At 44.4% G+C, this 60,948-nt stretch overlaps 2 protein-coding genes and 1 pseudogene across 3 annotated transcripts; 1 reads left to right on the plus strand and 2 right to left on the minus strand.

Annotated features, from left to right (window-relative positions):
• Positions 1–15,281: 15,281 nt before the first annotated feature.
• LOC308492624 (cyclin-Y-like protein 1) lies at positions 15,282–17,490 on the minus strand (annotated as a pseudogene). The gene is made up of 2 exons: positions 17,464–17,490; positions 15,282–16,156 (listed from the first exon to the last, which is right to left on the minus strand). The product of its transcript is annotated as a cyclin-Y-like protein 1 (transcript).
• A 4,712-nt stretch (positions 17,491–22,202) lies between these two features.
• LOC308492555 (uncharacterized protein C12orf76 homolog) lies at positions 22,203–27,418 on the plus strand. The gene is made up of 2 exons (XM_081037708.1): positions 22,203–22,521; positions 26,120–27,418. The coding sequence occupies exons 1-2, from the start codon at positions 22,389–22,391 to the stop codon at positions 26,203–26,205; spliced, it is 219 nt and encodes a 72-aa protein (XP_080893834.1). The 5' UTR covers positions 22,203–22,388; the 3' UTR covers positions 26,206–27,418.
• Positions 27,419–30,150: 2,732 nt separating this feature from the next.
• ANKRD13A (ankyrin repeat domain 13A) lies at positions 30,151–60,494 on the minus strand. The gene is made up of 15 exons (XM_081037709.1): positions 60,112–60,494; positions 50,147–50,279; positions 49,166–49,290; positions 46,507–46,552; positions 45,230–45,373; positions 44,397–44,586; positions 40,246–40,312; positions 38,825–38,906; positions 37,846–37,907; positions 36,986–37,116; positions 36,321–36,478; positions 35,530–35,643; positions 34,594–34,754; positions 33,013–33,080; positions 30,151–32,192 (listed from the first exon to the last, which is right to left on the minus strand). Exons 1-15 carry the CDS (start codon positions 60,205–60,207, stop codon positions 31,997–31,999), a joined length of 1,773 nt encoding a protein of 590 aa, XP_080893835.1. The 5' UTR covers positions 60,208–60,494; the 3' UTR covers positions 30,151–31,996.
• Positions 60,495–60,948: the final 454 nt, after the last annotated feature.

The following is a 60,948-nucleotide window of genomic DNA, read 5'->3' on the forward strand; positions in this document are numbered from 1 at the left end:
GACACCTGAACCAAGAACTCTCCTCAATGCTTTTCCCACATCCTCCTGCCCCAAACTCGCTCTGCGGAGATAGCTGGCGCTCCAAGGAGGTGCCTGGCCCAAGAAAATGGCTCAAATCCTGACCCAACTCTTGGCTCTATGTTTTAATCCATGACCCGAAATACAATGCCTGTGGGGACAGAGCCCCAGAAAGCAGTTTCCAGGCTCTCGGCCTCACATAAAAAGGTGCTGGCTCAGGTAGTAAATGGCCATCAACTGTGATCAGATGGCCATCCGCTGTGGCTAGTTGACCGTCAGCTGTAACCATAAGCCATTGGCCACTAATACAACTGCCGTGGCTACACTAGCAGAAAAAATGGGGGCTAGCAAGGGCGGATTGCAGAGAGGCGGATGCCGCCGGTGAGAATATAGTGGTATGACTCCCCTACTTATGGCTCTGTGGATGTGCCTTTTTGGCCTCACCATGTCCTGCGTTCTTATGTGGGGAGCGGGACCAGGGACCCCGCCTGACACCCCGCACGACAATGCCTTTCCCTGAAATGAAGACCCCCTATCATGGGCTGGGCAGGTGCAAACATGTGTCCATCTCCTCTCACTTGCCCCCACCCCCACACTTGATTCTATCGCTGCCTTGCAGTGAGACTTCCTGGTGGTCAGGTGACCACCCTGAATGACCAGTAGTCTGTTTAACTCCCAACGGGGAAAACCCTGGACATTCCGAACCAACTGCCCACATGACAGTTGCACAGTTTGCCTTCGATCAAACAAACCTGGATGATGAGCAGTTAACACTACCTGGGAAAGGGGTCTGCTGGGCTGGTGCTTTGGGGCTTAAAGCCTGAAGTTGACAAGCCCCCAGGGTCTCACCGACCATAGATCTGAGCAGCCTGGACTCAGGCTTGGCTGAGAGGGGGCAGTGGCTACACTGGCTCTGAATGCCCGTTTCCTGCCCACGTCCGCCCTGACCACAGCCCAGTCTCTGTGTACAAACTGCAGCTACTACTCTGGACTCCGCTGACTGGTGTTACTTCAGGAGCACCTTCAATATGGGGGAGTGTTGGGTCCAGCTCAACATGAGCTATGGGAAGCAAGAAGGGCGGCGCAGCGCTAAGAAAAGACAGTAGCCAAGAATAGAGTACAAGCGGGGCCAAGGGCCTTAAGCCTCAAGGACTGAGCCCCGAATAAGGCCAATGCATAGTTTTTATTGGTTAACATCTAAGGAGATAAAAGATTGTTAATCTCAAGGTCTGTGTGTTACGTAGCCTGCTGGCTGTCTTTCCGAAAGTTCCTGTTGTGTTCCAGCTTGTCCTTCACACACACGCACACCTCCAAGGAATCCATTGAAGGGGAGGGACCCATATGATTCCATCGGGTCTCAGTTTACTGAGACTGCCCCTCAAAGGAGCTGTTCTGATATCTCTCCATCGGGCCTCAGTTTGCTGAGGCACTCCCTTGTGAAATCCTGGGAAGAGCGCAGGGGTGGGGGGGTGGGGGGTTGGGAGGGTGGGGGGGACAAACAGTTTGGCAGCTGTAAGGCAACAGGGGAGGGAGGACATTTGTGTCTCTACCTATTATTTGGCCAGATACACATTTTCGTGCTGCTGAACCACTGCTGAGGACGCCAGTAGGTTATCTTGTTCGCAGATGGTTTTCTTGTGAATTCTGTGTTTGAATCCCTTATGCTCATTCTTTTCATTTTGTAACCTTGAAGCATGATCCTGGAAAAGTCATTCAAAACAGCACTGTTGATATATTGCTGGCAGAAGACCATGGGAAAACGTTAATTCATTCCCAGGTCACACTTCCGCTCTTCTTGTTCACCAGCTGCCTCGGGAAGCAAACCGAATCAAAGTTGGACTTAGAAGAGGGGTGTCACAGTGTGGTGTGCACTTACAATACCCAGCACACTGATTGCGTGGGGACATGACTTTATTCTAATGAAACAATATAGAAAGTCAGCACAGCACAATGACAGCACGGCCACTGGTGTCTGATGACCTGTATCAAACAATCCTGAAAGCCACATGAACCTGAAAAAGGGACAAGCCCTCTGTTCTCAGTTCCCTGTTCTGTGATATGGGGACCTTCTTATTAGTATTATGAGGCTAAATATAAGAAAACTCAGATAGAGCTGGAAGAAAAATGACAGATCTGTATAAGTGCTACATAACTGTACACACACTAAATGTATGGAAGACTAAGCAAGAAATGTGGGAATGGCGGCCTCCAGAAAGGACACATGGGTGGCTCCAGGGCAGGGGAAGGGGTAGAAGGTTACTTTTCATCCTTTACACAGGTGTGATGGAGAGTATCTGTTATAGGAAATACTTGGTAGAAATCAGAGGAAGCCACCTAGGCCTGAAGGTTCTTTGGGGATAAAATAGTGTTTGCATTTCTTGTTTTTAATTGATATTTACTTGAAAGATCGCAAAGTGCCCCCCAGTCTTAAGCGTCCAGCTGTATGGTTTCTTATAAACATAAACACATCTGCTGCCAACACCCAGTAGCACACACGCAATGTCCCCAGCACCTGGGCAGCATCCTGCCCAAGGACAGAACGACACCTGAGTCACCAGGTCACAAGGATGGAGTCACTTACTCCAGGGAAAGTCCAAGCACAACGATTGCTCCTAATGAGCACAACGGTGGCAGCACCGTTGAAAGGTGGTGGATCTGGCCAGAAAGCTGGGGGAACCCAACCAGGCCCTTTGGGATTCGCTATGGAAGTGTGGGAGCAGGCAAGGGGGCAGGCAGGGCGCCCAGAGAAGCTGCTCAGAAGCATCTGGGTTTTCACACAGTGGAAAACCCTGCTCCGCAAAGTGTAGGGCCCAGAATAATCGATGGCTACCATTGCTAGGGGTGCTTTTCTATATTTGTATTTTGTTTTATAGAAAAACATTTTAAAAGCAACTGGAAGCAGATAAATATTAATGTAAAAATGTTCCATGTGAAATAAAAGATCTATGTAAAACTAGCACTAAATCTATACAATAAAATATGAGCTTGATCTAAATGCAGCACCTTGGGAGAGCGGCAGCAGTGGGGCGGCTCCCTTTCGCGTCCTGCTGGAAGGTTCCCAACACTGTGGCAGCCCCACCCCCTCTGAGGACCCGGCTGAGGCCAGGTCAGGGCCTTCACAGGCTTCAACCAGGACCTGCCACACAAACACAGATGCTAGAATCCTGGGGAGGCACAGACACAGATGCAGGAGGGCTCCTGGGGGGCTGGGGGTGAAGGGGTGCAGGGATGCTCCTCAGGACCTAGAAGTGACCTTGGGCGCTGACATCCCAGGGGTCAGATCCACAGGAAACGGGAGCATTTTGCTGCTCTAGCCTGAGGGTGTTGTCTGTCAGCTGAGCATCTATAAAAAGTCTTATAGGGGCGATTGCACCTGGGCATTTGGCCGGGCAGCCTTAGTTGACTGGTTCCCTGGACAGTAAAACTGATACACAGGAAATGGGGGCAGGGGGGCTCTAGGACTCCAGGATGAAAAGGCCAAGTCCCTCCTCCCTGTGCCCTGTGAGGAGCAGGAGGTCTGAGGACAGGTGGGAGAGGGGACCTGTCCCTCCACCCCTCACTCAACACGACCCAACATGACCCCTGCACAGTAAAATAGGACTGAGACCTGGCTGTGCCTTCGACTTAAAAACCATCATGCAGTGGTAATAAAAAGATAAGTTTTATGGCTAAATGTATTCCAATGGAAAAGGTTACAGAAGACACTGCTGCTGCAAACATAAGGAAACCGATTACATTTGTTTTATTTATTTACAAATTTGGAAATTAAAGAAACCTTAGCAATTTGTAATTCTATCCTTACCATATCCCAAAAGAGCATGACGTTTTCTTCGATATTTTTGTGGCTTATTTGGTTTTTACATATAGAAAAACAGCTGACAGAACCTCAGCCTGAGAAATGGTGACATGAGGTGACTGAGGCCCTCCGCAGGGCTCAACAGAGGCTGAGGGGTCCCCAAGGGTTGGGCAACACCCAGGTGTCTTAGGATCCTGCAGTGTCCCCAACTTAATGCTGGGACCACAAAGTACCCACAGAGATGCAGAGATGGAGACTTTCCCAGAGCCACTAAATTACCTTAATGAACATAGTTCTATTGTACCTTCAACTAGGTCGTTTATGAGATGTCCTCTGTTGTTTGGCCAGATGCAGACCCCTCTAGCCCACTGATGGCATGAGAAGGGGCCACAGGACATCTTCTCCTCCTTCTTTTCCCAGGAGGCTTCAAGTGGGGGAGGCCCTCTGCCCCCCAGTCTTCTCACACCCAGTGACAAGGGTCCCATGTTAAACTTCCACTAGGGGATGCTCTTTAGGACACCAGGTGGTTAAGTCGGTGACCCAGGAGAAAAGCTCAGAACACCTGTGCAAAAGCTCGAGCTCTTCATGGACGGTCTGTCAAGCCCCTTTGCACTGCAAATAGAAAACTCTGTTTAGGAGAAGAGTGTTCTCTTGAGGACAGTGCTGCTAGCGCAGTCTGTCGCTGAGGCTGTCATTGTTGAATGCTGTCTTGACTGAGGTATCAGCAGTTAGAGACTTACCCGACATTCCCCCAACAAGGAAATCGCGTATGTCATCTCCATGTACATGGTCACATTTCCCTCTGAATTCGGGGGGAAAGGAAGACGTGCAGCCCCTTTCGTGCAGGGCCTGTCACTTAGACAAAGAAGGGCCAGCTTACCTTGGGGATAGTTGGAGCGTCTCCTCATGGAGAACATTTTCCTCTGCGATGTCGTGGGGCTCCGGGGACACAGAGGAACTGTCAGTCCTGGGGCTGCCGCTCAGGACTCACTTGGAGCTCTGCCACCCACTGCAGGGAAAGCCCCGAGTGGGGAGGCCAGGCAGAAGCAGACGCCACAGGGCCCACCAGCCCTGGTGACTGCCAGCCCCGCTCCCTCAGTGGACATGGGTGAGGGTGTGTGGATGGGGGGGTGTCACAATGGCAGCTAAGCTGCTGCCAGGCGTCCTCTGTGCTGGATGAAGGAAGGGAGGGTGAGGAGCGGGAAAGGAAGAGAAATAGAACCCTTGGCATTCTCGCTGCAGAGAATCTAACCTATTTCAAATAACCTAAAAAAGGGTAAAAACTGAAATGCATGCTGTGTTTCCGTGACAGTTTCATGCTCCTCCATGCATTTTAACTCATCCAAATTTCCCTTCTTGAAACGTTTCAACCCATTCAGCGTCCATGCAGTCAGATACGCTGCTACTGTCTTCGTCGCCTATAATATTGGATTTCTTGCATTTTTACCCTGATGGAATATACATAATGCTTTTCCTAATTTGTGACTATACAGGTCAGTAGCATTAATTGCAGTCACGACGCTGTGGACCCACCTCTACTAATTATACCCCAAACTTTTTCATCAATCCGACATAACCTCCGTCCCCATTAACAAATCGCTCCACCTTCCCCCTACTTACACGATGCACACTGGGGTGCAGATAGCTGTGTGATACTCTAGTGGTGACAGGTGACATGATCCGCTTGTCAAATCTCATAGCTGTCACAGCACGGGGAGGGAATCAAAATGGAAACTATGGCCTTTCTTTAGTAAAAATATCCACAATATTTCACTACTAATTGTATCACATGAATATGAGATGGTATCAATAGGAAACGGGGGGAGGTGGGATATACGAACTTTGTGTATTATTTGGACAACCGTTATGGTTATCTAAACCTGTTCTCAATAACATCTATTCATCTTTACAAATCTGCAGACACTGGAGCAGGGAGGGATCTATTCAGCGAATGTTAAAAAATCAGCTGCTGTCTAGAGGCCCCATCTATCCCCAAGGTAACATGACAATTCTTTGTCTGAGCTAGAACTCTAGCTAGAGACGTCTATTCGACATGAATGAGACATTGACTTGTCAATGCGTCTTTCTTTACTTCAATAGTGAGGGCACTAGCGATCGACAACATTTGAATTTGCACACATGAAATAAGAGAACATGGCTTTACATTTTCATAATTTTCTCCAAAATGGGAAACTGAAAAATTGTTCTTGAATTAACTTCAGGAGAATAATTCCAAACCATTTTCCCTGGGCTATTTAACGGACGGAGGCTGCGGTGTGGGGGGATATGTCGTCTTCTGGACCTCTTCCTTCTGATGGCAGTTGACGGGTTGGTGCTAATGGCAACACTACTTTCCTCATCGGGTTGCTATGTCATACAAAATGTGTGACAATAGAGAGGGCTTGTCATCTTCCTGGAAGAAGACCACAGAGAAATTGAGAATAATTTATTCACAGTTCCGACTAATGATGCTGGGACTACGAGGTACCCACCGAGATGCAGAGATGGAGACTTTCCCGGGGTCACGACACAAAATTAGCTTAATGAACATAGTTCTGTACCTTCAACTGGGTCATTTATGAGATGTCCTCTGTTGTTTGGCCAGATGCAGCCCGCTCTGGCCCACTGCTTGTATGAGAATGGGCCACAGGACATATCTCCTCCCCCTTTCCCCAGGTGCCTCAGTGGGGGAGGTCCAGGCCCCTCCCACTGTCTTCTCACACCCAGTGATGAGGGTCCTGCATTAAACCTCCACTAGGGGATGTTCCCTGTGGACCTTAAGGGGTCGGTAATGCAGAGTGGGTCCTGCAGGGCGAGGTGGTAAATACATCCAGGGGGCTCTCACGAAGAATACGATGTGAACGCCACAGTCTGAAGTTACCCACGTGGTGGCCATATAGGAACCTACTGTCATCTCCTCCAGGTGAAGGAGGTTGAAGAGGGATGAGCCCAGCAACTGTAAAAGCTTACATGCCTGAGAATCGTCCTCAGGAAAGATGTGCTCAGGACATCCTTCAGTGGCCTGCACTGATTCTTTACTCTCCCCTCGTCTCTCCTGCACGGTCACAGGCAATAGAGGCCACCAGAGAGCTCTCCTCAGTTTGCTTCCTTTTACTAAAAGACAAAAAATAAATAAGTTAGAAAGCTATGGAGAACAGCGCACTTATGCGTTTTCATCCCAAGCACCACAGGCTCAAAGTTCTTCTACTTCGTCTTTCTCCGGAATTGCTTCGTCTGCTCCTTCTCCTGAAGCACTTCTGAAGGAATCTGGAAAATGGGAGGGAAGAGCAGAATCAGGCATGTGCAGAGTCACCCACTGCAGGAAAAGCCCCGTGTGGGGAGCCCAGGGCAGAGCCAGACTTCACAGGGCGCTACCGCAGGGTGGGCCCAGCCCTTAGACTCCCCGCCCAGCGCCCTGCATGGACCACTCAGGTTGCTCAACAGGATTGAATGCTGTAGACGGGGGTCAGGCGCCAGGGCGATGCTGAGAGAATGACAGAGGAGGGTTGGGAGGGAAATATAGACATTGACGCTCCCAGAACCCAGTACCTGGATGAGACCAGATCCCTTAGGAAGAGAATCATACAAAGAGAAGGCCGACCTGGGGAAGGGTCACACACAGGAGCTTATGGATAGGAAAGAGAAAACATGAAAGAGAGATGAAGGAGATAATTATTTATAAGTGCTCTTAGGCCCACTCTGTGGGCGGCTTCGTCATCCTGACAGCGGTCTTCGGTGGGACAAAGGCGGCAGTCATGTTGAGGTGGCCATAGGGAAAAAAAGGGGAGAGTTAGAGTCCAAGTGAGGACCCAGGGTCCTGCTGCTCCTGGGTGATGGAGCCGCACCCAGGACCCAATCTGTTCTCAGGTCTACACTCGTTCCCCAGCGCCTCTTGGTCCTGCTTAACCCCAGGAGACATGTCAGGGGTGCTTTGACAACAAGTGTGTTTCCTAGAATGTGCCGGCCCTGGAGGGTCAGGGGAGGCAGCTGGATAGAGGCTTAGCTCTCATGAAAGCACATTCAGCACATCAGCCTCGGCTGAGGTGTGGAGGCGGAAGTGAGCTCTAGAATAGTGGAGCAAAAGCTGTAATGCCAGAGGAATTCTTCTTTAACTCATGCAGCTCTGGGAGCGCCCTTTCCATGAGGAACAAACATGAGGAGAGAAGCAGAAGGTGCTGCTACAAGTCCTGAGCGTAAAGCGGGAGGGACTTGACTTCTCAGAAACGAGAAGACCCTGGTCTCCACTTTGCAGAGCCTATGACCCAGTTATTGTGTTCACCAGATCAAGGCCATCGTAGGTCAATTACGACCATGAAACCACAGTCTCTTGTCCACAATTCTCAGGAGTGCTGACCAATCAAATGCCAAGCTCTGAGATTTGGCTGCGATAAGGGGAAGAAAGGGCTGGTCTTGCAGGAACGCTGAGTTTTATAGAGCAAAGCAAGAAGAGATGATGACAAACAGCACACTCAGACCCCCCCGGACACAGAGAGCTCTGTGTCTGTGACATCACTGCAACAACAAATCAGACTTCTACACATATTTCCTTTTTCTGTCTGATGTCACATTCCCCTTGCTCAACCTTCAAAGCAGCAGGCGATACTGCTTTCCCATGAACTCTCTCCCATCGAATTGACCTGAGTCTCATTAGATGTGTGTAGTCTTCTTCATCACTGTCAGAGTCAGAGAAGCTTTGCGCCAGCCAGTCTTTAGATACAGAGACATGAGCAGTGACGTTACCAGAAAGAGGGCTGCCCCATTCCTCCTACTAGATGTGAGACTGTGCTGAGTCACACAGCATCACCCTGACTTTCCTTCAGGTTCTGAGGCCTGCCCTGTGCTCCATGGGGTGAAAGGTTTTCAACAAGATGTTGGTCACAGATGCAAACACTTAAATCAGAGAGAGATGCTGAAGGAATCCCCTTTGAATTCCTCCTTCCCTTTGGCCGCTGACTGCTCTCCCCTCCAAACTGATCAACCTGGAATTCCAGCTCTTATGTTCACATTTGAGTGTGCCTAGTGTTACTGGGCAATTGGATGTTTTAAGTTAATTCACTGAGTTAATTAATGATCAAGTGAAATGAATTATAAACAGCCACACCGGGCCTCTGGCGGCCACAGTGGAGAACCCAACTCTAGATCTGAAGATGTGAAAGATGTGCCCTTCCCTTCACTGCTAGTTCCCACAGAGTAGTTGGTGGGTCTGAGCTCATCATTCACTGGTAGGAACTGCAAGGACTCATGTGCATGTGCCAGGCGCAATGGAGGCTCTGGGGACATCAAAGAATGATGTCAACACCAGATCCCAAAGGATCCCAACCGGGGGCCCACCTGTGAGCGAAGAACAGCATGGCTGGCACACCTGTGCTAGACAGAATCAGAGTAGTTGTGGGGGTACTTCACTGTCTTTAGGAGCCCACCCTTCTCACCCCTGACTTGCACTAGAGCCTGGGAAGGCAGTGGCAAAGACCCCCTAAGGGGAGAATGACTGGTACAATGAAAATGACAAAACATCGTTGAAGGAATTGTCGAAGACACAAACAATTGGAACCACACACTGTGTTCATGGGTTGGTAGACATTATATTGTTAACAATTCCACACAACCCAAAGTGTTCTGCAGACCCAGTGCAACACCCCTGAAAAAACTACTGTCCTTTTTTGTTTTTGTTTTTTTTTAAGATTTTATTGGGGGAAGGGGAAAGGACTTTTTTTTATTGAGGAACACTGTGTACTTCAGGACTTTTTCCAAGGCAAGTTGTGGTCCTTTCAGTCTTAGTTGTGGAGGGCGCAGCTCAGCTCCAGGTCCCGTTGTCCTTGTTAGTTTCAGGGTCGCTGCCCACCATCCCTTGCAGGAGTGGAGGAATCGAACTGGCAACCTTGTGCTTGAGAGCCAGAGCTCCAACTTACTGAGCCATCTGGGAGCTCAGCGGCAGCTCAGCTCAAGGTGCTGTGTTCAACCTTAGTTGCAGAGGCTGGAGCCCTCCATCTTTTGTGGGAGTTGAGGAATCGAACTGGCAACCTTGTGCTTGAGAGCCCACTGGCCCTTGTGGGAATGGAACCGGCAGCCTTCAGAGTTAGGAACACGGATCTCCAACTGCCTGAGCCACCCTGTCGGCCCCCTACTGTCATTTTTGTAGAAAGAGAAAAATATCCTAAAATACACATGGAACCGCAAAGGACCCTAGTAGCCAAAACTATATGGAGAATGCAAAATAAAGATAGCGGCTCCACCCTTCCTGGCTTCAAAACTCATGACAAAGCTACAGTCATCCAAGCAGCTTGTTGCTGGCATAAAAGCAGACACATTGATCTGTGGAACAGAAGACAAAGTGCTAAATCACACACATATATGGCCAAATTGTCCTCAAGAAGGGTGCGAAAACTAAACAATGGCAAGGGATAGTCTAACAACCAACAGAATGAAAAGACTCCTACAAAACAGGAGAAAATATTTACAAACCTTTCTGAAAAGGGGCTAATATACAAAATACACACAAAACTCTCACACTCAGTGGTTAAAAAAAAAGAAGAAGAATCTAACTAAAACTTGGGCAAAGGCTTGAGCAGACATTTCTCCAAAATAGACATAGGAAAGGCCAACAGACCTATGAAAAGGGGTCAACAGAATTAACCATCAGGGAAATGCAAATGAAGAGGACAGTGAACTATCACTGAACACATGTTAGGTGTGTATTATTTGAAGGTAAAGAAAGATAACAAATGTGGGCAAGGATGGGAGAAATTGGATCCTTTCTACACTGTTAGTGTAAATGTAACATGGTGCAGCCATTATGGAAAACAGAATTGAGCTTCATCAAAGTGTTACAAATAGAACTCCCCTTTACAAATAGAACTCCCCTGAGATGCAGTGATAGCACTTTTGGGTCACATGCCAAGGGAATGAATTCGGGATCTCGAGGGGATACCTGCATGCCCTTGATCATTGCTGCTTGCTCACAACAGCCCAGACCTGGAAACAGCCCCAGTGTCCAGGGGCAGGTGAAAGCATGGAGGAAAGGTGGTGTATGAATTCAATGGAATGTTGTTCACCATTAAAAAGGAAAGAAATCTGCTGAGAAAGTTTTAGAGATCTGCTGTGTAATAATGTGCCTACAGTTAACAATACAGTACTGTATACTTAAAAGGTGCTTAGCAGTTAGACTTTATGTTAAATAAAAAAGTAGGTAATATATATTAGAAGCAAATAAAGGGGGAAATGGAATAAAGAGAAAGCATGGATTAAGGAGTGTGAGAGAGAGGAAGGAACAAAGAAAGGATTGAAGGAAGAAAGGATGGGAGGGAAGGAATGAGGGGAGACAGAGAGGAAGATAAAGAGAAATGGAGGGACAATGAGGGAGGCAGGGAGCAAAGGAGAAAGGGTCTGGTTGTTACAAAGGAAGATAAACCCTGGAACAGGAGGAAAGCTCCTCTCTCCAGGTTGAAAAGAAGACGTCTACACAGTGTGCAATCCAGCAACATGGCTGCGTCCTTTCTCACCCCCATTCAAGAAGCAGCCAAATAGCATCTTAAGTCTGGGCAAGGCTGGGTGTCCACGGAACACCAGGGAACGGTGTCCTATTGCTTCTTCTGATCTCGAAACCATCACCTGGTCACCCTCTGGTCTGGGTGCCCTTCCTGACTCTTCCTCTGCTTCTCTAAATTGTTGTCATGACAAAGTCTGGCCCAAGGCTCTCAGAGCTGTTCTTGCACCTGGAATCCACTGGACAGTGCTCTGTCAATTCCTGGGGCCCAGCTGTTGGGAACCTCGTTTTGACATTTCAGCGCACACATCTGGGTTCCCTTCAGCACCACAACGAGACGATGATCTAGAGATTGAGGATTTCTAGGACAGACTTGTCTCAAGTAGACAGTCTCTGGGATAAACAAGTGACATTTTACACTCAAGCAGTGCAATTTTTTGCTTGCTTAGGAAACATTGCAACCTACTGGGCAATCAAATTCTACTAAAATACATTTTCACACACGAGTCCTGCTACAAAGGACACTCAAAGCAGAATGTGTCTCATTTTATATGCGTAACGACTTAAACAACTGCCTTGACCTGATTTCTGACAAAGCCCTTCAGAAGAAAGCATAAGCCTATTTCCACAGGAAGTTTCGAGAGGGACACGAGGGGCAGAGCACTTGCCGCTCTGCTGAGCTGGTCTTTCCTCACGTCGCGATGCACAGCGTGCCCTTCGTCCTCCTAGGACGGGAGCCCAGTGCCACCCTGACGCTCAGTCCATCACCGTGACCTCTTGGTTCTCTCCAATGTGCACAGTGTTTCTTGCCCACACAGAAAACCACGGGTAGGACGAGTGATGGGAGGCAGACATTCCACGTGAGAAAGACATCGTGTGTTCTCAGCAAGAGTGTGTGAAGGTAAATGTTAGACCTCTGTGGAGAAAGCCACAGTGAGTGAGTGTCCCTCATCTTCCTGGAGTCTCTCCTGGTGCAAATGACTCCAGAACTGGACGTAGCATGGGGCTACACCAGGGCCCATCTGCAAAAGGAAGGAGCCCTGCCCAGCGCTCAGCTACGTTGCGGGGAGGAGTCATTCGTAGGCCTTTAATGGAAAAGCCTTGAGAATGAGGGAAGTGGCAGCAGTGACACATCATAACCATTCAAAATGCCACGCGCCACACCAAGAGGCAATGATAATAATTAAGGGAAGTTGTCATTGATGCAGAAACAGAGGTTCTGAAATACAGTTTCCCCTTTAGAGCTCAGGGAGCATTGCCCTGAGCAGGGAGGGCTTTGTTCTTCCATGTTAATTGTGGTATAGCTGGCATACAATGGATGCCCACATGTAAACTTACATTCTCTTACCTACAGTGTCCACTGGAGTCTCCTGAAATGACAGGAAATATCATGAGGAGCACATCATGCTGGGTCGTGTTTGCACAGCTCTTTGGTTCACTTCATGACATTAGAAAACCAGATGGGAACTCTGACAAGTCAAGGGAACCCAAAGCAAGAACAGAGCAAAACTGCTCATTTCAAAACTTTTGCTGGAGGAAGTATCTCACATGGCCATTTTGGTTGATAATTTCATAATTTTCTTCAAAAATAAAAATTTTCTCACATGGCAAAACTCACTCTCATACAACATGTAACTGATGCTGTCACATTTGAATGCCCTTGGAATCAAGTATCATCAGGTGATAATAGGCTTACACCCCACACTCCCTCCACCAAGAAAATTGTGTGTCATCTGTAACGTACAGGCTCACTCTCATTTTCATATCTCAGTTTTACTGAAAAATAAAGCACCGTTCCTATCACAGAGGAAGGAAGGCGAACTTATCTTGAGGGTAGATGGAGCCGCATCACCTGTGCTGTCGCTGGGAAGCTCCTCAGTCAGGTCTTCAGGCGGCTTTGTGAGGACAGATAACACCCCACCCTCGTTTCTTTCTCATGTGCTCTCTTTCCCATTTATAAGCTCCTCTTGTGTCAGCCATTGCTGGTACTGCTTATGAATTTCTCTGTGAGTTTTCTTTTTTTTAAAAATTAAAACAATTTATTAGCTTTCTTTTAATATAAACAGGAGGAATACACCACATCAGTTGTAGTATTCTTTTCAAAATAAAACTGTAATCAATACTTCAATCTCCAAGCTCTGAACCTCCTAAACAATGTTTTTGCAGGTGGCATGTTGTAATATTTTATATACCATTATTTGTCCTTTACATTTCTCGCCTTAAAAAATGGGAACCTGTGGCACTGAATATAATTTGAAGGCTTGCTGTATATAAATTATTCCTTGGCCCAGATATTCTTTGTTTACAGTCAAATTTCCAGGAATACATTTGAGAAGGTAGGAGAAATATTAAAAGCTCAATATTAATACATTGGCTGAAACAAGAAAGCTTAATACGTAAAATTTTGTGCTTCACTCAATGTAAGATGAAAAGCTTAATACTGAAAATTTACAGAATTACATCAGTTTAATTGAAATTTTATTAAACTTTCCAGTGATGTTTTCTAAGTCTAGCATTGATATTTCTGCAGCTGTGCTGTGGAGGGTCCAAGCACATTGTATTAAAGCTGAAAACTGCCCTGAGACTTGTGTGACACCTTCTATTTCACCACCGCTGTGTTATCACTGGACCCCCACGTCTGTTGGAATTATGAGGATGCCTTTTGATACATTTATTTAACAAAGGAAAATCATCAGAAAATGAGGAGCACCATCATAGCTTGTAAGATATGCAGCATGGCGCCAATAGAAGTAGATAATCAATGACTGATACTCCTTCTTATTATCCCAGACATGCTAATGTGCTCATAAGTCATGCTCGCAAAGAATCTGAATGACGAGTGTTATCCAGCAGCTTTCTGGTTTAAACTAATTGCTGATAACAACGAGCAGCTTCAATGATGCAGTCGGGAGGAAGAACCCTACAGTATGTAAGGGTGCTACAGTCTGTGCCTAAGTGACAACAGGTGTGTTGCCACGCAGAGCCTCTGCCTCTGTGCCTGCATTCCTTCCCAAAACCTGCAAGGGAAGAGATTCAATGATGTGCTTTCCATCTATTCATAAGCATATAGGTTTTGTCCCTTGGGGAAGTACAAACATCCTGAGACTTATGGTTCTGCTGCCTGCAGGCAAGGGTGATTGGCTTGAATCAGTTTCCTATTACAATATATGGGATTCACAGATCTTGAGATCGACAAGCTTTATCTCCTTTACTTCCTCACCTAAGTAATAGAAGCTAATGTGTAGGCCCGATTCGGGGCTCAGTCCTTGAGGCTGCTGTCCCTTGGCTCCGCTTGCACTCTATTCCTGGCTACTGCCTTTCTTAACCCTGTGCCGCCCTCCTCGCTCCCCACAACCCTTGTTGCTCAGGAGGTGACAAGGAGAAATACCTACTGCTGGGTTTTTTGTTTGTTTGTTTTTCTGTTTTCTTTGCTCATTTATTCAGATTTTAGATTCCACACATACGTAACTAATTGCTGGTTTTTGAGGAGGAGAGCTGATGTTTTTCCAGTCCTTGTAGATGAGAGGCTCTCATATCGCCCTTAAGAGATGATGGCATTAGAGCGCTGAGAAACAGTGAAATGATCACCGCCTCATAGCAGGTGTGCTTAGCTTGTCATCACATACTCTGGGAATGGACTCCAGGTTCTGTCCTCTTTGTTTGCTAAGAAGAGCACATTTAAAATCCACATTGTTGTGCTGTCCCAAGAAGTGAAGGTGAAAGAAATAGTTGTCGCCAGCGTGAGTGGCCGGCAGCTGGTGAGAGCTGCTGTGAGATGCTGTGAGCGGACCGATGACCAACGACTCACAGCCTCAGCAGGAGGTGGGGAGGGGAGTAAGGGCAAGGCTCATCATACTAGCATGGGCCAGGGAGCTGTGTCCTACACAACTAGACTGAGAAGCAATGTCTTGAACCGGAGTGGGGGGGGGGCAAAAGAAGGGAGGGGAGTAGTAGCTGCCATAAAAGTTGGGTGTAACATCCACATTACAGTGAAATAGCTTCCAAAAAAATGCCTTTCCATCTCATTCCCTCATGACTGTCATGTCCTTAAGGATCTGGCAGCAGGCCACATTCCATACAGCCTGACTGTCTCAAACTTTGGAGGCAAGAAGAATGACTCCCCAAAACAATTCTTCTCCAGGTAGTGGGCGAAATGTCAATGGCAATATACATTAAAAGCTGGTCTATGTAAATCAAAGTTATTATTGCCCTTCAACGCTTAGCCGTGTAGCACTAAAAAGAGTACAAACAAATCTGTAAATCAATTTGTGTTCAGAATCATGCTTAAAATGTTCCTCTGGAACCGTTTCTCATGTGAGTGGATGTGATCTCGCATCAAAAATATCCAAGGATCTATTTCCATCTCTGTTCTTTATGTGGTAATATATCGCTAAGGTCACACATCTTACTGTGGTTCTAAGTTTAGGGTGGCCGATGGTGCTCTCATCTAGAAATGTTGTTGAGCACGAGCTATACTTTTAGCGAGCTGCCTTTGAGTGACGTGGCTGTTCTTCCTCTTTTCTCGCTCATCCATTTGAGATTCGCTCAGGAAAATTGTGCTTGCCCTGGGATGGTCAGAAGGGTCTGATTCCAAAGCTATGTCTTCGGGCATCTCCCGGTCGCGATGTGCTGCAGGTGGTGGCCCTCGGCGTCTTGGAAATCGAACCCCACGAGCTCCATCCAGGGCAGCAGGCGACGGTGCTACTGCCCCTCGTAAATCTCGGGCTTGTCATACGTCTCCGCCGGCCCTGAGCGCCAGCCCCACTTGGGGCTGGCATTATGGCACTAGGGCAGAAGCAACAGGTCAGTGTGTTCCCCACGGGCGCTTCCACTCCTCGCCCGCGCCGTTGCTGCCTACGCTAGCCGGGGCCCCCGCAGTGCTCCACAGGGCGCGGTGGGCACAGGCAGCCCAGGGTGCCTACACCCCCCCTCACCCCCCCCACCCCCCGACACACACACACCCAGGCCCCGGCTACCCCGACCACCGACCACCGCCAGGCAATTCCACCGCTAACGCCTCCCACCAGCTAACTAGTCTGTCTCAGTGAGCTTTTCTTAATACAGACCTGGGGCCTGAGTGTGTGGATGGCGGTGATTAATAAGAGGCGAGCTGCTGCCAGCCTCCTCCTGGCTGGATGAAGGGCGGCCAAGGAGAGGGCGGGAAAGACGTGAGAAGAGCCTCTGTCCTCCCAGCTACAGGAGCCCCGTCCACTGAACAGTCGGTCTAACAAAGCGGACACAGTGATGGGCACGCTACCTTCCAAGGTCACACTCCTATGACAGCTCCGCCAGTTTAGAAGTTTGGCTGAATTTCCCATCTCCCTCCCTTCACTCAAGCTCCTTCCTTCCTACAGAATCCACAAGCGCTCCTAAGTGTAATCACCTCCTGTGTAAGATGTTGGAACTTGATGAAAAGCAAACTTTATTGGGGAACCGAATGCAATTCTAGGCAAAGTATGCCATCATATTTCTCCACAATTTTTAGTAAAGAAGTCAAGTTCAGGAGATTTGAAAGTACAGAAATCCCATTATTTAAAATAACCACTATCGGAGAACTGACTTTAAGCAGTGAACACACAATGTGAGATATAGATGATGTATTACAGAATTGTACACCTGAAGCCTATGTAACTTTACTAACACTTGTCACCCCAATAAACTTTAATTAAAAAAATAAAAAATAAAATGAAAAACCACTACCATTCCTCTGATACTTCCCTCCCAGTCTTCCTTCCTACACCACGTGTGTGTCCAGTGAGTCAGGGTCTGTCCGTCCTCGCACTGGACACCGACAGTGAGATAGTTCTTATGGGGGGTCTGGGAGGAGCACTGACGCTCTCAACCCCACTTGCGCAGGAGATTTGCAACAAGGTGATGGGCACGGGCTCCCCACCAGGTTCACTTTGAGGTGTCCTTGGCCGCTGCCCCTTGGGTACGTGCTCACACGGTTTGAGAGTTTCTAAGGCTTGTTGTGATTTCGTCTCCCTGATTCTTAACTGCTTTGGAGCAGAAGCTGAGGAGTGACCGCAGGCATGGGAGATGCTGACCTACATGGTCCTACGTGCGGGCGTCACGCCTCTTAGAACCTGGGAGCTGAGCAGGAGCACGAGGACCCTACATGTGCCTTTCACACCAATGACTCTGCCAAAGTCGCTGTGAAATGCACCTGTCGCTGCCCTGGGCTGTGCGACATTGAGGCTCCTTCTCATGATGGGCAGCGTGCGGGGGCTCAGTGGACAGGAGTGTTCAGGCAAGGGTTAACATAGGCAGCAGTAGCAGCAGTTGGGGTCCAGTGAACAGCTGCTTTCTGGGAACACTGTGCCCTGAGTTGATATTGACAATTACTGGACAACGAACAACTGAATTGTGAGAAAAATCACACCCTAAAGAGCTCCTTGCTAGACACATTCAGAAACATAGCTTTAAACTCCAACACACCTTCTCATCGGTGCAGGTCTCTCTCTTAGACTGCCCATTCTGCTTTGAGCGTACTTAACAAATCTGCTCCTGCTCCTGCTTCCTGCTTTGTCTTGTGAATTCTGTAACTATCCGGGAGCCACCATGACATTTGGTGACTGTTTTGGGGAGCTGTTCTCTCTCCCTCCCTTTGGGGAAACTCTACCCTGTCTGAGTACCTAAGTTCCAGCATGTGGTGCAGTTGGCAGCGGCAGCCTATCCAGGGTGAATCCACACATGCTGTTGGGTCCCTTTTTTTTTTCTTTTTCTTTTTGAGTCTTTCAAGAGCCCCTGATGGGGAATTGAAGATTCTAGGCTGGGTCTATTCTCCGGCAGGGTCAGAAGTCCGGTGTACTCCCTGTGGGCCTCTCTTTAGCCTTCACAGGCGTTAGACTCCTTTTTCTATACTCTGTCTCTACTTCCTGTGATTCCGAGATTCCAGAGGTACGTTTGGAAACCTTCTGGTGAGTGTTGCATCTGGGGACAACAATGGAGGCGCCAATAATTGCCACGGGTTGGTGGGGTTCTTAACCCCAAGGGGGGGGGTCCCTGATCCCAGGGCCTATTTCTTGCAGAGGGATGCTCCCAAGACATATGGCCAGTTTGTCCTTCTAGGACGTTCTTAGTTCTTGGAGATTCTCTGAATCTCCCAGTCAGCCCGACACCATCTCCCTGCTTCCTCAGGACCGTGGGAGGCAGATCGATCATCTATCCCCAGACTCTCCTCTAGGCTGTATTCTTAAAAATTGGATGTAATTTGATCTGTCATCCCTCAAAAAGAACAAAATAATTTTCTTTTGCAATGTTGCTTGACCACAGTACAAACTAGATGCCGTGAGGTCGCTAATAGAGATATCAGAGTACATGTTCTCTTTCCCATGGCAGATTTAGCCCAAATAGAGACCAAATTAGGCAATTATTCAGAAGAGACTTCCAAATTCATTAAAGTGTTTCAGGGTTTGACTATAGCTTTTGACCTCATTTGGCAAGCTATACGAGGTGTGATCAAAAACTATGGTGAATGTTTAAATTAAAAAATTATTATAGTAAAAGACACATTGCCATTAATCCCACTCAAAATATTCCCCCTCACTTCAAACACACTTATCTCATTGTTCTTGCCACTTTCTGAAGCAGTTCTGGAAGTTCTCTTTCATGAGTGTCTTTACTTCATCTTCTATGGTGACAACACTCCAGATTACACATTGCTTCTGGTATATGGCAATTTCTGTCAAAGACATCACAGTGTGTCCTCATCCACCTTATTCACTAGATCTGGCACCGTGCAACTTCTGGCTCTTCCGCAAAGTCAAAATGACAATGAAAGGAAAATGTTTTGAATTGATTCAGGACATTGAGCAGCCACGACAGTGCAACTAAAGACACTCACGGAAGAGGACTTCCGGAACTGCTTCAGAAAGTGGCAAGAATGATGGGATAAATGGGTCTGAAGTAAGGGGAGTATTATGAGGGGGATTAATGGCAATGTGTCTTTTACTGTAATAATTTTTTTAAACATCACAAAACCATATTTTGTGATCACACCTCATACATATTATTCTCACCACTTGCTGTACTTTAGAAGAAAAGAACCATATCTGAGCCATAGCTCAAGGATACACAGATCAATTAGCAACCTGACAGCCTGACCAATATCAGGCTGGAGCAGAGGTAGTTCCTAACTGTGATCCCAATTGGCACTACCAGCTCCAAGCCCAAGGCAGGTGCAGAAGAGACCATATGGTTACTTGCCTCATTGAAGGCATGAAAAGGGGCATCCGTAAACCTGCAAATTAAGAAAAGCTCAGAGAGATTACTGAGGAACCTAATGAGAATCTGGCTTTTTTTCAAAGCCGCCTCGCTGATGCCGTGCGGAGATATACTAATCTAGATCCCACTAGTCAGGAAGTCATTACTATTCTTGCCATGCATTTTATCAGGCAATCTGCTCTGGAAATTCAGAGAATATTGCAAAAGCGAGACCTAGGGTCCCAGATGCCTCTCCCCATATTATTAGATATGGCCTTCAAGGTTTTCAATAACCAAGACGAGGCTGAGAAGGATTCCAGAGAAAGGTGGGATAGGGAGCAGGATCAGAGGAGGGCTCACCTAATGGCTGCTGAACTTGCTAGCACCCTTCCCACACAGCTTTACCCAGGGATAGGCCCCCACGGAGGGAGATCCCAGAAGACGGGCCCCAACGTTCACTTCAAATGCCATTAAGAAGGACACTGGAGCAAAGAGTGCCCTCGTCAGGTCAAGAAGGCACCTCTGGGCCCATGTGCCCTTTACAAAAAGGAGGGCCATTGGAGAAGGGATTGTCTGTCCCCTCTCCCCTCAAGGAGGGGGGCCATCCTGCTTCCACACTGGCCAAAAGAGTACTTCATCCAAGCAGCTGCTTTAATGGTCATCATAGATTATGAGCCAGATGACACCTAACCCCTTGCCTGACAGGCCCCAGGGTTCATCCAGGTTCCCCTTCTTCACATCACAGAGGCCGAACCCAGGGTAACACTCAAGGTAGCAGGTAAGAATATTATTTTTCTTACTACGAGAGTGCAATGGGAACCACTTACTCTGCCCTTCTCCAATGCTCTGGCCCGCCTCTTGAGTTTTCTCCTGTCCTTACTGGTGTAGAAGGCAATCCTACTACCTACCTGTAGGCATATATTACACTTGCCATGTTGCTTTGGAAATCGAGCTTTCACTCACAGTTTTTTAAGTCATGCCCCATTGTCCCACCCCTTTATTAGGCTGGGACATCATGCAAAAGCTGCAAACCAGTCTCCAACTTCTTCCCTCTGACCTGACAATAACGGTTTTATTACAACTATCCGATCACTCAGAGGAACTTATAAATATTCCTCCAGAAATAAGAATCCAAGTTCCTTTTATAATGTGAGACCAAGAGACCCCGAGATGGGCCAGCCATATTACCCCTGTTCAGATTAGATTTTAAAAAACCCACTTCTTTTCCTTGCAAACCTCAATATCCTATTAGTAAAGAGGCCCAACTTGGCTTACAGCCAACCATTGAAAAATTCCTTAATCACAGCCTCTTAATTCCCTGTAACTCTCCTTGCATCGTGCCCATTCTGCCAGTTAGGAAACTGGCCAGTACTGCTTAGTTCAGGACCTCCGGATAATAAATGAGGCAGTTATTCCAATGCACCCACTAGCCCCAAATCCACACACCGTATTAGGTCTGGTTCCTTCCAGGACGATGGTTCATGGTTCTAGATCTGAAGAATACTGTTTGGACCTTGTCTCTTTAACCTCCTAGTTAAAATGGTCTCTTCCAGATTACAGCAATTCCACCCCAACATTATGGTTATACAAGGTTTTCAGCCAATCCCCACAAGGGGCTCTGAGGTCCCCTCCACCCCTTAGGATCAGAACTCCAACCATCAGCTTCTATTCTGCATGTCCTCTGCGAGGGATCACTCCTTAGCCACAACCTGTGACCCCATCACAGGACCGTCTCTGAAAATTACCCAGACCCTCCTAATCTCTGTCACCCATGTCCACTCCTCCCACTCAAGGGTTGGTCCCATCCCACTACTCTCCCAGGCAGCACCCAGTCAGGCCGGGACCCTGTGCACATCAACCCATGGAATCCCGCCATGAAACCCCAGTTTTCTTCCTTTTTTAAAACCTCGGAATTTAGGTCGCTGAGGCCTGGTATTGGACTTTGACATCTACAATCACAATAGTTGAGCTGTTCCCAACCCAGTGAAAGTAGTGTCATACAGGGTTTCAGCTCCCGCTCCCCGCACAAGAACGCAGGACATGGCGAGGCCAAAAAGGAGCAACAACGGAGCCATAGATAGGGGAGTCATATCACTATAGTCTCGCTGGCGGCCCAGGGAGACACAGGAAGCAGGAGATGTGCAATCTGCCGTCCGCTTCTCTGCCAACCAACCCCTGCTAACGGCAATCCCCGCTTGCTAGCTCAGCCACGGCACTTACCTCAGTGGCTAACGGCTAACCGGTAACAGCCGATGGCCAACTAGTCCCAGCTGATGGCCATCTACCACTGCAGCACCTACCCACCTGAGGCCGAGAGCCTGGAAACTGCTCTCTGGGACTCTGTCCCCACAGCAGTGTGGCTGTGTTCCCTCTGGATCTGTTCTCTGGAAGAGTGCCTACAAAATTGGCACTAGGAAATATTTTCTTTTAATTTAGGAAGGAGAAGGTGGCATTTGTAAAATGGGAATACAGTGTCTATTTCTCAGGCTTGTGGAGAAGGTTTAATATGAAAATGCACGGATTTATAAAAAAAAAACCTTGCACAGGTCCATTTTGGACCTGGACCTAAGAGACCTGTGAGGAAAGAAACCTGGAGCCCAAAGGAAGGGGGAACGTTCGGCACCGCAGAACAGTGATAGAGGTGGACATTGCCTCGGACGGAACAGTGATCCCTCCGAAAGCGGGCCGGGTGGAAACGCTGGTCACCGAGGAACGTTGAACCTGGAGGAACCGTAAGCGGGGCGACACGCGGGCCGAGCCTTACAGTTACCCTGGCAACGACGCGCGCCTGCGAAGCGGCTGCGGCGACGGAAGGCGGTGCGCGGAGGGAGACTGGGGTGGGGTTTCCGGCGGAAGTGGGCGCTGGGACCCGAGGAGCCTCGGAAGATGCTGCGTGTGGTGTGGTGGTGGCTCTGCTGCCACCTGTGCAGCTTCCTCGTAGGGCAGGCGGAGGCCCAGAGCCCGGTGGAGTCGTCGGAGCGGAGCCGACCGTACGCGGTGCTGCGTGGGCAGAACCTGGGTGAGCGGCCGCGGGCTGACGGGCGGCCGGGTCGGGCCTGCGCTTCCGCCTCTTGGGGCACCGGGAGCCTGACGCGCGCGGGGTGGACTGCGGCGGGGGGCGGGGTGAGCGCCGCGGTTCCGCTGCCACCGCCGTGCCGAAGGCCTGGGGAAGAAGGCCTGAGCTGGAGCGCTCAGCGGCACGCCCGGTGCACAGTAGGAGGCTTCCATGTGTGCTGGGGGCATGAACGACCTCCGAGTCCGGGCTCTGGGGTCTCCGCCTGGGTCCCCTCCCCGCAGGCTGTGTGGGTCCAGGCTGAGCAGCGAGGCGCGTAGTATATTATTACCTCACCCCTTCTCTCCTAACGATAGTCACAGTAATAACTGACATTTGTTGCGCATTTCCTGTATCCCGTGTGTTGTGCTAAGCACTTTGTATGTGTGATTTCATTGGAGCCTCACCGTAAGTAAGGAAGGTACGGTTTTTAGCCCTATTTTAAGATAAAAATAAAACTCAGAGAGGTGAAGTGGTTTGCCCAAGCTCACACAGCTAGACAGTGGTGGCGGCCAGGACCAAAACCCACGTTTCGTTTGGGAGCATCTCTTCCACACGCAGACACATGGACACACATACACATACATGGCTGTACCTGGGTGGCTTTGGAAGGGATCCTGGAGCTTAAAACTCGGCAGACTTCAAAGTAAGTCTGCCTTTTGTTTGGCCAAAGTCTTTCCTTCCTCTCTTCCTCATTAGTATCTCTGTATATCTCCAAAGTTGCCGTCTAGTATCATTTCCGGATTATCTTAACTACACCGACTCAGTGTCGTGTATTGACCACTTACTGTGTACCCAGCACTCTGCTAAGGGGATTCCGGACATCACCCTGCTTTATCCTTTAGAACAGTATTTCTGCTGGTAAGTTGGACAAGATGATTTATTGTTGGGGTGTGGGGAGTAGAGAGAGACTCTCCTGAGCCCTGTAAGATGTTTAGCAGCAGCCCCGGCCTTTACCCACTAGATGCCAGAAGCACAGCTTACTCCCAGTCGAGATAATCAAAATATCTCCAGACATTTGCCCGATGTTCACTGGGGTTAAAATCTCCCTGGTTGAGAACCAGTGCTGTAGAAGAGTAGTCTTCAAAGGGTGATCTGCATATCACTGGCGTCTGCAAACTACTGTGTTTCCCCGAAAATAAGACCTAGCCAGATAATCAGCTCTAATGCTGATTAGAGCATCTTTTGGAGCAAAAATTAATGTAAGACCCAGTCTTATTTTACTATAAGACCGGGTATAATATAAAATATATGATACCGGGTCTTATATTAATTTTTGCTCCAAAGATGCATTAGAGCTGATTGTCCGGCTAGGTCTTATTTTGGGGGAAACAGGGTGTTTGTTATCTGCAAAAGAGATGACTACAGAAATTGAGATTAAGTGTGTAGAAATTTAACATGTTGACGTTGCAACATACAAACCAGTCGAGACCAGTTCAAGGTCCCTGAACTGGAATGTTTTACAGATACAGGGACCTGCTTATTAGTCATGCACACTAGGGCTGTGTAGTGGCCTGGGATAGACTAAAAGTTGTAAAAACGAGTCTTTTACCACAGATCATTTGAGAAACTGCCCTAAACAATACTGTGCAGTGAGTATTTCTGTTTCCATTTATACAGAAGAGGAAACAGACAACAGATTGTGTAACTTATGTAAGGCCATGTAGCCTGTAAATGTAGATGAGAACCCAGACAGTCTGACCCCAAACCCTGAATTCTTGACCACTGTGCTTGTGTTACCTGTCTTGGTCATAACTGTTTTCATTTTTTGTGCGCTTATTACATGTCTGGCTCTGTGTTAAATGCTTTTCATAGATTACCATGTTTAGGCCTCAAGAAACCCTTGTGAGATGGGTTTCATTTTCGCCATTGGGAAGTAACCATAAGGAAGGACCTAAATAGTCTTAAGGTTCTGCCTGGGCCTGCCATGCAGGCAACTATAATAACACGTGCAAAGTACAGGAGCGATAAAAAGATAGAATGGGAGAATCCATCAAACCCCAAATGGATAGCTCTCCAGATGTGTACCTAACATCTCATGGTTTAAAACTTTTTTTTTTTTTAAATGATTTCCATTCTCCAATTCCAGTCCCCTGCATACTTCCTTTGGGAGTTTTAATTTATTTAGAGCCTTTCCAAAATGCAAGAGAATGGTTTAAATGGAATAAGACAACTTTAGGTCCAATTGCAAACGGAATCTTAGAAACTTACGGAACTCAGGGCTTTGAAAATTAAAGCAGTTATTTAGGTAACAAGGGCTATTTTGAGATTGGACATTCAGCTCATGTAAGTCAGATTTTGTTTAACAGAGACCTTTAAAATTACTGCTGGCCTTTTGGAGTTGTGACACACTGTTTTTGTCACCTTCTTCATCCTTCCTCCTTCTCCCTCACCAAAAAAAAAGATGCGATCTCTATATGGTTAGTTTTTATTTTTATTTTTTTATTTTTCTATATGGTCAGTTTAAAAATAATAACTGGGTTAAGTGTGGGAGAATAATGGAGCGGGTCACAGATATCCCTCAAATTACTGATTTAGATAAAACTGGTCAAATCTTGGATTTTTGAGAGAAACAGTAACTAGACTGGAGAACAACTATGGTTAGGCCCCGGCTGGAACCTGGGATGGGCCCACACACTTAACATACACATAAACGTACATTTGTTTGTTAAAAGTAATATCATTTTTAACTCTTCCCATGATCTCTGAGATAGTCACACAAATGGAATTGCACATCACTTTAACAGAATGCTGGTTATGTTAGTTTAAAGCCCAGGTTCTTATGTCTAGTCCTGTACCATGTATCAACTTGAATTATCAGTTGTAGGTCCCATTTCTCACCCGAGCACCTTTAAATTATAGATGTGAAATTTACTCTTAAAAATAGTGTTGCTTCTTTGATCAGAAAGCCCTTGTCAAGACTCATCTAGAGACTGAAATACTTTTATTCTTTATTGAATCTCCAGTTTTTATAAATGGCTTTAAAAATCTAGTTGGGCTCCTTGCTTTTTCTCAGTTCATGTCATTCTTTGCCTCCAACCTTCTCTGTAAACTTAGAGTAAAATCCATGTTTCTTCCTTCTACGTGGACTGACTGCAGCCTTCTTCTCTGGCTTCCTTTCCTACCTTTCTTCCTTCACTGCTCCCACCTCTGCCTCCTGTTCGTTGGCTTTCTGGCTTGCTCTGGCCTCAAGGCCCTTTGTTTGCTGAACCTGGGGCCTGCCATGCTCTCCCTGCAGATCTCCACGTGGCCAGCTCCTTTATTTCTTTAAGAGCTCAGCTTGTGTGTCCCCTCAGATGATTCGTCCACCACTATGCCTACTCTTGCCCACCCCTCCCCCATCACTATCGCATTAGCGTTTTCTTCACGGCCCTTCAGGCTCTTACTGCCTTATGATCTCTCCTGCATGTACACGGGCATGTCCAGAGAAGGGGTCTGTTATGCTGTTTCCCCTGTACCTGGCACTACCTGGCGCCGAGTGGCGTTTGGTAAACCATCGCCAGTGAATGGATGACTTACTGCACCTGGAGCTGCCGTTAGGAGGTAACCTGTATTCCTTTTGCAGTGTTGATGGGAACCATTCTCAGCATCCTGCTGGTGACCATGATCCTTATGGCATTTTGTGTCTACAAGCCCATTCGGCGTCGATGACAGCCAAGCAACAAGTTCTTCCACGAGTGTTTGGGAACAGATTCATTTGTGTTGCGTACGGGTCAGTGGAGAAGTTGGAATCCGAACTTTCCTGCCTGGAAATGCCCTTTGGTCTGGACAGTTGGTAAATGGTAAATGATTTAGAAATAACATCTAGCATTATTTTTTTCCTAACACTGTAATGCAAATAATTGGCCACTGAACCTGCTTCTCAGTGTTTCTTTTTATATCTGGCCGTACTTGTTAAAAGTTAAGACCAAGGTTCAACGAAAAGATGGAGTGCTCATGAGAAAGAAAGCACAGTAACTCTGTGAGTGACATAAAAACCACATTGGAAAGAAGCAATCATTAATGTTTGAAAATGTTAAAAAGAGGAAGACTTAACATGCAGACATTCTCTACTTAAGTACCATTTGGTAACAATGGGTAAAGAATCACAAATATTTTTAATTATACTGAATTGGCCTAGAGTGCTCTGGCTGCAAAGCTGTGGGGATCGCATGCCATCCCTTCTCATGCAGCATCGGGCTCTGCACTCAGATGTCCCGTTGAAGTCAGGATTAAGTCAGGTAGGCCTATCTGTGGTCATGTGTGCCCTGGAGCTGGCAGGCTCCGGGTTTGGACTGGAAATACTACTGATCCGCCCACCTGAAGAAGAACTCCTTCCTGCTCAAACATATTGATCTGCTGAAGTCTTTCCAGCCCTTGGTCTAAAACTGGTGGCAGCTTTTCAGATTTAGAATCTAAGAGACTCAGCAGGAACTCATTGTTTTCGGCCCTGGGTGGGGAGGGCTCAACCAACAGAAGTGCCTGTTCACTGTACCAGGCAGAGTGGCGGGTGGGTGGGTGTTTACACAAATTTAATTTCAACTTTGAAAATGCTGCTATTTGTTTGCACTGTTGATGAACTGGATTTTTCCCCCTATTGAAATGATACCTTCATACTTACAAAGTGGTTGTCAGTATTTATTTTATTTTAAAGGTGCTAGGTTTAATTTTGTTATTCACTTGAAATGCTTATCGTGTGCTCCATTCAAGCACAGCACTGATTTTTTTTTTTTAACAACTTGTCCATAATGTGAAATAACTAATGTGGGATCCTGTAACTCTTTGACTTAAGGATTTTGTATGTAATCCTAACATTGAGCCATTAAAATTTTAGCTGTTCTGTGCTTTTTAGCAAAATGTCGATTAAAATTACAGTGAAATCTTACATGCTGTCTTACTCCTAATTATTTTCCAAGCGTTTAAAATACAGGTATGTATGTTTGAATCTGATTTAATCTCGTAAGGAAGCACTGTTAAGTGGAATTTTAAATTCATATGTGAAATAACACTATTGTCCCAAGGCAAGGTATTATTTTAGAAAACTGAGCCATAATTAATCTCTTGGGCTGGGCCAGGGGTCAGAAGATTCTTGTTCTAGCTCTAATTACAAATTACAAACAGGCTTAACTTCTCCAGGGCCTCAGTTTCTCATCTGTGAAATGGTGATACACATTCTTTATCTTTCTTAATTATGGTGAAGATGAAATGATTTGAAAACTAACACACATGGTGGGAATACTAGTTGTCTTGTATCATAGAAATCTGTGGTTACTGATTGAATGGAAGAGGAGTGGGTGGGATTTTGAGAGACTGGCATTGACAGTTAATCCCATTCATCTGGAATGCCACGTTTTGATACGCTGCCTAAAAATTTTTAGGATTTTAAAAGGAAAATAGTGAAAACTTGCCAGATCCATGACTTAATGTTTGCTCAGTAGTCACCAGCCAGAGGTAGTAGGATCCTGTTTGTTTTCTGAAAAACCCTTGCAATAGTTATTCCATGTACACATGCAAAACCCAGCCTGTATCTTCATTCCAATGTTACCATCCGTTCACTGAGATTTCAAGCTAAAGTAAGACTATGGATGTTTGTAGAAAGAGGCTTATCACAGAAAGATGAGTAAAGATAAGGACATCAATTCTGGGGGAGAGAATTATACTGAAAACTTGCATGCACCAGAGACTAACCAACTACCCTGTTTCCCCGAAAATAAGACCTAGCCGGACAATCAGCTCTAATGCGTCTTTTGGAACAAAAATTAATATGAAACTTTATATTAATTTTTGTTCCAAAAGACGCATTAGAGCTGATTGTCCGGCTAGGTCTTATTTTCGGGGAAACAGGGTAGTACTTTCAAGTGGAATTACTTTCCTAACCTTCATCTTTGGGAGTGCGGGGTAAAGGGGTAGCCCAACCCTAGACCTCAAACTGAACTGTACTCAGAATACCTACCAAGTACCCAAATGAACGTGAGTAACAACACCAATCATAAAAATGAGTAATTTTAGCAAATACTAAGCTTTCTTTAAAGTTAAGATTAAGAAATCTGAAAGAGGCTCTGGAGTCTTATATGAGGTCTGACAATTAAGTTTGTGAACTTTTTGCAACGATCAATGTTGCTAACTTTTTGGTATCAGAGCAATTATTATGAATTTGTATCAACTGGACAAATAGTAACCAAGTGTACTACTTGGAAGTACTGAAAAGCCTGTGTGAAAAAGACAACCTGAACTTTTCACCAACAATTCTTGACTCTTGCATCACAATGCACCAGCTCACACTGCACTGTCTGTGAGGGAGTTTTTAGCCAGTAAACAAGTAACTGTATTGGAACACCCTCCCTACTCATCTGATCTGGCCCCCAATGACTTCTTTCTTTACCCGAAGATAAAGGAAACATTGAAAGGAAGACATTTTGATGACATTCAGGACATCGAGGGTAATACGACGACAGCTCTGATGGCCATTCCAGAAAAAAAGAGTTCCAAAATTGCTCTGAAGGGTGGACAAGGCACTGGCGTCAGTGCATAGCTTCCCAAGGAGGGTCCTTCGAAGGTGACCGTAGTGATATTCAGCAATGAGGTATGGAGCACTTTTTCTAGGATGACTTCTTGAATTTGTCAGATCTCATATTACATTTGTTTTCAGCTGGACCTCAACCTTACATCCACACATATTTCTAGACATGGGCCTAGTGTGGACTTTGAACTCCATTACTTACTGCACTGTAAAGAATCATTTGAAGTTGCCGTAATCCAGCTTGTCTTTGATGTCAGCAGCAAACGGACCAAGCTAGTGGTTATTAAGTCTTTCTCTTTCCTGTCATTATTTACAGACTTCACTTCCTTGACACCTCACATTATTTATGGTGCGATGAGCTTGTTTATAGAGCAAAGTGTCTTAGGAACTTTTCAATACTTAGTTCCTAGTAATGTCTGACATATAGAAGTTACTCAAAGTTTGCTACTGACATTAGGCCACCCAAACGTTACTGAACCTAAACTTAGTTTTTTAATTAAAAAATCCATAGGGACTACATCTCAACCTAAGAAGAATAATAGTTTTCTTCAGTGTCTCACTAGCTCAAAGTATTGCTCTTTACTTTCCCCTAAAAGCAAAGCAGCGTCTTCATTTTCCCAGAAATAACCAAGGCCTCATTTCTGGAACCATTTTTTACTGGTCGCTGCCTTGTTTCAAATGATTCTTGTTTTAATACCAGCATATCTGGCATAGGATAAGTCTGGATGCCCTAATTATCACCTGAATTTCTAAGAACAGCCTCACATAGCACTTTGGCTACAAAGGAGAGAGCATATTCAGTTACATTAGAGAGTTGATGTTGACTTGGCTTCCCTTACTCCGTAAGAGCCAGTCCATCTCCTACAGGAGGGCTGCAGAAGCGTCTCAGAGCATTCCTGACACTGGCTGGCTTTTAGTTTCCATTTGAAGTGAGCAGCGTGGGGTGCCCACACTACATGATTGGGCAGGAAAGCATGTTACCTTTGTAATATACAACTGAGCACTGGGAAGGCATTCCAATAACATACATAACAGGAAGTGGTACATTCAGTGACTAGAAAAACAACATGAAAGGAAGACTCAAAGACCATCTAGGATGTTGTATGAGCACCCTCTAAGGAAGCAGTCTTTATTTGCATTTTAAGAGACTGAACACGTGAAAAACGCTGCAGACAGGTTGACAAAAAGCTCAGTCCCTTAACTGACTTCCTGGGAGAAAGTCAGACATCGGGAGGCAGAACAACGGAATGCAAAGAGAGATTCACCTTCATGAGTAAACAATGTGGCCCAACTGCAGCCATTCCCAAGAAGTGTCCTCAAGGTACATACTAAGTAAACAAAATGCCAAGGTGTGTATCCGAAACAAATGTGATGCTGCATATACTGGCCTTGTGTGCAGAGAAGGAATTTTGGTCAGAACATGACAAAAAAAAGGCAGATGGAATCAAAAGCACGTTTCTTTGTGACTAGGAACCTTTTACTGGCAATGCTAACTGTATGATATATAGAGTTCAACTGGAACAATAGTTTATGTTTTTCTTCCCATCTCATCTGAAAAGAAGCGCAACAGATAGGAAACTGATGCAAAACAGAGAGGATACTGTTTACCAGGTTATTTCAGTGCAGCCTGTGGGAATGAATACAGGGGCCAGAGTGACCGTGCCCGCAGCTGTATTCCCCAGGGTTCTGTATGTTGTGTGATGGTTATTTACAGAAGGGTTACACAAAATAGTTCACTACTAAAGGTATCCAAAAAAGGCCTGAGAAAATCTGGTTAAAATGTATAACCTTGTATTGCTACTGATGGGAGTAGTTGTTTTTATATCTTTTAAAAATAATAAAAAGATTCTTTTTAAAAAATATATTTATCCAGAAAGATGTTGATTTGAACCGTAAAACGCAATGTGGAATCATGTTCTGTTTTGAATTCAGAGCCATGGATTTCCCTGTGTAGTAGCCAGCTCCCTTTTCTAACTTCCACCCCTTCCTCTCAAGTGAGCCGAGGGATGTCGTGGGTCTTCCTGGGCCTCTGCGTGGCAATCCTGCACTGGGGAAGGCGTGGAACACACATACTTGTTTTGGTTCTGTACTGTTCCGGTATTTTGGCCAGCCTGCCCACTCCAAGAACAAAGCTCAGGTTCTCCTCGCTGTTCCTTCAGGGCCAGGATTAGCTGCCTTGGATTTCGCCTGGAGGATCCTGCTCTCAAAGGAACTGCCTTTACAAATTCCAATCAGATCCCTCCGTAAGTGGACTGAGGTGGTTTGAAACTATTAGTCATTTTTAAGGCTAAGGCAACATCTGTGGTCAGTATATCTGGATTTGATGCAACTAGTTAACCCTGCTCTAAAATAGATCCTGTACATATCTCCTCTTTAACTTGAGCTGAGAGTGGAAGGAATAGAATACGGTGGAGATGCAGGAGGAACAGTGATGGTGTCCTAGAAACCCTGTATAAAGGTAAAAATAAAAGAGATCGGCACAGATTATCCATTTCTTTGGTGAACTGTAAAGAAGTATCTCATAAATTTTCATAAACCACACTATACAAAGGCTGCTGCTCTCATATATAAAAGCACCTGACTCTGCAATAACTTGTTTTGTTATCACTCCTTGGTAAAAATTAATCTACAAACCTGCGGGGATTGGGTTTTTGTTTAAAGCTGGTAGTAGAAACGTGACCTGCAAGCCAATACAGCTAATGGAAAGTGACGATGCTCTCCTCCCCTTAGCCTGGAGATGGGGCCTGCCAGTTCCCAGCCCCTTCACCAGGGAGCGTCGTGGATGGACCTGGAGTCCCAGGTCCTGCACCTCTACGTAAAGAAGGGGGCAGCTGCCGTCTGCTGTGTACAGGGGAGGTGCAGCCCCTCGCCCCAGGGCCCTGGTGACGCAGCACTCCTTGCAGCCCAGAGCGTCTGCTTTGTGCAGCCCGTGGGCAGGAAGGTCTATTTCTCAGTGAGAGACAGCTGTAAGACTTGCTGGAGCTCCGCCTCCTCCTCCCGGAGCCGGAGCTCCTGCTCCTCCAGCTCTTTGGCAGAGAGCTCCATGGCCAGCTGCAAGTCGCTATCAAAACGGCTCGTCCCACTCGAGGCACCAGGGCACAGGCCTTCGGAGCTGGCGAGGAGGCTTTCCTGGATGGCCCTGGGTCAGAAAAAAGGGGGAAAAGAAACAGTGACAACCATTATCATCATGGCGGCAGCAGCAACATTTCTCGACTGCTTATCAAATGCAGGCTGTGCCAGCACTTAATACGCACTCTGTGTGCGTGATGCCGTTCAGTCTCACATAACGGGGCATAGATGCTGCATACGGGTGAGAAACCCGAGGTTCAAAGAGGTTAAGAAACCTGCCCAGGATAACTCATAACTCAGCTACAAAGTGATGGGGCTAGGAATTGAACATGGATCTATTTTAAAGCAAAATCCAAGTTCTTCAACAGGTTTTCATATGTGCCCAAAATATGGGAAAATGGTTTATATAATGAACCTTTCTGGTTTCCGCTGAAAGATAGAGAAAAGGAAGGGAAGAAGGAAAGAAGGGGAGGAAGGAAGGAAGGAAAAGGAGGAAGAAAGGAAAGGAAAGGGAGGGAGGAAAGGAAGGAAAGAAGGAAAGGAAATAAAATCTAATCATCTCTGTAGCTCTTCCCGAAAATGTCATTATCCTTTACATTGTATAAACTTCCCACTGTGTGACCACAGTCTTCTCAGAAGATCAGACCAATCAGAAAACTTCCTCGGGACCTGTCAGCCAATGGCACTGGCCTGTGAACAAGTCAGCAATTCTATCACCCATTCCTTGGAAACTCAGCCACTAAGAGATCAGAGCTGTTTTAATGAGTAACTGCCACCAGAGGAAGCAGGCGAGCTAACACTTGGTCAAGTCTCTGCCCCCAGGCACACTGCGGCATGTACAAAGCACCTGTGCCAACCTCAGTTTAACCATCAAGAGTCATGTCCATCACCTCTCATACTGGGCATCGTACGCATGCATCTGGCTGATCCCTCCATTCGAAGCTGGTCCTGAAAGTTCCTAGGAAAAACAAACATCATGGACATGAATACCTGTTAGAAGAAACGTGTGTCATACTGATAAGGAAATGAAAGCAGTGAGAACAAAATGAAAACTATTTACATGCCCATGATTGACAGTGCAGTGTGAAAAGCTAATAGGGACTTGGGTTATCTCTAAACGGACACCCAAATGTCAGGTAGTATATGGTACACTACCCTGAGTAACAGCTTCTCGTACTTGACACAAAATCAGTCTATTAAAAACAGCTAACTTTGGGCAAAGTTTAAATGCACCAAGCCCAAAAGGTAATTCTTGCAGAGCAAGATTAGAATCCATAATTCGAGTCATATGCAGCATAACACGGTTTCAATGACAGACCGTTCATGACGATGGTATACCATACAGCCCAGGTGTGCAGTAGGTTTGTAAGTGTACCCTGTGAAGTTTGCACAATGAAATTGCCTAACAATACATTTCTTAGAACCTATCTCCACTCCCCATTATTAACTGGTGCAAACTGAATCTGTCATCTGTGACTTTGGCTACTCCGCTTTGCAAAATTTATGGTCACCAAGATTTATGTAGATATTGGAGGGGAAAAAAATAAACTCACTTATATAGGGAAAGAAAAGGCGTACTGGACTGACAGTGACGTCCAAGGACTGTCCTCTCCTGGGAGGCCTTCCAAAGGGAACATGCCAGCTCTGGGCTCTGGCCCCTGGCCCAGCAGCCTCCAAAAACTGAACGCCTCTAAGAATGGGTCCCCATGGAGGGGAAGAGGGGGCTCACACTGCTCAAAGTCTAAGGCTCAAGAATAAAACCAGAATGTCAAAAACCCGAGCTGGGGGAAGCCCCAGCGGGGAAGGGACAAGAGATGATGGTGGGGGAGGAGCACCTCTAGCCCTGGACTGACAGGCAGCTGAGGCCTGGGAGGAGAACCACATCAGAAGTCAAAGGCAACTGTTCTTCTGCTGTTCTGTTCCTTTTAGCTAGAGACTCAGAGAGTGGGATTATACCCCTTACAACAGAATGAAACATCTGAGTAAAAAAAGTAAAAATTAAAATTAACAAAGAACCAATGTTTTCATCCGACCCCCTCATTGAGCGACCACAACACAATGATTGGTCTTCCTTGGGGAAGAAGTTGAGACTAAAATCCACAAACCTTATGACACTACTGACACACAGATAATATTCTAAGGAAAATATGATGGTGTACACTAGCGTGAATTTATTCTTTAAACTGGAAAATGGTAACAGCGCACTGAAAGATACGTGATTATTAGGTACATGGATGAACATGAGGAAAAGGAAAGTCTGTCAGGAGACATCCTGGGAATGATGCTGATGGGGCGATGCAGATTATGAGACGCACATGTCATATAATAAGCTTTTGTAAAAGACCAGGGGTATAAAATACAAATAATCTCTGTAAATGCCACAAATATGCCAAATTTGTGAGTTGTCTTTCGGGTTAGCTGAAAACTGAGGCTGAAAGGGAGAGCCCTGCCATCTATTCTGATAAATGCACCTGGCTCCTGCTGGACTCCAGTAAGCTCTGCTGGATGGCAAACTGCATGATTTCGTAATCTTCATCCTGCAAATGCATGTTTCTGCCATTGTCTTGGACATGGTAAGATTCGGGAATTTCAAACACGGATTGATCAACCTCAAAGTTTGTGACCGAGGAAGCTGAAACACAAAAGGTGACTGTGTTAGTAAAATAAATTTCCACTTCAACTTTGGATAAACATTTTTTTAATTGAAAAAAAAAATGAAAAGATTAAAATAATTAAAATCAAAGTTTGCAAAAAAAGAAAAATCAAAGTTTGCTACAACGTGAGAGAGATTTTGAGGAAGAATAATCTTGATGGAGAAAAGTACCAGAATATTTCTTGTTTCTTTTTGCCTTATTTTTCAGTAATAAAGTTAATGCATAGTCATAAAAAAAAATACAGAAGACTATAAAATGAAAAGTGAGGATCTCTCTCCTTATACCATTTCTCATAATTCCAAATTCCAGAGGTAACCAGTATTTACTCATGTGTCCTTTGAGGAATGTGACGTGTGTATGTATGTGTATATATACACACACACACACACACACACACACACACACACACACACACACACATCACAACAAACACCTGTGTATTTTTCCACTAGCCTAAGACAATATTATTTACCACAGTTTCTCACATCAATTACGTTTCTGTATACTAGCAATGAGTACCTGGAAAACAACAAAATAAATCCATTTACAATAAAATCCAAATATTAACTGGATTAATGACACAGGGCCCTGAGGAAATTGGGGGAGACTGTGTTCTTTTTCAGTTAATCCAAACTAAATCTAAAATTCTTTATTCAGCACAGAGGTCTACTTCATAAGATACTCCAATATCAAACAAAATTAGTATGACTATGAATTTTTTTAAAAAATCAAAAAACCCAACTTTTTTTTTACCTGAGTTGGCCGGGGTCCCTTCCACACTTTGAGGTACAGTTTCTTCAGCTGTGCTACAGCCATTAACATTTCCAAATGTAATCCGTGCATTTAAGACATGAAACAAGGGAATTTCTACCAAAATAAAAGCTTTTATAAACTTTACTGAGAATAATAATAGCAGCCATCATTTCATAATTAACCATGAGTCCTTACTATGCTGGTTCCATGCCCAGTACTTTTTATAAGTATGATTTCATTTAATCCTCATAACAAGCCTTCCCAATGTACAGATGGGGAAAATGGAGATTGAGAGAGGTTAAGCAACTTCTCCTAGATCACAGTGGGTAAGTGATGGAACCAGGATTCAGGTGTCATGAATGTACCACTATCCAAAATGTAAATTGCTCACAAGTAATATGAATTGTATATGGTTCCACGCATACTAGTTCAGGCCCATCAAAGGATCTTGGTATCAACTGTATTCCTTAATTAACTATCTAATTTGAAGTTTCACTTAAGTAAGGTCTGACATTAAAACAATGAATGCATCACATTTTTATGCCTTTTTACATCTGTCATCGCCATCAATAAATAGAACTGATGGTTGGAGAATCTTCTAATTTTGGTATGCAAAATGAACCAAGAATCATGACACTGATTTAAACAAAATTAAACTAAAGAAGAACTCTGACCTCCTCCATTATGTGTACTGTGGGCTACTTCTGCCTAGAGTACTCCAATTCCCTAAAGCACATTCTGTCACCGACTCAAAGGGCAGAACCTCCAAGGGCTCCTGTGGTTCACGGTACCTATTTTGACAGGAAATCCAGGTGGGAATTCCAATTTGATGAAATCTCTCAGTCTTGCAAAATGAGCACTAGTTCTGGCCATCAGGTCAATGATGGGAATGACCTGCTCCACAAGAGAGAGAGGAAATTCCTCACACATCCACAGCGTTGCTTTAAACCTGCAGGATTTGACCGAGACAAGACTGAGGGCATCTCCACCACACAGGGACATTGAATTCTGTACAGTAGACTAGACAACACCAGCTTCCTTACTCCACAGTTTCCCATTTAGCTTACATCTCATAATTCGGAGCCATGAAGGGACTAGACCCACGAGGAATTCAGATCACTCTGAAATATAGCAATCAGGAAAATGACCTCCACCAGAACTTCCTGCAAGAGCCTTAATCGATAGGAAGCATGAGGAAATGGCTAACTGGTGGAAACCATTTTATTTAGTCAGCTGAAGCTTGTTTGCAATAAAATAAGGAATTCTTATAATCAGTCTTTATTCTATTTGGAGAAGGGCTAATGAGATGGGCAATCTACTGTTAGCTTTTGTCCAATTAAAGTAATTTAAAATTATTTTTAAAGGAAGGGGACAGAAGAATTAAGATGACACCATAAAACAGCCCAATTCTGCAACAAACAATCCGCAAATTGAAAATGGCTGCTGAATCTCTTACTTTTGTGTTCTAATCGTCAGCTCTTTTGGCCTTCCGATGTCCCGGTCTCTCAGATCAAACTCTTCATTGAAGTACTCATCGGGCATGATGGCTGTGGGGTTATTTGCGGTGGCACATTCTGTGGTGAGGTCCTGCAGGATCAGAACTCATGGGAATCAGAAATGCCAAATGATACAAGTGGAGGTCTACGGCACTCAGTCTCTGACATGTTAACCAGCTACAGATCAGGAAGTTCTAGTCATTAACTTTTTGTTATTAAGTTACTGGACAGAATAAGAAAATCTACAGAAGTGTAAGTCTAATGGATTTCTCCATTTCAAAATATAGTTCTCCACTCTCCTTTGCATTTTTATCTCCTGATGATAGAAAGGATAAACGAGAGAAAGAAATATAGAAAGCACGTGAGATCTGGAAGAATTGGAGTTTAAGTTCTAACTCTGTCACTCTCTAGCTTGTGACACAGGAAAGGTAATTTCATTTTTCTGACCCTTAGTGACATACACTGTAGCAATTTCATATAGTTATTGTGAGGATCAAGTAAGAAAACGTTTGTTAAGGTGCTCTGTTAAAATATAACATCCTGAATCTTTTTCAAGTTCCATTTTTAGAGAGATCCTAGTTTACAACAGGTAAGAGAGAAAGCACATGATTTCTCTAACTACTACTCCTCCTCTAACATCTTTGTTTTTAAAGACTCACTCATCTAATTCTCTTCCAAGGGAGTAATCTCAAATTCTAGATTGGGAGTAGTTATGGTCTTTTCAAATAGAATGGCCTGTTCAGGATTCAGTAAATGCCATCCCAAGCACAGAGATGTCACCTCCTTTCAACTGCACTGAAAGCTTGCTGCTTTAACTTACCCCTTGGGCACCAAACTGGTGTTCCACGGTTCCCAGCAGAGATTCCAGCGGGTTCCTGTCCGCTACAGAGAGGGGTAAAGTTGAATGTCTAATAATTACATTTTACTTATGACTATACAGAAAGACTCGCATCATATTTTAAAGTTTTTGATCAAGCTACTTGCATTGGGAAATCCACGTATGGACAGGCTGATCAAATCACAATAACCATCCACTAATTTATCCTTTATAGGACACTTTTTATTAGGATCTCTAAATTAGATGAACAACAGTCACAAGAATTAAAGCAGAATAATAGAAAGAGCCTGGACTTGGGAGTGAGCCAGATCTGGATTCCAGTTCTCACCTGGGCTGGTCACTGCCCACGTGTCTTGAGCCTCAGTTTCCTCATCTGTCAAGATGGAGTCACAGTATTGTGGTAGCCGCAGTTAACAACGGTGGTGGTGTTAACAGTTACTGTGTGCTCGCCACATGCTGCAGGCACTAAAGGTTTACATGTAGTAACTCGTCTATTTCTCCTAATAACTAAGGAAGGTCTGGGAGCACCTCCATTTCATTTTTGAGGAAACTGAGGCACTGAGGGGAAGTAACTTCACAAGGCCACAGAACCGGCCACCGGCGGAGCTGGGATATGGTGACTATGGATCGGCAAGGTTTTTGCTCAGAGCCCAAGTTCTGTGCAACTTTTGCATTGTGATAGTTTGGACTAAATCACTCATTCCAGTGATCAATATTCTCCAAGATCCTAATATATTTTCTCGGCCAAATTCAACAGCTGTTCTTCATAACACATAAACAAGCCCTCGTGAAAGGTTTTCATTCTAACTGAAGCCAACGATGGGGAAATACCTCCAAGAATGAGTCAGACTAAGGAAATCTTTATAAAATGGAAGTCAGGGGTAGGATTAGCACCACTGGATCACAACAGCCTCCGAACTTAACAGCGCCAACAAAGGCCGAAAAAAAGGGGGAGGATTACCTTTATATCTCTTTTTTTCTTCCTCAGTCAGGTGTTCTGTCCGGATTTTGGTTATCACACTCACATTGTTTACTGTGTAAACCTTGAGAGACGTGTGCAAGAGAAAACAGTGACATAGGGAATCAAAACTCAAAAACTAAGCATAGCAAGAGCAAGAATGCTGAAGCCCAAAAAAAAAAAAAAAAATCCAGCAAAATCAAAATGAGAAATGGTTAACACTCATTAGGATCCTTCAGAGAAAATACACAAGCGATCAGCTTAGAAGGCATCAGCAGTCACTTTGCACATCTGAGAGCTTTACATACTGAGGAGTTAACAGTGACAGGCTGTATCTCTCTAATTGCCCTTCTTGTTGCTAAACAACTCTCAAACAATGTCCTGGCAATCGAGGTCTCCCGCTGGATTTCTATTTTGCTAAGTAAGGCACCCAAACCTGCCTGGAGTACTCCTGATTTATCATAGGGCTGCCTTAGACAGCCATCTGCTGGGCAGAAGGAAAAAGGAATGAACACAAGGTTCTCTATGCAGATAAGATATACAGTCCACTAGCGAGTCGCTCTTTTACTGACAAAAATTACTTTTAACTGCCAGAGAAGATGCCCTGTTATCTAGGTTGAGTGGGCACTCGGGGGGGTCTGGAAAATCAAATATCTCGGTTAACAGAGAATTAACTATAATCTGCCATACGTGGATTCCCAGCATTCAAGGGTTCAGGAAACACACAGCACTGGAACGAGTGTTACTAAATGTATCTTGCTGAGCATGACATCAGCGTTCGCTGCTCGCTCAGAGGTCACCAGAGGATTCTGCAGCGCCTGGCTCCATCACCGTGAGCCATCAATCCCTGTTGTACTGCAGGGCCAAGGAAGGGCCAGGAAATTGCTTTCCAGAGGACAGAATGCCAGCTGTCTCCACTGTGACTGACGAATATGTTCGAAATTCACTGATGTCACGTAAGTGGGCTGTAAGCCTACTAGTTACAATTAGCCTAACTTAAAAAAAAAGTATGGAGACTCATAAAAGCTACTTTACGATTTTTTTTATGTTTTTTTTTAAACCCACTCAGGTTATAAAAAATAGACAAACGAGCGTGTTAATTCTAATTCTCTTTCCTTTTTTCTTTTTCTTTTTCTTTTTTTTTAAGAATTAAGGAATTGTCATTTCTACCGGGACAACTGGTACCTGTACTCATTTCTCTATAACATTACTTCTCTTTGGCATAACTAGAGACCTCCTTGGGACATGCTATCCCATTTTCTGAAAGTCAAATGAGATAAAAATCCAGGTGAGAAACACACTAGACAAGACTTAATCCCCAGAGCACCTCCATGGCACAGATCATGACAAAATCTGAACAGACTCCTCATTTGCACAGAAGCTAAATAACTATATTAAATCTTATTTTAAGAGTTTCCTTTTACCTTTGCTTCGTAACCATTAACAACTTCTGCTTTATCTGTCCTCCAGCCCCAGAATCCGGATTTAGTTCTGATAAAAAGTGAACACCACAAATTTCTACATGTACAATATGCCATTCAGATTTATCCCTGCAGCCTTTATAGTTTTTCCCCAGCTTACGTTAGTGAAGGACACTTGGAAATTATGGTCGGATTTTCCACAAAAGGATGTTATCAATGACAGACGGCTTAAGCATCCCCCTGCCCCGCTCCCACACTTTTTAATTAATTTGCCTCACCCCCGGCACAGAAAGCCTCCATTCTTGGCTTCTTTACAAAAACTGCCAGCATAGGCAACAAAGGTGGTGACATTTACTGGACAGCTGTCCTAAAGAAGTGAGTGAAGATGACCAGTGTCCAAGGGCTTGCTGCAGGTGGTATCTGGGTCAGACCATTTATCTGGGTCAGCTTAACGATGGGCACGGATACCAGTGGCTCTGTCCCCCTAAGTCGCCGCATCTCAGTTGAGGAATTCTTAGAACAAGGAGGTGCAGACCGTCCTGCTCCTTGGGAGAGAGCGGGTGGGACATGGACTCATCACTGTGGCGAGCTGCTTGGAGAACCCCTAATGCTCGCAAACGGCGTGGGAGTCGCGCATTTGATCAGGTTTGGTGCAGCAGGGGAAAAATTTTAAAAGCAGTTTTTCAGCCAGCCGAGCCGTTGGTCCCAGCTCAGTGGAACTGCTTTTAAAGTAGCCCAGCATTCCAGCAGCAGCTGCAGCATTGGTGGAGTGCCCGAAAACCCAGTTATTCCACTCAACACACTCCTGGGAAAAAAATGTATTTAGGAACCAAGAGCAGCCAAGGGGCTTTTTCTTTTCCAAAGCAGCTCACCCTGGGAAATGCTGCCACGTGTCAGGGAGCCCTGACCAGAGGGCCGCTTTGTCTAGGACATCACATCCTGGCTGCACTATGACTGCTGCGCTTGGCCCTGTGCAGGGCAACTGCCAGCCTTCTGCTCTGACCCTGGAGGGAAGTGGGGCATTACGCAGGGAACTCCAGGAACAGTGGCAGGTTAGCCAAGTCACAAAGAAGGTATGCGATTGTTTGCTTATTGCGTTTCCAGTTTGCTTTTCTTCTAATGAGATTTGCTAAATGAAATTAGGTCAGATGAGGTATAAAGAATTCCATGTGTGTATTATAGCCCATCGGAGAAAGGAGGGATCAGAGCTGCCATTTTCCTATTAGCTGTCCACGATTAGTGCACCATGACCCATGGAGGGAAAGAAAAGAATCCTAAAAGGATTACACAAACCAACTGACATTTCGGAAACAAAATAACCCTGGGGTGCAGGTGACTAGGGACCACACCCGACTGATTAATAACCCAGAGTCCCCTTTTAGTCATTGATAATTGAAAATCGAGATACTCCTTTTGGTTCACAAACAAATTCAGTCTTCCCTTTCTTGTCTTTCACTAAGTCACTTATACTTCGGCATGGGAAATAATCCTTTTTCTGACACAGTCGTCCGAGGTCCCAAAGGATGACTAGGTCTGCTCCACTTCATCCTTCACGTGTGCTGAGAAAACGGAGCTGCACTTTTCTCCCGGGAACCACTACGCTCCTCACTCACCTCCCTCTGCTCTGTGAGCAATTCTGGCTGGTTCACTTCCTTTTCCATTCCCACTCTCTGACAGTTTAGGGTTTGGGTTATTTTTATTTTTTAAATTAAGGAATTTATTTTGGTAGTGTATTTTGGTAATGATGCGACACACTGACTTCCATCCAGTAGAGGCCTCTCCTTTGGGGTAACCTGAGCAAGTACTAACCCAGAGAGCAGCATCCACTAGTCAGGCACCAATTACTTCACAGAGTTCTTCCATTACTCCGCCATCTTGACCAGAAGTCTTCTGACAGTTTAGTTTTTAAAGTCAATGCCTACACCCTAGTTTAAAACCAAGATTCTAATAACTCCTTGGCCCTTGATAAGATAATAGGAGAACACCCAGCTTCCCTCTCTTGCCGTTTTCATCTCTGCCTGTCTCCACTGAGACCACCATACCAAAGGCTACTTAGCAGGCGCTGTGGCTTGGAGGCTGCTACACAATTTGGAGACAGGCTCTGATGATGGCAGGGAATGTTTTCTTTAAGGTGGACAGAGCATAATCTTTCAGAGAAGAGAAAAACCAAAACTGCAACTAGAGGGTATATATTAAAAGGCCAAAAATTCATGCAGGAAGGGTATTAATTTGCAAGCATCAAGCCCCAAGTAACAGACTAGAAGAAAGAAATGGATGAAAATGACTATCATAATATAAGAGAGTCACACCTTCCAAATTCAGCCCACGAACACTCGCACCTCTGGTAAGAAATAGGAATGCACTCTTTCCTACCAGCAAAACCTCACACCTGAGTGGCTCAAATCCTAGCTTGATGCATGAGCAGCTCACTGATCACATAATTTAATTGAGCACCAGACACAAAAAAGCTGTCTTCCAGAAATTCTCTCAGCAACCCACTGTCAGTTGCAAAAGGAGGGTTAGCTTGAACGGTTTGAAAACCCTGTGACCATACAAATACAAAATGTTAGTCCGCAGGACAAATGGAATGTGCCCTCATTTCCCATCTACACTCAGTGGGTAACAGCCAGGAACCATCACACTCACTTCGTAAATTACATTTAAGAACAAACAATGACTCTAGCAACTTTGCTGATGAATCACAGGGAACAGTGGCTCTTCTGATGACATCTTAGAGCTGTGGACTTAAGAGACTTCATCTTAGATTCACGCCGTTTTTCCTTTCAGCTGAGAAACAGAAACCTAGAGAGATGAAGCCACTTGCCCAAAGCCGATGTTAGTAGCCCTGCCGATGACACTCGGTTCTTTCAATTCTTGTCCCTACTGCTGGGCAGTGACAGTGAGGGCAGGCTCCTCTACCTTCCAGCTTTGCAAACCGAGCCCTAAGCTGAAGTGCCTTCCCTTCCTGCAGAGGCATTCGCTGAAGCCTGGATGTGTCTTTCCCAGCCCCTGCCAGCTAAAGCCATTGTTAGTCCCTCAACCTTGTTATCCCTGGAAGACAACAGCTGTCACCTGCGAGGAGACTGGCGATGGGGCACTGGCCCTGCCTCAGGGGGGTACCACTACCACAGTAGCAACATACCCGGTGTTTTGGGTTTCTCTTCTGCTACAAATACCTTAATTCCACAGCTCAATCTAAATTAAAGCAAAAGGGCACTTAATAAGTCTTATGTGTGACTAAACAGAAAACTTGCAGTTTTAGTTTATGTGGTGCTGAAGCGAGCACAAAACTTGCAGTTTTATTGATAAATTTTATATTGAAAACAAAGAAAACAAGAAAAAGAGAGGACAGTTAGTATATTTATTAAGAGCAAAGAAAGACTAAATCCAGGATAATCTTCCACGTTAGCTCACGTTATGCTGCTTTGGTTTAAGAGAGCTGGATGTGACATCCTAGGCAAACACTCAGGGCTCTCACAGATTCCCTGGGCTCAGCGTGTTCCATAGCGGAAACACTTAGGCTAACGGCAGGGCCAGCCTCTGCTTCCCTTACAAAGGCCCTCTCGCCTCTCAGCCCAGAGGCAGATGACCAGAGAGTGTTCTCATTCAGGTTAACAGACACGCAGACCTCTCCAGAGGTTTCTTCAGGTTAGGGTCTGGCATACAACGGAAACCTCTTCAGACTCTTGCTCTACACTATTAGGCCTCACGGTAGGGGAGCTGGGGAGAGAGGACCACATTTAACTACACAAATGTGAATTTGACCAATATCAGTATGACCACATTCAATACTGGATCAATTCCAGCTTGTGGAAACCCAAAGCTCTGTGGTTTGGGACTAGGAAGTCTTGTGGATCCCCAAACACCAAAACAAAAATAAAATTCAAGTAAAATCCGTTAGAAAGGGCCCATAAAAGAATATGAAAACATTTCTCCAAGACTTAACCAAGGTGCTATAAAGATGATATATGATGGAGAATGTCAGCTATGGTTTCTATTTGGTTAGAGCACAGATCAACTTTCAAACCCACTAGTGCTTCAACTGCCGTATTAGAAAAATCCCAATCCACCCATAATTTCCAATCAATATATACATGCCACTAAAGATGGCAGTAAAAGGATGAGACATTAAAATGCAGAACCTAAACTCGTACCTTTCAAAAGCAATATTTTTAGTATCAAGGTTGGTGTTAATGACTGGGCTTGTGAGCCGCCTCTCAATTTCCCTGCTTGTTGGCTTCATCAAGTCCAGACTGAGGCGCTCCATTTCCTGGGAAAGATCAAAGTGTTCAGTGGTGACCACTTTGTCATCGTGGTTGACTTCCATCAGCTCCGCCCAGTTGTCTGTTAATGGAAACAAGGGCATAACTAAGCACAATGCAAGAAAGAGGCAAAAACAGGAAAGTGTCAGCTGTTAAAATACATCATCTTTCTAATCCCCACCCCAGGTGCCATCTGATAAAAGACTACTGATGATCAATTACCTACATGCACAGGAATGATCTGGCCAGCTTTCCAAACTCATAGACTCTGGGCCATCTTCCCCAAAATGCAGACTTTAAAACAATTTGCATTCTTTGTGAGTAACACATTTCTCTGGGTACTTTTTAAAATACATGATTACATAATATAAATTATTTATGCACAACATCGGGTAAGCCATGCCATTTCTCACCCTCCATTAGAAGGGTCATGCCTGATTGTGAATGGCACATAAAAAGATACAAGACAGAGTCTTGAACTCAAAGGCTCAAGGACGTGAGACAGACACATGTCAAGAGGGTAACAGTGTTGGGTGGTAAATGATATACCCAAAAGAACGACATAGACAAATAAGATACAAGAATCGAGAGATGACTCATTAATAAAAACAACAAAATATCCCAGAAAGAAACAGATACGGCACGTGACTGTGGACGCACTTTGATGGTTATAAATCACTCTGTGACTCAGCATGAGCAGTGGTTACTACAATGGCATCACTCACCTTCTCCCTTAAATATAAAACTACGCCTCCCTCTTATCCAGCTCATGTTCTCAAATCCCAGCAATGTGATATCGACACGCAGTTTGGCACCACTTTTCCAAATGCGACAGACATCATTCGGACATATTCTGGAAACCAAGGGCACTGGAGAAGAGAAGCACACTACTGAGAAAAAAACCCGAGGCCGAGCGGAACACCCCGATCCTGGAAGCCAGGATTCTGACTTGAACGAAAGCACCGGAGGTTGGGCAAGGTGGTGACCGTCATACAGAACTGGACTTGGCTCCCACACTTTGATATAAGAAGTTTTAAAAAATAAAAATGGAAAAAGTACAGATCTATGTCTTGTCCAGAGAGAACGCTAAATGAATTTCCCAAGAGTATTCTCAGTCTCCAAATGAACCCCTCGCCGAGTGCACTGGGGGCTAGGGTATGTCCATCTGGCCTTTCTCATTCACATCTGCCACTCGTGCCATATGGCTGCGGCCTATCCGCCGGATATTAAGGGCAGTCCTATCCACCCTTCAAAATATCAAATGTCTAAAATGTGCTGCTTTTTAACAAAACCTGAAATCAAAGTGATTACTTGCATTATGAAGAAAAATTCATTAGTTTCACAGAAGAATCTGAAGTTCTCTTCTTTTATCTCTCTACTTTTTACTTCATTTAAATGTTTCATCACAAATATGACTTCTTGCCTGAAAGGGAAGTCTGGAAGTGAAAATGACTGAAAACTCGGAGTTAGGAGCCATTGTTACCGATCTACAAGAAATAAAAGTAGAATATCTACAAAAATTATTGTCAGTCAATTGCCTTACATAAGATTTTGGAGAAATACATCCATTTTGTAAAAAACAAGGCTATTCCAATATTCATCTCCTCTTTTTCCTTAGAATAACAAGTTTAAAAGAATCAAGTTGAACCACATAAGGAAATGAGTAACTAAATCACGGCAAATCTATTCACTAAAATATTACCCTTTTAACAATAATACGGATGTCAGCTATAAGTGACAAAAGAGACGAAAATGTCTATATGTTGTATTTATGGATGTTTGGGAGAAAAAGTCCTATGTGTGGGGGAAAAAGACTGGAAAACACCCAAAGCATTAATGGTAGCTGTGCTTAAGTGGGGTCATTGGTGACAATTTTTCCTTACTCTCATCTATGCATTTCCTAGACTTAAAACATGTAACTTTATAAAGGAAAAAAATGAACCAAAATTCAGGCTAAATAAATTTGGAAAAAGAAATAAATTATAAACCCACAGCCACTCACCCCAGCTGGTGAATTCCCATTTCATTTGCACATAGAAATCCGGAGTCTGAAGGACAAAAGTTTAAAAGAAATTACCCTTGGCTCTATTAACTAAACACAAACATAGTAAAGGTTAACAGGGCTTTTTTAAAGTGGGGGAGGGGGAGAGAACAAGAGAAGAAACATAAATTGCAAACCCGTCAAAATAAATGCTTATTTTATACGCAGGCTGTCATTTGATCTTGATATAAAATGTCTAGACAGTTAATAAAGTTAACTGAAAGCAACAAGGTCAGAGAGGGATAAAAATCGAATCTGATTTAGGGGCTCAGTCAGGTCTCTAACAGTAACAGGAAGATGAGCCTGGGAGGATGGGCTTAAGGGCAGCCACGCAATGTGGTAACAGGCTGTTCTAAGTAAAGAGAAAAAAACGTCAATCCATTTATTCTACGGGGAACTCGAGTGTAAGAGGCTTTGTTTCTGGGAAAGGGTTCATATTTATCAGACCACTCTGTGAAGCAAAAAGAGGCAGCTAGAGAGCGCTTCCCCAAGAAGTGGCTATTTCCTTTCCTTAACAGAAGCCTTTCGCTCCCACTTTCCTCTTAAACCATTTAGAATTTGGCTTTTTGAAGTTTTACACCACCATATCAGCCCGGTTTTAAGATGATTTTTCTGCCCTACCATGAATTCTTACTTTTATTTCCCCCCCATTCTTCCGCCTTCCCCCACCTCCAGTTCTAGCTGTCGTTTGTCAGTGTAGTTGTGTAGGACATAGGACACAGCTCCCTGGCCCATGCTGGTGTGATGAGCCTTGCACACCACTCCCCCCCCAGGTAGTTGGTCGAGGTCATCGGTTGGCCGTGGTCATTGGTTGGCTGCTTACAGCAACTCACGGCAGCTCTCGCCAGCTGCCGGCCACTCACGATGGCTGCCGGCCACTCATGTTGGCCACCAGCAGCTCATGGCAGCCCAGCTCCAGGGAGAGCCATTGTTCACAATCTTAGCTGTAGAGGGTGCAGCTCACTGGCCCATGTGGGAATCGAACCAGCGACCTCGGCGTTAGGAACACAGTGCTCCAACTGCCTGGGCGACTGGGCCGGCCATGAATTCTTGATAGAAGGTTCTTGGAGAGCTACTTCATTTAAGTACCATCCTACTTAATTCCAACCGTTACCATTCAAGAAGAGACTTGCTAGAAATTCCATGTGTTTTTCTGCTCCCTACCACCTCTAAGGTTTTGCCAGGGTTTTTACAGAAGCGAAGGGCAGAAAGACTAAGAATCTACCACAGAGTAAAAGCAGCCAGAATTCCAATGAAGAGCGAAGACACTCTCCAAGGGCAGTGGATAAGAAAGGCGGGCATGTTATAAGGAGACAAAATGTCAACAACAGCCTCTGATGCCACTAAGCACACCGCTCATTTATGGGTGGTCTGTAACTTCAAGCAGAAAATACAATTCCATGCAGTTTATTGTTGTGGATCCATACAGGTAAAAAAAAAAAAAAAAAGGAAAATCTTTCACATTGAGGTTTTTAAGTGAGCAGTGGCTCCATGTTAAATAAGTCATTTTCTGTTTTGTCAAATGGACAAATGATGTATTTAGCTCCTCATGCAGTAAGTTAGATAAGAAAACAATAAATCCATCAGATCGTTGTACACTAAAACACACACTTATTTTAAAAACAATGCATATAACTATTTCATATGTCATGGAAGGTTTCTTTGTAGTCCCTGGAAAATTTATATCTCAGGCAGGATTTAGTTTGAGTGTCATAGAAATATTTCTTTAAAAGAGTGCTCAGGTAACGAGTAGTGATTATCTTACTTCTAGCAAAATTATTCCTTTTCTCAACAGAACTGTTAATTTTTCTCAAGAAATGTGTTTTGACTAAAGTTGTAAATCTGATTTATCTAGCAAATATCTTTGGAGATATTTTGGGGAGCTCACTTCTGTGTTTAAATTGACATGAAAATTGAACCACTGTTATTCTCCTGTCCTGGGAATATTACAGGTGATTGACCTGGGAATATTACAGGTGATTGACTGATAAGATGGTTTTTGCAGGCACCATAACAAAGATTACCTAAAGAACGGCAACCATCATCCAAAACAATCCATGAGCCTAGAAGTACAATTATTTAAGAAAGTTGTCTGAGTGTCACAGAGCCCATACACTTTAATTCACAGGACAGATTAAACTGCCCCAAAGCCAAAAACTGTAAATAAATCAAGGCAATGAATTAAAAGTCGCAAAATACTGATGTCTAGAAGTGACAGAAGTGGTGAGAAGTTGCACACAGACCTCTGAATCTCAACAGGCCCTGAAAATCCCTGTCTGATGCCCATCACAATCTCCCCAAAATGACCTATGCTCAGGATGCTACTTTTAAGAAATCAGGCACCTAGACAAATTAATTGTTTAAATGTCCATTTGTCTTAGTTCTAAATTTTAAACAGCACTTAAAAGGGTAAGTTTAGTGACCTAGAAACATAATTTGTGAAGGGCCTCACACATCTAACAAAGCAGAAAGACAAGAAATAATGCTATTTAGTATCCAATATATTGTATTCACAATTCATAAACTCTTGAGGAAGCCACAGAAGAATGTCAACCTGTATCTCCAGCTATCGTATCAGCATCTAACTCAAATGATGGCAATGCCACGTTTTTATGGATACCTCGAGAATTTTTTGGAGCAGCTCAGGAACTCCTTCGAGGGCCATGGATGTGTTGTGGTAATCTCTATGTTGAAGAACTGTGTACACCATCTCGGGGTCGCCAGTGCTCACGGCCTCGTGTAAAACTGGAAAACAAAAAGGTGAAATTTAATCACCTAGTATTCTCAGACTTTCTGACACATTCCAAAGTCAGTCTGAAAAATATCTACATAAATCAAAATATCTATATAAATCAAAGACCAACATTTTCTTCTGAGAGGGAGAGGTTGCAGTCCCACGTTATCATGTATGACCGTGACTTCTTATTGCTAGCTCTTAAATGAATGAAAAGAGAATGAAACCGAGCATCTTAGGTTCTTGGTCAAACCTTTCCATCCTCCCCTCATCTCTCTTTCTTATCACTGGTTCTGAAATCCCGACATCTTCAGAGAGCTGGCTTTAACTATGTGATCACACAACTGTGCTGACTTATAGACCGGGCAGGCAGGGCTTGTGCCTGTGTATACCCTGGCTCAGGAACCCAAAATTACTCTGAACAACAGGAACAGAGCTCCAAAAAAGTGAAATGCCAGGATTTCACTGGAAAAGGCTACTTCTAGGCCTTCTAGGCCTAATTAAGAATTACGTCATAATTTCTTTTTGATTGTGTCCATCCTGATGGATTCACTGGAGTTACCATCACATTCCTCAGGGGAAATCTGGCCTCCACACTTGTGCGTGGTGAGAAATGTTTGCACTGAGAGCTGCTTTCTAGAGGAGGAGTCTACCCAGAGCTTTTGGCCCAGGACACAATTCGGGCCATTGTGCCACAGATCACCCAGCCGCATCTGGGGCTCTCATCTCCTCACCCAGCCCCTCGTCCCAAGAGAGAAAGGCTTAAGATAAAGAAGACTCTGAGCACAGTGATGATTGGACTGGTCTTTTATTTGGAGAGAGTAACCGAAATGAAAAGCTTTCAATGATTTTTAAAAGCATACTTGCCTGTCCAGCCCTCACGATTTTCTTTTGTAACATCTGCTTTATGTCGGAGCAAGACTCGAGCAGATTCCAAATGTCCCAAAGAAACAGCAAGATGCAATAAGGTTCGACCTCGGGGATCCATAGCCTCCACATTCTGTAAAATAAACACTGGCGTTTATATAATTGGATGTATTATATAAAAAAATGTGGTGATGTGTCGGAGAGATAGTATCAGTATAAAAGGAGAAAACAGTATTTACACATTAATGACAGCAATACATGGAAAAATGAATGCTTGCATGTGTGCATGGTAGAAATATGAATTTGGGGGGGCTATAAAGATGATAGTTACTGAGTTCCTTTTTTATACAGTTAAGTATCTAATAAATACATGCTGGCGCTAAGCCTCAGATCATTGAACACAGTCTTTAAGTTCTCAACTGCACTCAAATTAAGTCTAGATAAAGAGAGGGGCTTTCATGAAATGCACCACCCCTCAGGACACGGAAGGTGGGGGATTTCTTAAGCACATATCAGCATTCAAGTCTACAGCAGGAAGTGCAGGCCTTTAACGAAAACTGAAAGTACAGAAGATAATTTGGGTCAGAATAAAATTACATTCTCTAGCTGAATTCCCACCAAAACATCACTCTCGTTATTGTGTACTGAGTTCCAAGTGGCCTGAAGTAGCAGCATGGCGGGTCCTACAGACAATAAGCATGACCCACCCGGAGTGTGTATGGACATACTCATAGCTAAACAGAAGAACACACAGACGCCATCAGTCCTGTTTCCCCTCAGGGGTTTTCTTCCTCGTGCTAGACGTACCCACGTAGCGTTTCCTCTCCATTCCTATTCTGGCCCTCCTTCCAGCACCTGCACTGGTGCGAGCTCAGTCTGAATGGCTGGGCCCAGCCTTCCAAAGACAGCTCTGAATGCACGTTCTTCTAAGGATACAGTAAACTGCTGTAGGACTTTCGGAATATAAAAACTTTTAGTGCCATAATACTTCTTAGAAAATGTGCTTTGTTTTGATTTGAGATGCTAGTTGTTGTGTAGGCATTAACTCCAAAGATAACCAGAATGTTCCACTTATTGGCCACAGGGAAGGAAGGTAAGCAGGGTAAACTACTCTGGGCAAAATACTATCCAACCGTTACTGAACCTTCCTGTTTTGCTAAGTGTATCATGGCTATCGTGCGATGAAGAGAGGAACTGTTACTGTGGAATAAAAGAAGTGATTGAAGACATTTCTGCTAAGTGAACACACGTCCTCCTGGACCAGTCCCAGGCCTTAGTGTTCGCTCAGGCATTAAAATACCAATATGTCTCCTCAAACAGGGCCCACACCACCTCCTAGAATTCCCTGACTTTTCTCAAGGGTATGGCTGTCCATCTCACCAAAGAGATCGAGAATTCCAAAGGGTAGGATCTAGGTCTTACTATTTCTTCTGCCACTCTAGTCTCTAATTTGCATTAAATCATTGTTTCGTTTTGTTTTGTTTTAAAGGAATATGACTAAAACCTATGAACTTAGTTGAAGTTTAGCAAGAAAGAAATAATTAGCAAATTTATTATCTTCTTACACATCTGTTATATAAACTGTCTTCTTTACGTAACAAGTCCAAATTACAGGGAAGGTGCCAGGTTTAGCATACAGCCTGATATAAAGGAGAGGCTTAACAATATTTACCACACAAAAGGGGAAACTACTTACTGCAATTCACACCTCAGAACAGAACTAACATCTCAGATTAAGGATTAACACTCAAGCTCATGGGCAACCATTAGATATGATGTTTAAAACCAAACCCAAGTACATTAAGTTGCTGACTTTTTTCTATTTTGGACAACAGGGAAAACTATATGTATATGAGCCATAGCTGCACACTTTGCATGGCTAATTGTAACTCTTCTGAGTCTCCTGTACCTCTCTCATTTGAAAGAAGAGAGTAAGAATGTTATGTTGTGGTGATGACATAATTAAAAACATTGGATGAATAAAGATTAGAGTGGAAATTAGTGAGATAGAGGATATAAAAATCAATAGAGAAAAATCAGCAAAACCAAAAGTTGGGTCTTGGAAAATAGCAACGAAATTGACAAACTTTCAGCTTGACTGACCAAGAAAGAAAAGCGAGAAGACTCAAGTTACCAAAATTAGAAATGAAAGTGGGGATATTACTACCAACTCTACAGAAATAAAAAGTATTATAAAGGAATACTATGAACAACTGTTTGTGCACTATTTAGAGAACTTAGATGAAATGCACATATTCCTAAACAGACAAATTAACTTCTGACAAACTAACAAAACTGACTTAAGAAAAATAAAAATCTGAATAAATTTATACCAAAGATTGAATCGGTAATTGTAAAATGTTCCAGGACAAAAACTCAGGCCCAGATTATTTCACTGGTGAATTCTACCAAAGTTTCAAAGAATTAATGTAATTCTTCACAAACTCTTCCATTAAGAAAAAAAATAAATAAAAAAGAGGAAGGAGAACGTCCCAGCTCATTTTATGAGCCCAAATTATCCTGAAGACAAACACATCATTAAAAAAAAAAAAAAAGAAAACTTCAGACCAATATCTCTTATGAATATAGATGCAAAAATCCCCAACAATATATTAGCAATGCAAATTCAGCAACATATAAAAGGGGGTACCATACAGTATGATCAAGTGAGATTTACCCCATGAATGCATACGTACTTTAACATCTGATCATCAATTAATGCAATCCATTATATCGATGGAATAAAATAAGATTAAAAAACACACGATCACCTCAATGGATGCGCACTGTGGTCTGAATGTTTGTGTCCCCCCCAAATTCATCGTTCCCCAATGATGATGACATTAGGAAGTGGGGTCTTCGGGAATTGCTGAGGTCATGAGGATGGAGCCCTCATAAACGAAGTCAGGGATTAGTGCCTTTATAAAAAAGGCCTCACTGAGGATACAGTGAGAAGGCATCTGCTATGAAGCAGGATGAGAGCCCTCACCAGTCACCACACCAAATTTGCTGGCACCATCATCTCAGACTTCCAGCCTCTGGAGTTGTGAGAAATAAGTTTTATTGTTTATAAACTACCCAGTCTGTAGTATTTTGTTACAGCAGCCCAAACTAAGACAATGCAGAAAAAGAATGTGACAAAATCCAACACCACTTCATGATTTAAAAAAAAGGCAAAAACAACAACCACCACCACTAAACAAAGCAGGAATAGAAGGGAGCTTGCTCAAAGAGTATCTGTCTATGAAAAACCCACAGCTAACATCATACTTATGGCGAAAGACTGGATGCTTTCCCTCTAAGATCAGGAACAAGACACAGATGTTCTCTTTAGTCACTTCTACCCAACATTGTCCTAGACGTTCTAACCAGGGTAATAAGGCAAGCATAAGAAATAAAAGGCATCCAAATTGGAAAGGAAGACGTAAAACTATCTCTATTCACAGATGACATCTCACATATAAAAAAAATCCTACAGAATCCATTAAAAAACTTTGAGAACAAATAAACAAGTTCAGCAAGGTTGCAGAATATAAGATCAATATACAAAAGTCAATTGTAAATCTATACACTTGAAACAAACAACTCAAAAATGAAATTAAGAAAACAATTCCATTTGTAATAGCATCAAAAAGAATAAAACTCAAAAATAAATAACACAAGACATGCAAAACTGACAGTCTGAAAATTATAAGGCATTGTTAAAAGCAACAAAGATCCAAATAGATGGAAAAACATCCCATGTTCATAGATCAGAAGACTTAACATTTAAGATGTCAATACTCCCCAAACTGAGCTATAGAGGCAACGCACTCAGTATCAAAATTCCAGCTGGCTTTTTGCAGAAAGTGACAAGCTGATCTTAAAATTCATAAGGAAATGCAAAGAATCCAGAATAGCCAAATCATCTTTTAAATTTTAAAAAAGTTCGAGGACTCACTCTTCCAAATTTCAACACTTACCACACAAAGTTATCGCAAACAAGACAATGTGGTACTGGCATAAGGATAGGCTTATAAATTAATAGAATATAATTTAGAATCCAGAAATAAACCGGTCAACTGACCATTTATGGCCAACTGATCTTCAACAATGGTGCCATAATAATTCAATGGGGAAGTATAATCTTTTCAACAAATGGTGTTCAAGCAACTGGATATTCATACACAAAAGAATGAAGTTTTGTATATACCATATATTGAAGTTAGCTCAAAATTTGTCATAAACCCAAATGTAACAGCTGAAACACTAAAACTCTTGTAAGAAACATAGGAGTACTTCTTTATGACCTTGAGTTAGGCAAAGCTTTATTAGATACAACACCAAAAGCATGAGACAAAAGAAAAATTCAGAAAAATTGCACTTCATTAAAATTGAATACTTTTGTACTTCAAATGATACCATAAAGAAAGGAAAAAGACAACTCACAAAATTGGGAGAAAATATTTGCAATTCATGTATCAAATAAGAGGCTAGTATCCAGACTATATGAAGAACTACTCAAGAATAAAAAGACAAATGACCCAATTTAAATAGACAAATGATTTGAAGAGACATGTCTTCAAAGAAGATAAGCAAATGGACAATATGCACGACGGTGCTCAGCATCTCTAAGCACGAGGGAAACGCAAATCAAAACCACAATGAGATACCACTTCACACCCACTAGGATGGCTACAATCAAAAGACGGACAATAACAAGTGTTGACAAGAAAGTAGAGCAACTGGAACCCTCATACACTGCTGGTGGGGATGTAAAGTGGTACAACCAATTTGAAAAACCGGTTGGTAATACCTCAAAAAGCTAAACATAGAGTGACCCAGCAATTCCTCTCATAGGCATTTACCTAAGAAAAATAAAAACATACAACCATACAAAAACATATATACAAATGTGCATAGCAATGTTATTCATAACAGCCAAAAAGCGAGGGAAAAAACAAATGTCCGTCAACTGGTAAATGGATAAACAAAATGTGTATACATATATATGCAATGGGATATTATTCAACCATAAAAAGGAATGAAATGCTGACAGGTGCCACAACATGGATGAACTTGAAAAACATCATGTTAAGAAGCCAGACACAAAAGGCCACATATTGTCCGATTCCATTTATAAGAAATGGCCAGAATAAGCAAATCTACTGAGACAACAAGTAGGTTAACGGTTGCCTGGGGCTGAAGGGGTTGGGGGAAATGGGGAGTAACTAAGGGGTATAGGGACAATAAAAATGTCCTGGAATTGAATGGTGACGATTGTTGCACAACTCAGTGAATATACTAAAAACCACTGAATAACATACTTTAATGGATGAATTGTATGATAAGTTAATTATATCTCAATAAAGATATTTTTAAAAAAACAATATATACATGTGTTTTATGTAATACATAAAACTAACGTATCATCTATATACTGTCTGATGAGTTACTGAATTTCTCTTGAGCTTCAGTTTGCTCCCTTGTAAAATGAGAGCAGTGAAAAAAACCTACCTTACAGAGTTCTTACAAGGGTCAAAGTACAATGCCTAAGCCCATAGTAAGCACTAAGAAGAATTCGCTCTTATTATCATACACCCACACTGTGTAGTTTCATATAAGCTGTCACTTTCTTCCTAAAAAGGATCTGTTCAAATTTCATTAGTTAATAGTAGGGCTTAGGGGCTTCAACAAACGATACCAGTTCAGTAAGCAAGAGTTTTCAGAATTTCACTGGAATTCACTTTTGAGGCAGATCATTTTTTTTCTTTCTTCAGTCATGAGCTGTACCACATTAAAAGTACCCACCCCTTTTAACTATACTAGTGCCTCCCCCCAAAAAAGAAATGAGATTTCTCACTTCTCCTTCCTAGTTGCTAATTTAAGTCCACCAACTTTTCTTGCTCAAAGCCTCCTTTTCCATCCTGCTGTCCTTGGAGGCAGGAAAAGGCTGAACTTTGAGTGCAGGCTGTAGAGACAGACAACAGGCCCACTTCGCCAGGTCCCTCACTAGCCTAGGGTGAATTACTCAACCCTCCAGTGAGCTGGGACCTAGCATGAAGTAAGAGCTTCATAAACTACCACTGTTACCTCTTGAGGGGCCCTCGGGCAATCACTCTCATTCCTGTGCATTCTCAGACTGCCTTGGTCCTCTGTGGCTGTGGCCTGAACTGGTTCCCCCATTCCACGTCAGAGGGGGAAAGGTCTCTACAGGCCCGGCTCCCTAGGTGAGCCTGAGCCACTGAGGGCCGACAGGGAGCACCTGAGAGTTGGCTCCAGGCTCTTACCTGGGATGCTTGGCCCCTGGCTCATGGCAGGCCTCCAGCCAACAGGCACTGACTTGAATGTGTGCCCAGTGGCCTCACCCAGCCTTGCTGCAGGCTGGGGTGAGCACCGCAGGGTGGTTCCCTGTCGGGCTCCAAGTATTGCTGCTGCCTAGACCCTCTTCCTCTTGCCTGGGTTTTGTGCTTTCACCTGACGGTCTCTAAGCGGGGACTGCCACTCTGTACCCCACTCAGTCCCAGGGTTTTCCCTCCCCTGTCTAAGGTGCGCTGACTGACCTTTGTGTTTGTCCCTTAAGTTTTCATTCATTCTCTCGGCATCGGTAAGAAGGCCAATGATGTTTAACAGACCTCTCTCACTAAATGACAAATGGCATAACCATAACGCAAATCATTTCAATTGTACCAACCAACTTCAAGGCCCCACTGAACAGTAAAGACATTAGAGCCGATGGGTTAAGAGGCACTTAATAAAATGCCTCTGCTGAGCAAAAGTTGAAGGCTAGAAACAATCACAGTTGACAAAGTTACATAAACAGCCAACTCCAGCCATTAGCAAAAGGGAGGGGAGGGGAGAGCTGACTCACATACACTCAGAAACACGGACTTATCCGCTTCATCTGGATGAACTTGATTCTTTCTGTGCTGCTGTTCCTAGAACAAAATAAAATTCTTACAGCTACCAGGATGCCTGCTTAAGTCTCACTCGTGGGTTGGAAAGAATGAAGGAAAGGACAGCCGAAACTTACTGGCAAACAAAACATTAAATGAAACAGCTGGTTTTATTACTGGGGTAAGTAGGAACTGTTTGTTTTTAATTACACAATCAATCTGTATTCCTTGTAGAAAAACTGGAACATACATAAAAGAAACTAAATATGCATGATCATAATAGTAACAGCAGCAACTATGGTAAATGGTATTGCACCCGTTAACTATGTGCCTGCATTTTCAGATCGGTTCTCTGCCTTATTTTCCACAATCCTGAAATGGAGGCACTTTTACTGAAAGAAGCAGAGTGGAAGGGTTAAGAATATAAGAATAGGACAGAGTTCAACTTTCTGGGTTCACATCCTTGTTCAGCCACTGGCTAAGTGTGCAACTGAGCCTCTCCACTCAGTTGCCTAACCTGTAAAATGGGAATCATAACAGCCTACACTCAGAAGATTGGTGTGAGAATTAAATCTAAAACTGCACATAAAAATTTCAGCACAGAGCCTGGCAAAATAGTAAGGTTTCAGTGTTACTTGCCTCATTTTTACAAGTGATAAAACAATTCAGCAAGGGAAAATAACACACCTATTCAAACAACTTAATCAGCATTAGTACCAGCCATTAACCCAACTGCCTCCAACTCACAGAAGTAGGTAGCTATTTCATAACCAACAGAGGATCTCAATAAATAGGAAAGCGACAAAATATTTTCTGCCACGTATTTTAATAACATCAATTATCAACCTCTTGACCCTGAACCAGTTACATAATTTGCTGGGCCCAGTAAAAAATGAAAATGCAAGGCACCTGATTCAAAAAAATAATTATGAATTGCAAGACAGTAACAGTAGAGCATTAAACCAAGTAGGAGCCCCCCAGTGTAGGTAGCCCTTAAAACCAGCTTGCGTCTGGATGTTACAGATTGAAATTGGATTGCACGGTCACGACAGTCAAGCTTCCATGGTCAAGACGTTCTTTATGAATACATTTCAACTATCTCTTTCCCAAAAGGAACAGGTATACTGTGAAATGATCTAGGGATAACCAATAACCAAGTCAAAACCAAGTAACAGCAAGTATGAATATTCCTCCTTGACAGTTCAAAGCATTAAGAACCAATTTACTCCAGAAAAATCGACTGCAAAATTGAAATTCTCTAATCACAAGTGTCCTTAATGATTTTCAAGGTAAAAGGCTCTGAGAAATTTCAATGAACACTTTTATCGCAGCTTGCAGAAAAAAGGAGATCATTCAACTATGCCACATTTTGGATTCTAAACCAGGCCTTCCTTCTTATCAAATAAGCTTTTCTATAAATAAAAAATGCATTTCATTTAAACTCTTTTCTTCACCTCCAATAACTAGGAAACCTGCTGTTTTTAGAAATCGGTATTGAAAGAGTGTGTGGTTTAATGATGAAAATGAACCTCTCTGTCAAATGGGATGTCAGTTCTGTACTTTGTACTTTAATCTTGATATTTCGCAAGAAGCTGGGTGGCCTGATACTGAGGAAGTGCAGATGCAAAAAGCAGCAGACCTGAAAACCAGGACTGTCCAGTTATTTTTAAAACGTCCAAGGTGAGTGAGACTTAGAGTTAAGAGCCAAATGATGGTCTCCCTCTGAGCCACGTCTACTAACAGAAAGGGAATTAAATAATCAGGAATACTAGGATGAATCCTTTACTCTGGGGGCACGATCTAATTAAGACCAATGACTCTGACAATAAAAGTTTATTCTCTCTGGATGGAGGATTTAAATGAAAAAAGAACGACTTCTGACTTCCAGTGGGTGCTCAACAGATTTAACAGAAACATGGCGAGGTGTACGAACACGCTTAGTAGTAACCTTGCATCAAACAGGATGACGCTGGCTTTGCTCAATGTTCGCCAACCGAAAGAAAACCAATGCTCCCTTTTCCCCCTAAAATGTCTTGACAATTAGAGTGTCCATTTGGAGCCATTTAAAAAACCAGAACTTCAGCACACAGGATAAAATGCCGTCAACGAGAACAATTATACCAAATAACTACAAATCCTCATCCTAACTGCTAAGTCTGTTAGCTTGTAACTGGAAGGGCCAATCATTCCCAGAATTGTTGAGATGCCTTGAAAGCAGGGTTTCTCAAGGAAAACACTGACGCTTGGGGGCAGATAATTCTGGGTTGTGAGGGGCTACCTTGCACATTGTAGAATGCTGAGCAGCATTCCCTCGCCTCTACCACTAGATCCCAGGGGCACCCACTCCCCACTTGTAACAACCAAAATTGTCTACACGCATTACCATTTGGAGGGGCGAGGAGTCAACATCACCTCCCACAGAGAACCACTGCTTTAAAGAGATGGCAATAAATAAAAGACAAGGCATCAAAGCACTGTAGAACAGAAAGGGATTTTAAGGATCCAGGGCACCAAGGGATTCTCAAACTTTGGTACCTGTGCGTCCGCCTCCCCGGGCCAGAGAGGGAAAATGCCTTGCCCAAGGTCACAGGACGAGTTAGGACCTGGACTCCCAAGGCCACCAAGACCTGCCTTACAAAAAGGGTGCACGGGGTGAGAGGTGAGTGCTGTTCTCACCTCTTGGGAGAGGCAGTGGCACCTAACTGGTGCAGACGGCGCACTCTGGAACAAGCCGGCCACAGTTAAAACCCCAACTGGGGATTTAATAAGAGGGCGACCTTGCACGAGGCACTTCACCTCTGAGCGACTCAGTTTCCTTCTCTGTCAAATGTAATAATAACACTACTATCTCCTAAGATTGTTGGCCAGGCAAGAAGAGATAATGTCAGAAGGCCCTCCGCACGGGGCCTGGCACACAGTCAGCACTTCATCTATGTTCCATTATTCTTGCTGCCCCGAGACTGCAGAATTGAAGGGGTCAGCGGAGCGCCGAGGAGAGAGGGAGGCAGATGGGCTCCGGGAGGCGAAGCGACCTCGGATTTCCCCTCCTCCCTCACCCGGGCGGGACCCCCGCCCCGCCCCGCCCCTCACCTGGCCCCGCAACTCCTTCTCCAGCTGCCGGTAGTCGTTGTTCCAGACCAGGAGGTGCAAAGGGAAGTGGCCACTGGCGTCGCGGACCGAGGACATGGCGAGGAGGCCGCAGCCGGGCCCTCACCGCCCGCTTGCCAAGCCTCAGCCCCCGCGGGGTCTCCGGCACCCGCCCGCCCGGCCGCCGGCGAGCGAAAGAACAAGGCGAACGAGCGAGGGGCGCAGAACGCGGCCGAGCGGCCTCGTGGGCCAAGTGCGGGGTGTGCGGGAGTCGGGGGTCCGCGGGCTGGGTCGGGGACCCGGTCGGCCGCGCCCACCCCGCGCCCCGCCGCGCTCCCGCCGGCGCTGACAGCTACCGAACCGACTTCTGCCGGCGGAACTGCCCCAAACAGGGAAGTGCCGGGAGCGAACCACCACACGCCGCGGCGGGGAGGAGACAGGGCCAGCCACCGGGCCCGGGGTCCGCCCGATCCCACCCACCTCCAACTCCACACTGGGACACACAGTGTGATCGACCAGAAAAGCGCTGAAATTATTTCCTTTAACCCAGGATCTGAACAGGGAAAACTCAGTCTGCCGTCACCAGCCCCTTTCCCCTGCTCCATTAACCTCACATGGTTCTGTCCACAACTGGGCCTCTTCCAACAGCTCGGCGGTCAGGGGGTGACAACAAGGCCTGGGCAAAACCATTCCAGCTACTGACTCCCTTGCAGCCTTTTTGGACCTGGGCAGAGGCTTCCATGATTGGTCAGAAGCCATTTTGGAAATGGGCAACACCGAACAATTTTAAAAGCGGGACTATAAACCCTGGCGAAGTGGCATTAAATAGTTGCATTATAT

Source organism: Rhinolophus hipposideros (genome assembly GCF_964194185.1).
Source record: "Rhinolophus hipposideros genome assembly, chromosome: 24".
In the NCBI taxonomy this organism is placed as follows: Eukaryota; Metazoa; Chordata; class Mammalia; order Chiroptera; family Rhinolophidae; genus Rhinolophus; species Rhinolophus hipposideros.

Excerpts from the sequence above, each read along its gene's own strand:
- LOC308492555 (XM_081037708.1), top strand. The coding sequence starts at position 22,389 with ATGCTGCGTGTGGTGTGGTGGTGGCTCTGCTGCCACCTGTGCAGCTTC. Across the intron at positions 22,522-26,119 it reads GCTGCGTGGGCAGAACCTGG|TGTTGATGGGAACCATTCTC; the intron begins GTGAGCGGCCGC and ends TTCCTTTTGCAG.
- ANKRD13A (XM_081037709.1), bottom strand. The coding sequence starts at position 60,207 with ATGTCCTCGGTCCGCGACGCCAGTGGCCACTTCCCTTTGCACCTCCTG. Across the intron at positions 35,644-36,320 it reads TGGATTTCCTGTCAAAATAG|AAATTCCCTTGTTTCATGTC; the intron begins GTACCGTGAACC and ends TTATTTTGGTAG. Across the intron at positions 34,755-35,529 it reads AGGGACCCCGGCCAACTCAG|CTTCCTCGGTCACAAACTTT; the intron begins GTAAAAAAAAAG and ends TTTGTGTTTCAG.